The 72,089-nt window shown below is 35.8% G+C and overlaps 1 protein-coding gene across 7 annotated transcripts; it reads left to right on the forward strand.

The window, feature by feature from the left end:
• The first annotated feature begins 1,999 nt into the window (after nucleotides 1-1,999).
• LOC123527789 (transcription initiation factor TFIID subunit 10-like) lies at nucleotides 2,000-56,784 on the forward strand. 7 transcript variants are annotated; one of them, XM_045307461.2, is made up of 5 exons: nucleotides 2,000-2,087; nucleotides 46,373-46,512; nucleotides 51,867-51,931; nucleotides 55,815-55,920; nucleotides 56,673-56,784. In XM_045307461.2, the coding sequence occupies exons 1-5, from the start codon at nucleotides 2,075-2,077 to the stop codon at nucleotides 56,760-56,762; spliced, it is 414 nt and encodes a 137-aa protein (XP_045163396.1). In that variant the 5' UTR covers nucleotides 2,000-2,074; the 3' UTR covers nucleotides 56,763-56,784. The 7 variants fall into 7 exon arrangements, with proteins under 7 accessions (XP_045163396.1, XP_045163395.2, XP_045163394.2 ...); XM_045307462.2 differs by lacking the exon at nucleotides 2,000-2,087 and adding an exon at nucleotides 32,436-32,564; XM_045307460.2 differs by lacking the exons at nucleotides 46,373-46,512; nucleotides 51,867-51,931; nucleotides 55,815-55,920; nucleotides 56,673-56,784 and adding an exon at nucleotides 34,156-39,188 and having other exon boundaries at nucleotides 2,038-2,087.
• Nucleotides 56,785-72,089: the final 15,305 nt, after the last annotated feature.

The following is a 72,089-nucleotide window of genomic DNA, read 5'->3' on the forward strand; positions in this document are numbered from 1 at the left end:
AATAACATATACATTTTATGACCAACGAAACCAGTACAATTTCCGATTTCTTTTGACAACTGTTACTGATGCTCATGTCAGATGCGCAAATGTATTTCATTCAGCCGAAAAAAAGAATTCAAAGTTAACGCGACTGAAATAGAATTAAATATAAACTGTTGATTTTTCAAAAGCTTAACAGTATTTGTTACAAAGGTTACACATGCCATTTTAGTCGACCTAGAAATGTAATACATAAATGGAAAGTTGGTGCATTTTCAATAAAATCAGTCAAATTAAGTACTAAGTAGTTCACCTTAGGTAAAATTTCACATTTTACACTCGGCGAAAAGCTTTCATATGTCATAACCATTTGAATTTTACTACACATATAACGAAATTTTTCTTACAGTAAGCAGTATAAACATCGGGAAAACTTAAATGAAGTAGATAGACTTTTGATAACAAATCTTTAAATCAAGCCCCCGTCTTAGCATTAAGAAAAACGGACCCCCGCTTAGCAATTTGATAAATCAGGTCTCGGAAGCTATTGAAGGCTCTTAATTTGTAATTTCTCAAAGTCTATATGTCAAGACAATACTCGTACAAATATCCGTGTCGCAAAATAGTCTTTTACGGTCTCTTAAAGGGTTTATTTATTGAATTTGCGAAAATGTCTCCCGTCTTAACATCATCAAATTTGTTCACTTCGGTTGCACGGTTGCACTTTTAGAGAAAACGAACGGACTTTGAGACAGAAAACTTGTAGCCGAGTGTCGGATTTTCATATAAGACGGCACTCATCTATGTTTCCTTTTATTTGAACAGGTTGCTGAAAAGATATTTAAGAAAATGTTACCTTTATCGAGCAGTCCGCCATGTTTTTTGCACCCCAGATTAGCGAAAAAGTCACGTGGTACATGCACCCTGATACATGTACGTATATATGCAAACAATAAGCATTTGTTGATATCAATTAAAATAAAACTTTAGGCAGCGGAAGTGCGTCATAAACAAAAGTATAATATATTGATTTAATGAAATACGAATGCAATCAATGCTTTAATTTACCTCAAATACTTACACGAAGTGATTTGACAGCTCGTTTGCAGAACACTTGTTTTGTTTGCAAATGACGTTGCATAATAAAGGGGAAAGCACTACGTAGAAGTTATCAAAAGCTGTTGCGTTAAAGGTCAACAGTTTTAAGGAATGATCTTATTAGGGTATCAGGGACATTTTGTCGCACTCCTCTAGAGGACGTTAAGGCTGTTCTAGGAAATATCAATATGAAATATTCAAAATGCCAGTCTTCGTTTTATAAGTTTTTCTTTTAAACTGTGTGTAGAGAGACTTTCAGTCTTTTATATGTAAATAGTTGTCCCTTGTGACTGTACATGTACAGTATTTAACCAAATCGTGAGTATGCTCTTCTAGAGTGAGGCAATTAATGAAGATGATGACGATGATGATGATGAAAAGTAATGAATTTAAAAGCAATTTAAATGAGATATGGCTATCAGAGTAATGAAATATTTCTAAATTTAATTAGGAGCCAGATGTTTTTGAAATTTAAGAGCAATCAATTTATTTAATAACGTTGATTGACAGTGGTCGAGAGGGCTAAGACGCTTTCCTATGGAGGTGAAGGCCCCTGGTTCGAATCCTGGCTACTCCCATTGCGGTGTGTCCTTGGGCAAGGCACGTTATCACGATTGCCTCAGTCGACCCAGCTGTAAATGGGTACCAACAAATTGGTTTTGATTATTCTTAAAATTGGGTTGCTCAAAAGCTCTACAGAGCTTGTGTTAATTGTCTCACAAAGCCACGGTAAATAAAATTTACCTTTACAGTATTTCTTTTCCGAGCAAATCATGTGCCACCCTACCAGTAAACGGTCCCTTTATAGCCACAGAGACATACATTTAATGATTTTATAGTTACTGAATGTTGTCCAATTTGTCTTCTTATTAAGTTAAAGGAATTATTGCGTACCATACGTTCCATACTGTAGATGCCCGTTTTATTCGATTAATGTTTTCAATCAGAAATAGTTACAGAAAAATCAAGCGTGCAGGAATGAAGTTTTGAAAACATGATCAATTCTGGTAAGTTTTGTAAAATAACCGAGTTAAACAACTAGTTAGAAGTTTGAAAAATGTTAAGGAATATTTGGGCTTTCCTACGAAAGTAGTTACATCACTTTTCGTCGAACCATCTTTAAACAGCATCGTGTGAATCATCGGAAATTTATGCAGTGTCATATGATTTCGCGACACAAATGTGGAATTAATGCAGTGTATAACACAGCCCTTTTTTTTTTTGTAAATTTGGGGAAGGGTACCAGGTCCCTTTTGGAGGGGAAATTTACGTCGCGAAATCATTGTTTGGAGGAATATATTTGCTGAAAAGTTGTTAAAATCAGGACTGAAAATCAAAACTAATTTCATTTTTTTTTTTGCATGGGGAATTTTTGGCCAAGGTGGGGAAAAAAGTATACTTTTTAGATTGGGGAATGGGGCCGAATTTCGGCCCTAAAATCAGCATAAAAAAGGCATGTAACAGATATACACCCCTTGATGTGCTCAGACAATCAGTTTGATATGAAACTTTTAACACTTTTTCAAAAATTAAGTGTAAACTTGTAAAAGCATATTGTTGTTTCTAAAGAGAATCGTTGAATCATGAGCCCTGATTGGCTCGAATGTCTCTCTGGTAGTCGGTCACATCGGTATTTCTTCACAGTATAATTTTCATTCAGGAAGTATTTCACAAAATTTTTCGGAGAAGAGAAAATACCAAACAAGACCAATACAAGGTCCCAACTGCCGAACTGGGGCTCGATCCGCGGACCTTGAGATCTGAAGGCGGACACTCGACCACGTCGCTAAAGGGTTAACCCAACAGCAAGGCTGTTGGAAGTGGCCTATAAACCTACTATCACTACACTTCTCCCCCTTAACTTTTCAGAGCTTACCAGCTCTCCAGAATGACACTCGATGCTCACCGCAGGTTTCCGTCAAACACTTCTAACACCAAAAGTAAACCCTGGGAGAGAAAATACCAAGGTCCCAACTGGGGCTCGAACCCCAGACCTCGAGATCTGTAGGCGGACACTCAACCACATCGCTAAAGGGTTAACCCAACAGCAAGGCTGTTGGAAGTGGCCTATAAACCTACTATCACTACATTTCTATCATCTGTGGCATTTTACTGCTGCCTATGGACTTCCTGTGCTGTCTGGCATAAAGCAGGTCATAATTTGTGTGGTACACTTAGAGTGCTCAGTTCTTAAACACCTTATTCAATTTATTGTAATAAGGAACGGAAAAATGTGCAGCCCGATACATGACTCGACCCTGCAACCTTCTGCTTGCAAGCCAGATGCTCTACCAACTGAGCTTATCGGACAATCAATATCATAGACCAACTACATACATTATATACACACTGCTACATTCCTCTCTCCTTTCTTTTCAAAGACAAACTCGGATTCTTTTGACTAACCCAGCCATTGCTTCACCCTAGCTCTAGGATTCCAAGACTGATTCCAAGGCTAGTCACCACACTCACAGCACCAGTGTTATAGGAGTGGAAAAATGTGCAACCCGATATATGACTGGAACCTACAACCTTCTGCTTGCAAGTCAGATGCTCTACCAACTGAGCTAATTGGACAATCGATATATACTAACTATATACATTATATACACACTGCTACATTATAAAGCAATTGTATGATGTGAATCAAACATCAGTAACATAAAGGAATATTCCACTGTCTCTTATGTAACAGTGTCAGGAAAAATGTGCAGCCACGACCGGGACTTGAACCTCCGACTTTCAGTTTACTGTGCTTACCGTGCCAATGCTCTACCAGTTGAGCTACGGAGGTCACCCGATACACCTCTTATTACGAGACATTGGCAATCCTTACTAGTGTCTGCCGCAGACTGTTAACCGAATTCTAATGCAAACCCCAGCCAAACTGCTTCGCCCCGCATGGTCTCCAAGGGTGAACATCTCAGTAATACCTCCAAATGTGCAGCCTTGACCGGGACTCGAACCTCATACCTTCGGCTTACCATGCCAGCGCTCTACCAATTGAGCTACCAAGGCCACCCGATACAAGAACCTATACTTATATAGTCTAAGAGTGCTGCTGTTATCATCGATCTAGCACTTTTGTTAACTTCTTTGTCCTCCAGCAATAAACTTTGATCAGTATTAAGCCAATGTTTTCATCAGATCCAAGTTTTTAAATTTCCCATTCGAGATGCTCTCTTTGTCCTCATAAACAAATAGTGTTCAGTATTTTCTTTATGAACAAGTGTCACATTTTTCAGATAACTTTTTATCAGTTTTGGACATACATCATAAATCTATCTTGTGATAATGCCAAACTCCTCACAGGGACGTAGACATTTGGTGCTTCAGACCACAAAGAATAATTGAATGACTTGAAGTGTAAAAAGATAGTTAAAAATATGGAAAAATAGCTTGGTTGAAAGTAAAAATAAAATCAGTTTTGGACATATATGCATTAAGCTTGCAGTGACCATTAATCAAGCTATTTAATACAGTGAAAGTCTGTGTCCAAAGAGCAATGTTTTGTTCCTACATTTTCAAGAACTTCACTCCTTCCTGTTGTGTGTCTTCATTCTGACAGTGTTTTTTCCACTGATTTTGGAACGGGGCAGAGCCTTTACAATTGGGAAGAATGCATCATAAAACGCCTAAATTGGGAATTGTTAGAAGTCATACTGTAGGGATTACGCATGTTTTTTCGTGTTATAACATCTGAAGAATCCTGAGGGATTGATTGGTGCCCAAGCCTGAGGGATCATTCTTCAAAATGTAAAGTTTTATACCCCTCACCCAGTTGTTCCAGCCCCCCCCCCCCCCCCCCCCCCCCTAAAAATATTTTTTATGCCCCTGGCATCTACTGATGCGGGAGGCATATAGTGATTGTCCGTTCCTCCGTCTGTACGAGGTTAACCAAATGGGACCGTTTCGTCTAGCATCAATACCCCTAACTAGAATGACTTGATACTAATGCAGATGTAACCTGTGACCATTCCTCATAGATCTTCAGGCATCACCTGACCTCAGTTTGACCTTGAACTTGACCTCGATTTGGACTTAGGTTGCTTTGTTTCGACAACGATGCCACCGGGGGCATCAAGCGTTTATTGAACGTGGCTACTTGTTTATTCCTTTTTAGCTCACATGTCACAAAGTGACAATGTGAGCTTTTGTGATCGCGCAGCGTCCGTCGTGCGTCCGTGCGTGCGTAAACTTTTGCTTGTGACCAATCTAGAGGTCACATTCTTCATGGGATCTTTATGAAAGTTGGTCAGAATGTTTATCTTGGTGATATCTAGGTCAAGTTCGAAACTGGGTCAACTGCGATCAAAAACTAGGTCAGTAGGTCTAAAAATAGAAAAACCTTGTGACCTCTCTAGAGGCCATACTTTTCATGGATCTTCATGAAAGTTATTCAGAATGTTCACCTTGATGATATCTAGATCAAGTTTGAAACTGGGTCACGTGCCATCAAAAACTAGGTCAGTAGGTCAAATAATAAAAAAACCTTGTGACCTCTCTAGAGGCCATATTTTTCATGGGATTTGTATGAAAGTTGGTCAGAATGTTCATCTTGATGATATCTAGGCCAAGTTCGAAACTGGGTCACGTGCGGTCAAAAACTAGGTCAGTAGGTCTAAAAATAGAAAAACCTTGTGACCTCTCTAGAGGCCATACTTGTGAATGGATCTTCCTGAAAATTGGTCAGAATGTTCACCTTGATGATATCTAGGTCAAGTTTGAAACTGGGTCACATGCCATCAATAACTAGATCAGTAGGTCAAATAACAAAGAAACCTTGTGACCTCTCTAGAGGCCATATTTTTCATGGGATCTGTATGAAAATTGGTTAGAATTTTTATCTTGATGATATCTAAGTCAAGTTCGAAACTGGATCAACTGTGGTCAAAAACTAGGTCAGTAGGTCTAAAAATAGAAAAACCTTGTGACCTCTCTAGAGGCCATACTTTTCAATGGATCTCCATGAAAGTAAGTCAGAATGTTCACCTTGATGATATCTAGGTTAAGTTCGAAACTTGGTCACGTGTTTTTAGTAACTAGGTCAGTAGGTCAAATAATAACAAAAACCTTTTGACTTCTCGAGGCCATATTTTTCATGGGATCTGTATGAAAGTTGGTCTGAATGTTCATCTTGATGATATCTAGGTCAAATTCGAAACTGGGTCAACTGCAGTCAAAAACTAGGTCAGTAGTTCTAAAAATAGAAAAACCTTGTGACCTCTCTAGAGGCCATACTTGTGAATGGATCTTCCTGAAAATTGGTCAGAATGTTCACCTTGATGATATCTAGGTCAAGTTTGAAACCCGGTCACATACCATCAATAACTAGGTCAGTAGGTCAAATAACAAAAAAACCTTGTGACCTCTTTAGAGGCCATATTTTTCATGGGATCTGTATGAAAATTGGTTAGAATTTTTATCTTGATGATATCTAGGTCAAGTTCGAAACTTGGTCACATACCGTCAATAACTAGGTCAGTAGGTCAAATAACAAAAAAACCTTGTGACCTCTTTAGAGGCCATATTTTTCATGGGATCTGTATGAAAATTGGTCAGAATGTTCACCTTGATGATATCTAGGTCAAGTTTGAAACTGGGTCACATACCATCAAAAACTAGGTCAGTAGGTCAAATAATAAAAAAACCTTGTGACCTCTTTAGAGGCCATATTTTTCATGGGATCTGTATGAAAATTGGTCAGAATGTTCACCTTGATGATATCTAGGTCAAGTTCGAAACTGGGTATTGCGGTCAAAAACTAGGTCAGTAGGTCCAAAAATAGAAAAACCTTGTGACCTCTCTAGAGGCCATACTTTTCAATGGATCTCCATGAAAGTAAGTCAGAATGTTCACCTTGATGGTATCTAGGTCAAGTTCGAAACTTGGTCACGTGTTTTCAATAACTAGGTCAGTAGGTCAAATAATAAAAAAAACCTTCTGACTTCTCTAGAGGCCATATTTTTCATGGGATCTGTATGAAAGTTGGTCTGAATGTTCATCTTGATGATATCTAGGTCAAGTTAGAAACTGGGTCGACTGCAGTCAAAAACTAGGTCAGTAGGTCTAAAAATAGAAAAACCTTGTGACCTCTCTAGAGGCCATACTTTTGAATGGATCTTCATGAAAATTGGTCAGAATGTTCACCTTGATGATATCTAGGTCAGATTCGAAACTGAGTCACATGCCATCAATAACTAGGTCAGTAAGTCAAATAATAAAAAACCTTGTGACCTCTCTAGAGGCCATAATTTTCAATGGATCTTCATGAAAATTGGTTAGAATTTTTATCTTGATGATATCTAGGTCAGATTCAACACTGGGTCACATGAGTACAAAAACTAGGTCACAATGTCAAATAATAGAAAAAAACAATGTCATACTCGGTTTAAAACTAGGTCATGTGGGGACAGGTGAGCGATTCAGGACCATCATGGTGCTCTTGTTTTTTAAAATTCAAACATACCATAAATATTTATCAGCTTGTGAAGTTGTCAACCCACCAACCCCCTAAAAGCTAAGCCTATTACAGTATATTTCATTCAATTATATGCTTCTTAGTAACATCCATAACTTTTTGCCGGATATATTTCTTTGCCATTCCTCACCACAAACCCATTCAGCACGGGATACCAATTCATCGCATTTTTTGCCCTTCAGTATCCTGTCTCTACCACTGCACACACACACACCCACCCTACTTTCCCCTACCCACTATCTCACACACACACCCATACCTTCCACAAAAAAATCTAAAAAATTTGCTTTTTCTTTAAATTTTACTTCCATGAATCTTCCTCTGATATAACCCTTTAGGCTTAACCCACTTGGCTGAGCTGTTGTTCTTTTATGCTGTTGATTGCCTCTTTCTTGTCCATCTTACCATTCTTCCTCCAATCCCTGTCTCTCTACAGCTGCTTCTTTTGCCAGTTTGTCTGCTGATTCATTTCCATTTATACCCATATGTCCAGGAGTCCAGTGTGCAACTAAATGATATCCTTAATTTTTGATGCTAAGTATTTCCCTTACTTGAATGAAGTGTGACAGCGAATTTGCATGATGGAGTATCTTACCCAAAAACTGATGTTGATGCTGCTTGTCAATCTGTGAAAATATGGATAGGATTTCTTTCCAATGTACTTGCATTCTGGATGAAATCAAGTGCTAAATGCAAGCCCATCATTTGAGGACCTCCATCATTTTGCCATGGAAGTTGTTACTGGCTTAACTTACAGATTTTTAGCTCGACTATTCGAAGAATAGTCTAGCTATTCTACTCACCCTGGCGTCGGCGTCACACCTTGGTTAAGTTTTTGCATGCAAGTACATACAGCTATCATTTAAAGGCATATAGCTTTGAAACTTATTTATTCTTTTTCTAGGTCAATTACCAACCTCACTGGGTCAAGTTCCATAACTCTAACATGTATTTTGAGCAAATTATGCCCCCTTTTGGACTTAGAAAATTCTGGTTAAAGTTTTACATGCAAGTTACTATCTCAAAACTAATGCAGATATTGAATTGAAACTTCACATGTGTCTTTGGGGTTATTAAAACTAGTTGATAGCACCAAGTCCCATAACTCTGACCTTCATTTTGGCCAATTATGCCCCTTTTGTACTTAGAAAATTTGGTTAAAGTTTTGCGTGCAAGTACATACAGCTATTACTAAAAGGCATATAGATTTGAAACTTATTTTTTCTTTTTCTAGATCAATTACCTACCTCACTGGGTCAAGTCCCATAACTCTGACATGATTTGGCCAAATTATGCCCCCTTTTGGACTTAGAAATTCTGGTTAAAGTTTTGCGTGCAATGTACATACAGCTATTACTAAAAGGCATATTGATTTGAAACTTATTTTTTCTTTTTCTAGATCAATTACCTACCTCACTGGGCCAAGTCCATAACTCTGACATGTATTTTGAGCAAATTATGCCCCTTTTGGACTTAGAAAATCCTGGTTAAAGTTTTACATGCAAGTTACTATCTCCAAAACTAATGCAGATATTAAATTGAAACTTCACATGTGTCTTCGGGGTTATAAAACTAGTTGATAGAATCAAGTCCCATAACTCTGACATGTATTTTGGGCAAATTATGCCCCTTTTGGACTTAGAAAATCTGGTTAAAGTTTTGCGTACAAGTACATACAGCTATTACCAAAAGGCATATAGCTTTGAAACTTATTTATTCTTTTTCTAGGTCAGTTACCAACCTCACTGGGTCAAGTTCCATAACTCTTAACATGTATTTTGAGCAAATTATGCCCCCTTTTGGACTTAGAAAATTCTGGTTAAAGTTTTACATGCAAGTTACTATCTCCAAAACTAATGCAGATATGGAATTGAAACTTCACATGTTTCTTCGGGGTTATTAAACTAGTTGATAGCATCAAGTCCCATAACTGATATGCATTTTGGTCAAATTATGTCCCGTTTCGAACTTAAAACTCTTTTGATATTTAACATTTTGGGTAATAATTTCCTGCTTCTGTGACAATATTTCGAATAGTCGAGCTTGGCTGTCTTACGGACAGCTCTTGTTTTCAGCATAATAGGTTTACAGTTCAGGCAGTCTAGGAAAATGACCCCCTCCCCTGAGCCGGTTGGTCCTGGATTTCAAAGTGCTGATCCATCCTTACCCTTAAGCCTGCTGGCGGTAATTGGTTTTGCCTTTGTGACCAGTGCAGACTGATCATGGTCTGCACTGTTTGCTATTCTGTCAGTAAATTTTCCATTAACACCCCTTTAAATAATAAATGGTATTGCCCAAATTGAATGATGGACCAGTCCATTGTAGAAATTTAGCAGGATAAAGGTTAAAGACAAAGTATGTCTTCTTGATAGATATTTAGCCGCTCCTTACTGTTCTTCTGTTCAGTTTTTCCTATTTGAGTAGACCTACCAAATATTCTACATAAACCGATAATTTTAGTCTAACTTCCTTTTCAATATTTTCTTGTCAAAAGAGCTTAGATGTTTTTGTATGTACATGTACATGTAAGATTGTCTAGTGGTCCTGTAACAAGATTTTTCAAATCATGCCCCTGGGGTCAAAATTTTCCATGCCCTGGAGTTGACTTGTTTTTAAAACACAGACTTGTGTAAGAAAAACATAAAAAATCTCATGCCAATTTAGTTCAAATTATGCCTCTGAGGTTAAAGTTGGTTAAACTGATTTTGGTCGAGCAGTGGATTGGTTCGAAACTGATCTTTGAGACCTATATGTATATATGTATATAAAATAAACTTAATTTTCATTGGAGCTAATTTTGGAATTTGATTTTGCTATCCTGGTTGCTCAGGAGCAAGTAATTTTAGCTTAAAATACAGATTTAAGAAATAAACTTAGCCTAAGGAATGATATGACTATAGAAACTGTTGTTCCCCTTTGCCATCTTGCAACTTAACAGCGTATTCTATTAAGTACACAGTCTTTACATTGTATATTTAATATGCTCCGTGTAATATTTGATATGAGACGGCATGGATTAAAATGAATTAATCAAAAGGTTATACAAATTGACATGTTGACAGGTATATCTGTTGACAAATTACTATCCAATTTCAGCAACAGAAGTATGTCCATTGACCTAAACGCCTCAGTGACAGGAATGTAATGCGATTGACCGCTATTAGTATATATAAGATTTGTACTTGTTGACTGTGTGACTTTTTGTGCTATCGGCCCGAAAAAATCTGATCATGGGGATTGTAATGATGAAAAACCTGATCATCATCAGGGACTTAAGTAATGAGAAAAAACTGGAGTGTGGAGGTAAATAATGAAAAAAAAAATAACAGATTGGGGAGGTAAATAATGATAAAAAACCCGATTGGGGAGGTGAATAATGATAAAAACCTGATTGGGGAGGTAAAGAATGATAAAAAACCTGATTGGGAAGGTGAATAGTGATAAAAAACCTGTTTAGGGAGCTGAATAATGATAAAAAACTTGATTGGGGAGGTAAATAATGTAAAAAAAAATCCTGATTGGGGAGGTAAATAATGATAAAAAACCTGATTGGGGAGGTGAATAATGATAAAAAAAAAACCTGATTGGGGAGGTGAATAATGATAAAAAACTTGATTGGGGAGGTGAATAATGTTAAAAAACCTGATTGGGGAGGTAAATAATGATAAAAAACCTGATTTGGGAGGTACTGGTAAATAATGATAAAAAAAACCTGTTACAGGAGTTAAATAACAAAAATCCTGATTGGGGAGAAAATAGATTATATATAGCACAAGAGGGAGCAGTAGCTTCTTTCCAGTTTATTATACATGGTCTGCACTGTTCTCTATTCAGTCAGTAAATTTTCAATGAACACCCCTTTAGATAATAAGTGATGCTGCCCAAATTGAATGGTGGATCAGTCCATTTTTAGCTCGACTATATGAAGTATAAGGAGAGCTATCTTACTTGACCCGGCATCGGGCCCGCCCGCTTAGCTCAGTAGGTAGAGCGTCGGTCTACGGATCGCGGGGTCGTGAGTTCGATCCTCGGGCGGGGCGTATGTTCTCCGTGACTATTTGATAAACGACATTGTGTCTGAAATCATTAGTCCTCCACCTCTGATTCATGTGGGGAAGTTGGCAGTTACTTGCGGAGAACAGGTTTGTACTGGTACAGAATCCAGGAACACTGGTTAGGTTAACTGCCCGCCGTTACATGACTGAAATACTGTTGAAAAACGGCGTTAAACCCAAAACAAACAAAAAAATGACCCGGCATCGGCGTCTTTCCGCGTCCCCACCTTGGTTCAAGTTTTTTTTACATTTTGTCTTTTTTCTACTTATCTCTGAAATTTCTTGATGGATTTGATTTGAACTTAAAATAGTTATTCCTCATCATCACCCACATCATCTGGCATAAGGGTCATAACTCTGGTACCAATATTTCATGATTTATCCCCCTTTTCACTTAGATTTTCAGGTTTTGATGCACTTTCACTCTATCTCTGTTATTACTGAATGGATTTGATTCAAACTTAAAATTGTTGTTCAAAATCATCACCTTCATCATATGAAGCAAAGTGCATAACTCTTGCGCAATGTTTTCATGAATTATTCCCCCTTTTTACTTAGAATTTCAGGTTAACTTTTGATGCACTTTCACACTAACTCTGTTATTACTGAATTGATTTGATTCAAACTTAAAATAGTTGTTCAACATCATCACCCACATCATAATTTTATGACATAAGGTGCATAACTCTGGCAGAAATTTTTCATGAATTGTTCCCCCTTTTTACTTAGACTTTCAGGTTAAAGTTTTGATGCACTTTCACTCTATCTCTGTTATTACTGAATGGATCTGATTCAGACTTAAAATAATTGTTCAACATCATCATCCACATCATATGACACAAGGTGCATAACTCTGGCACAATTTTTTCATGAATTAAGCCCCCTTTTACTTAGAGTTTAAGGTTAATATGATGCATTTTCACTATATCTTAGTTATTATAAAATGCATATTTAATTCAAATTTGAAGTAGTTGTTCCACATTGTCACCCACATCATATGACACAAGGTGCATAACGTTTGCACCAATATTTAATGACTTATGCCCACTTTTTGCTTAGAATATACTTATATAGTGTTTTGATACACTTTATCTTTACCTCTCTTATTACTTAATATTTTTGACACAGGCTATTGTGCAATATCTTCATTCACCGTTAGAGTCATTCCAGTGACAGCTCCAGTTTCCACAGATGTGCCCAGTGTCACTACCCAGCATTGAAATTGTTGATGGCGCTGTCTCCTGTGACAGCTCTTGTAGAAATTTAGCAGGGTAAAGGTTAACTGGAGAAGAATAATACCTGAGAAAATGATTTCAATAGATGGAGAAAAAAATACTGTAAAATCATTTAATTTCGTGGGCATGAAATTTTGTGGATTTGGTCAAAATGGCAATTTTGTGGGGATATGAATTCGTGGATTTCAACTTTTGTACATAAAATGAATGTGAATTTTACTTGCTTGTTGGGATTATATATCATAGATTGACCCGACCACTAAATCCATGAAAATTAGTCCCACATGAATATTAATGATTCCACAGTAGTTGAAATCAAATTGTTCTTTAAGAACAGCTTTTAGAAGTGACATTAAGTGCAATTTTCTTTCAATTATTTATTTCATTTTGACAATAGTTTTATTGATATCAGTTAACCCTTTACTCCATAGATACGCATTTTAACGCATCTATGCATTACTCCATAGATACTCCTTTTAACGCATCTATGCATTACTCCATAGATACGCATTTTATCGCATTCTACTACACTGATAGTTTAAATGCAAAATACCAATAAAATATATTGGCAATGAAGCCCACAAAAGCATATTTGTGAAGTTTAAACTGTTAATAAAAGATCAGTTTCAGAAAATCTTGTGGTTATAATTGTAATTTATTGATAATTATCACTTTTAATTCAGGTGGCATTTTCTGAAAATCACACTGACTTTATATATATTAGGACAGCTATTGATGGATGGAAAAGTACATAGGTGACCCAAAAACAAGTTATTATTTGCATTCTATCATTCAACTATGGCAAATTATGTAAAAATGAGACATAAGATTGGTGTAATAAAAGGTGTGGTTACCATAACAACCATTAAAATCCATAGATCACTTGTCAACATATGGAATTTATGCTAATTGACCTGGACCCCTTGGAAGTGTGTTTATTGTGCACAGCTGTCAAAACAAAGCAATTAGGTGTTGTTTGCATCATTATTTATGATGTGGATCAACAAATTTTATAGAAAGTGTCTTTGATCAGTGCTTCTTATCAAAACATTATGTAATTAATTAATTTTATGATCTATGAAGTTCTGTAAGTTTGGTAGGGGTGTAGATTTTAATGATTATAATTAAATGGGTTTGCTTATTTTGAAAATCACTTAATACAGACCTTTCTAGTCTTTCATTTACCTTCAATTAATAAAATTGTGCATTTGTAACAGTAAAAATATTTCTTTTCTGTTGTATCACATGCATAAAACAGCTAAATTATGATAATATTCTAAAGTCTTAGGTTTGTAGCTTTCTATTGTGAAAAATATTTATCACAAAATTATGAAAATTATACCATCAGAAAGGAAATTTAATTCTAAAAATAAATTTTGTTGGATGCTAAATGGTTAAAACAAGTATTCATAAACTAATTTTGATCTGAGTAACACAGGTATAAATTTTGCATTTTTCTCCAATAACCTGTATGGAGATAGTGTACAGATAATGCTACTGAGTGTATTGGGTATCAATAATCAATACTATTGTATCTGTATGGAGTAAAGGGTTAAGTTAAAGGAAGTTTCAGTATATATTAGACCAATTAACCACAAAAATAGGTGTAGTTTTGTAAAACTTGGATTAGATTTGAATTTAATGAGTCATAGAAGATTCATTTTCTGAGGTAAAAACTTTCTCAAGAGGTGGTAGGTATTTCATGTAATAAGTGCACCTACTGGTTGAATTTGAAATCCACTGAGCAAAATTTGTTATTTTAAAATCAATAAAATTTTAAGCTATGTAATTGTTCAAATTTTGAATATAAGTAGTATCATTGGACAGTTAATTATCAGACACTGTAATAGACTAGTGAATACAGATTTACAGACCTGTAAGGTTCACTTAAAGATTAGCTTGAAGTAATTTACATCCATTTTATAGTGGCCGAAAAAGTATGCAACAATTGTATTTCGCTGTGAGTCTAACCGTACAGCTACATTTGTATTTATAACTTTTAAATAACAGAGGATTCAGGTCTAAACTATAAGATATAACCACATGACAGGGTTTTTTTTATTCTATAGCAGAGGCCGAATATCGGCCTCGTCCCCCAGCCGAGGATTTCCCCCACAGCCAAGGATTTCCCCTACCGCAGTCGAAATTCCCCTACGTCCGAAATTCCCCCCTCCAAAATCGTAAACAAAGCAATGGAGATTACTCCCAGCGATTTTCCCGACCGAATATCGGACCCGTTCACAATTGCAGACGGTCTTTCACAATTTTCAATGGGTGTGAAAACCTTTAGAAATAGTAGAAAAATTTTAGAAGAGCGTTCAGTGGACCCGAGGTTCCGGTTTTGACCAGCGAAAATCGATAAAAACTCGTATCTGACCCGCACATAATATGCCGTGGGCGTCTGCTTGTCTCGCGGTAATACTCTTTGATGCGTAACGAGTTCGAAAGCTCTGCCCCTTGTCAATCAAAATCCCAGTGAACTTCATACTGTTTGTCGACACCAGCGTAAGTATGACAGTAGGCGGAGCGTCGTATGTTAATTAGCTACTGACAGATGTCAATCACGCCACGCGCCGAGTGACACGTGGTTATCATCAGTATGTAATATAGATGATTGATAAACAATGCAGCGTCAGATTATCGTGTTTGTACCTCTTGTTAATTAGCGGTAACAGCTTATGCTGTATTATGTAATATGTGTTGTTAATTTAGTAATTATTTTATGTGCTTGATTCGATTAAATAAGCCGGTCGGCCGTTACGCAAATTTATCATCTTTGCCGAGGTATTTTGCTAGAGCAAAATAAAATATAAATGTTTTAAGTAATCAGATATTATAAGTATGGAATAGTTCTGGTGAAAAGATGAAATTTTATCAAGAATTTTTAATGTTTGCTTTCGTTTTTTCATATTTGTCACACGTTTTCGCGATCGTGATTTTCGGACTTTCTTATCCTTTCTTACAAGATTTTCTAGTACAGTTGAAATAAAAAGCCAACAAAAGTATGCATTTAATAATAATATGATGACTCTTGCAAAAGCAACTCTTATTTTAAAGCATTTTTTGTGAATAAAAGCATGTGACCTTTAAATATTCAGTGATTTGAGCATTTCAACTCTCCCCACCCACCTTGTTACAATGATAAGTGAACATTAGTGCAAGTCCATCCATTGCTAAGTGACAGTGTGTATAGTTGCTAAAAGTTGCAAGAATATGTAATAAAAACATAGTTTAAAGTGTTTATTATGCATAATTGTAAATTCCCCCCGAGTGAAAAAATCCCCCAAAACTGCTTGTCGCGGGCTATTTTCTTCCCCCAATGACAGGCTGGGGCCTCTTCCCCCAGTCGTAAAAAAAACCCCTGAGTCATGCCTTGCAGCATGGGGATAGCTGGGGTGGATCCATGATGTAAGGTTAGAAAGGGCAGTTTGTAAAACAGATCTGTATAGGGCAGATTGAATGTTATAATGTTCTGGAGGGATATTTTCTTGATAATATTCTTATATCTGTACAATTATCATTAACTCAAAACAGTTTTTGTATAGCTCGCTTGGGGAAGCGAAGACATAGTTGTCCAAATGGCTGTTTGGTGTATGTGTGTGCGTCCGGATTTGTTTGCCCAGACCATAATTTTGACATGCATGGAACAATCTTGTTTATATTTACTATGAATGGTAACCTCAGTGAGACAGAGTGTCATATGCAAACCCAGGTTCCTATCTCAAAGGCCAAGGTCACAGTTGGAGGTCAAAGGTATAGTCAGGTCTTGTCCGGCCCATAACAAAATATTATTGAGGAATCTTAATATGTCTCCCACCACACAGTGGTGTGGGAGACATATTTATTTACTCCAGTGTGTGTGTGTGTGTGTGTCTGTCTGTCACAAAGCTTGTCCGCACTCTAAGTCGAACATTTCTCATCCGATTTTCACCAAACTTGAACAAAATGTGTTTGACCATAAGACCTCGGCCAAGTTCGATAACTAGCCAAATCGGTCCAGGCGTCTTGGAGTTATGGCCCTTGAATTACTAAAAATCAGTCTTTTTACTCTTGTCTGCACTCTAATTCGAATATTTCTCATCCAATCTTCACCAAACTTAAACAAAATGTGTTTGACCATGAGACCTCGGCCAAGTTCGATAACTAGCCAAATTGGACCAGACATTTGAGTTACGGCCCTTGAATTATTGAAAAATTGGCCTTTTTACTCATGTCCGCACTCTTAATCAAACATTTCTCATCCGATCTTCACCAAACTTGAACAAAATGTGTTTGACCATGAGACCTCGGCCAAGTTCGATAACTAGCCAAATCGGTCCAGGCATTTTGGAGTTACGGCCCTTGAATTATCGAAAATCGGCCTTTTTACTCTTGTCCGCACTCTAAGTCAAACATTTCTCATCCGATCTTCACCAAACTTGAACAAAATGTGTTTGACCATGAGACCTCGGCCAATTTCGATAACTACCCAAATCGGTATAGGCATTTTAGAGTTACGGCCCTTGAATTACCGAAAAAATCTGTCTGTTTACTCTTGTCCTCTCTCTAAGTCGAACATTTCTCATCCGATCTTCACCAAACTTGAACAAAATGTGTTTGGCCATAAGACCTTACCCAAGTTCGATAACTAGCCAAATCCGCCCAGGCACTTTTGATTTATGGCCCTAGCTTGAATTACTGATTAAATCCACTCATCCAGACCATCTAATTGGATCCACTCGTCTAAAACATCTAGAGAAACTAACATATTTTATAGGGGCAGTTCTGGGAGACATGCGCTTTTCTCAAAAGCATCTCTAGTTTATATTTGGCATGTAAAGCGGCGTAAATTAATTGTTTACAAAGCGTCCAAATAACACCGATCAGACTATGATTTTTCTGATAAATAGCAACCTGTCCAGCCGTAACATATAACCAGTCTGTTGTCTAGCGTTAAAGTCTCGTACCCATTCCATAATACAGAAAATGTGATACATAAGTGATTTTTAATAAATTTGGTATTAGAAATTTCAATTGCATTTCAGTACACACACTATTAATTCATTTGGGTTTTCTGCAACTTTAATTGCGTAAATACGCAGCTTATCTGGAGCTCTGCACCCCCTTGTGATCTCCAGTGGTTTGTATTTTTCTGTAGTTATTCATTGTTATTTACTTGACTTTCTAAAAACTACCTTCAGACAGTGGGACATTTCAGACTTCCATGTTTTCAAAATTAATGATGCTTTTGAGTTAGTTGCATTTATAACAGAATTGAAGTGAAAATATCCTACTTTAGTAAATTTTATCAATTTTATTCGATTTTAACTTAGAAAAGTTTATTTTCTGTGTATATTATTTTTCACTTTTAATTGGACTCTGTTTCTTCGGGTTAAATTAGTCCTTGCAGTATTTAAATGGTGCATTGATTAGATAAACTATGGTAGGAGATATTTGGTTTTTAGCTATTTGCTAGGTATGTCGAAGTTTTAAATGCTGTTTGACCTTATAAGGGAAATGTTTATCTTGATTCAAGTTTAGAAATGACTTTGCAACCCAGTGAACTGGGCATGTTCCTAGTATGAATAAAGTGAGTAAAATTCATTCATCTTTGGTGGTTAAATTGGGCTGTAACGGCTTTAGATGCAACACAAAAATAATTTATTGATATTTGACTCGGAATGTTTAAGCGCTGCATGCACATGAGGTAAATGAATATGCATTTGATATAGATATATTCTGTATATTATTTTAATTATTATTAGTATATAGTTTGAATATATATAATGTTTAGTTGTAATGTGAATACATGTAGTAACATTTTTAGTGTTAATTATTGTTGTTTAATATAAATGTTAAAGAAACGGTTTACCAGAAATATTAGGGATATGTGGTATTCTGATATTGAATTCACAGACACTTGGTGTTCGGACCTCCACACACCCCATTCTCCTACGCCCCTGGTTAAGTTTAGCCAATATATTTTAGCATTTTACCATGTATTGAGCATAGGTGACGATCATAAAACGCATTTTGTAACATTTCAGCGTGTTTTTAAAAAATGCATTTTTACCATCAATGCTCTCAATACTAGAAGATATGCAACTTCTCACGAACACTAGGGAAACAATAGCCAGTTAAACGTTTAAATGAACCCCTAGCAATGAATCACTGGTATCAATCGTCAGATCTGTTACCATTCTGTTAAATGACACCGGTCCCGACAACTGTCTTTTGTATTCCGACGAGAAATCAATAAATAATATAAATCAATCTATCTAAATTCTATGGAACACTTCCTTGCGAATAGATCCCTGCTTTGAACTGCGCATATCATGGCCGGGTACCAAAATCACACCCTGGTACCGGCGCTCCCAAGTACAGGTGGCACTCACACATACAGCGCTCGATAAGTGATTTTAGAGGAGCGGTGATGTAAGTATTTCTTATTGTATCTCCGGTAATTCAAAACTTCTTAAAATGAAAGATATCTGCGCCCTGATGAATAATTGGTGACTATGTTATGTGAGTGTCACAACATTTCATCTTGAAATAAACACAATACGGCGAGTTAAACGTGAACGTTTGACTCAAAAATGTCAAATGTCAAAACAACACGTAAAATACTCAATAAATACTCCAAATGTATTCATTTTTGATACAGTATCGTATAGCCATGTCTTCCTTCAATAACCAGTTCAAATTCCAAGACTTAATTTGTTATATTTAAAGAATGACTGGTGTTTAAAGATGGTATGGGATTTCAAAACGGCACTCACATGGCACAGGTGTTAATTTTTTTGGCTCTCAACAAGTACAGCTAGAGAAAAGTCTTCAGAAACGTAGACCTTGTTGTTGTTTACTCTCAGTGTGGTGCCTGTATGATCATAAATCTTTATACCGTTAAAAAACTGACTGTAGAAGTCGACCTTTCTATGTTAAAACTTACGGCGACAATATTTTAACATTATTTTTTTTTATTAAAAAGCTTCTTGAAAACTGATTAATGCTAAAATTTGATATGTCCTAGGATTTCGTTGAAAAATGAAAAACGTGCTTCAAAACATTCATATGACTCAGTGGGATCAGTGGACGGTGAGGTTTGCAAGAAGATATGTGTGTGCTTGCGTGCGTTTGTGCGTGCGTATGCGTTTGGTTAAACGCCGTTACTAAACAATATTTCAGGTCAATCTCAATGTTTTTGAGTACCAGTATAATGCCATGAGCATCCGTATGATATATATAGAGCCAGGTCGATACTTTTTTTGTTGGGGTGTGGAATAAATGTTTAATCATAGAGTTAGTAAAACTCATTTATAACGGACTGACAAGTTTTCTATTCTTTTCTTTAATTTTAACAACTTACCATACGCCTACATTGAATGTATAATAAATGTTGAACTTTTTACGAAACATATTTTACTTGTTTCATTAGATTTAAGATTCAGTAAACACTCATAACAGAAAAATAGAAGGTTTTTACAGTGGATGTTTTAAACCATTTCATCAATTTGTCACGCGACCCCGTCGAGCGAAAACACGAGAATTAAAAAAAGTTAAACGCGGAGTGGTTAGCGAGCAAAAATTCGATAACATGTGGCGACGCGGAGCGAAAACACGATTATGGGGATGGGGGAGGGAGGGGGGAGTGGGTGCTGGCGTTGAGTGAGATTCAAGATGTAAAGCGGCTGGGTGCCCTGGTGCCCACCAATGTTATGCCTTTCAAACCTCAACTTCATGCTCGGAGCCCGCTGATCAGCCAGTTTTCGCTCGACTCCCCCCCGACGATTTACTTATTAAATCTAAACTTTTTGTCTGCGATTCTCCATACAGAAAATACTAGGAATAAGAAAGGGCGGGAGCGTAGATTGAAAACATGATAATTAGTGGGGGGCGCTGAGCGAAAAGTCGATATTTACGTTATAAATCGGCGCCTAAAATTAGCGGAATGGCATAAATCAGCCACCAAAGAATTTTGTTAAAATGTCTGTTCGGTACAAAAGACGCTCATATTTTAATATCTTATTAATTCAATGAATTTATCAATTAATGAGTTCTTGTTTGGCTCTTTCAGGAATCGATGTGAGTCATTCCGATTTAATAGCAGACATGAGACGTAATGACTAGTTCCATTAACTACTGTTTAATCCAACATGAAACTGTTCTTGGTGGTGTAATCTCTACCACACATAACTAACCAGTCCGATTCATCTCTTTTCCGTTGTAGTTGCCTTAGAGCTGACGATTTCTCCACATTTCTGAAGAACTTTCTCTAGCTGTACTTGGTGAGCGTCAAAAAAAATACACACCAGTGCGATGTGAGTGCCGTTTTGAAACCACTTATCTTCTTTAAATACGAGTCATTCTTTAAATATAACAAATTAAGTCTTGGAATTTGAACTGGTTATTGTAGGAAGATATGACTATATGAAGATGTATCAAAATGAATACATCTGGAGTATTTACTGAGCATTTTACGTGCTTTTTTTTTACATTTGACATTTTTGAGTCATACGTCAAACGTTCACGTTTAACTCGCCGTATTTTGTTTACTTTAAGATGAAATGTTGTGACACTCACGGAACATAGTCATCAATTATTCGCCAGGGCTCAGATATCTTTCATTTTACAAAAAGTTTTGAATTACCGGAGATACAATAAGAAATACTTACACCGCCGCTCCTCCAAAATTGCTTATCGAGCGCTGTATGTGTGCCACCTGTACTTGGGAGCGCCGGTACCAGGGTGTGAAAATTGATACCGTTTCGACGCATTATACCGGGTTATCGCTTCACCACGTGTTACACGAGGTTTGTTTACATAAAAAAGTGATGATCTGGTTTAACATAGCCGTTAGAGTAACAATTTTGGTTCCCGGTTTATGACATGCACTACACAAAGCGAGGGTCCAGCGCAAGCAAGTGTTCCCATTGTTCGTGAGAAGTTGCATATCTTCTAGTATTGAGAGCATTGATGGTAAAAATGCATTTTTAGCTCATCTGATTTTTTGAAAAAAGATGATGAGTTATTGTCATCACTTGAGCGGTTGTCGGCGTCGGCGTCGGCGTCTGCGTCGGCGTTGCCTGGTTAAGTTTTATGTTTAGGTCAGCTTTTCTCCTAAACTATCAAAGCTATTGCTTTGAAACTTGAAATACTTGTTCACCATCATAAGCTGACCCTGTATAGCAAGAAACATAACTCCATCTTGCTTTTTGCAAGATTTATGGCCCCTTTTGTACTTAGAAAATATCAGATTTCTTGGTTAAGTTTTATGTTTAGGTCAACTTTTCTCCTAAACTATCAAAGCTATTGCTTTGAAACTTGGAATACTTGTTCACCATCATAAGCAGACCCCGTACATCAAGAAACATAACTCCATCTTGCTTTTTGCAAGATTTATTGCCCCTTTTGGACTTAGAAAATCAGTTTTCTTGGTTAAGTTTTATGTTTAGGTCAGCTTTTATCCTAAACTATCAAAGCTATTGCTTTAAAACTTGCAACACTTGTTCACCATCATAAGTTGACCCTGTACAGCAAGAAACATAACTCCGTCCTGCTTTTTGCAAGATTTATGGCCCCTTTTGGACTTAGAAAATATCAGATTTCTTGGTTAAGTTTTATGTTTAGGTCAACTTTTTCTCTTAAACTATCAAAGCTATTGCTTTGAAACTTGCAACACTTGTTCACCATCATAAGCTGACCCTGTACAGCAAGCAACATAACTCCATCCTGCTTTTTGCAATAATTATTGCCCCTTTTGGACTTAGAAAATCATTTTCTTGGTTGAGTATTATGTTTAAGTCAACTTTTCTCATAAACTATCAAAGCTATCGCTTTAAAACTTGCAACAGTTTTTCACCATCATAAGTGGACTCTGTACATCAAGAAACATAACTCTATCCTGCTTTTTGCGAGAATGATGGCCCTTTTTAGACTTAGAAAATCATGGGTAGGACAATATTTCTATTACACAAAAAAAATCAGATGAGCGTCAGCACCCGCAAGGCGGTGCTCTTGTTTAAAAACACGCTGAAATGTTACAAAATGCGTTTTATGATCGTCACCTATGCTCAATACATGGTAAAATGCTAAAATATATTGGCTAAACTTAACCAGGGGCGTAGGAGAATGGGGTGTGTGGAGGTCCGAACCCCAAGTGTCTGTGATTGAATTCACTATGTACAGGTTTTATCACTGTTTGCTGCCAGCATTTAATTTACATATATTTCTGGATATATTGCTGCGAGTATCATGTAAAGTTAGGAAATAATTAAATTCTAGCGCTATTTTAAGAAAATTTGAATAAACAATGTAAAGTTGTTGAGAAATAAAAATAAACCGTTTTACTGGTATGTCATTTCTATCAATGGAGTGAGATTTATTGTTTTGCTACAAAAATTTTACTGTCTAATTGCGAAGCAAGACTTATCCGCAAACTTAATTTCTATCGCAAGCTTAGACGCAATCTTAAATAGTATTTAGATCGCAGGATGCCCGCTGCAAGCTTGCAAAGAAAGGCTTCTCCGCAAACTTGATTTCTATGCGAGCATCCGCAAGCATTTATTACATAGCTGCAATCTTTTTAAGATTGCAGTAAGCTTGCGCAACCTTATGACAAACTTCTCACAAGCTTGCCGCATGCTTGTATTTTGGTTTGGGATGTCTTCCATAAAAATTGATATATGTTACATACCAGTATGGCTAGAATTTGTTTCAGTCTTGTATACTGTATATAATAAAACATTTTACATATAAATGAAGCTTCACTAGGTTATAGTTTTAAAGTAGTGTTGGAAATGAACTTTAGTAAAATCGTGCGCAGTGCATATTTCCAAAATATACATTTTGTGATCCACTTTGTCTTACAGTGGTTATTTCCTGTGGTCAGTAGGTGACACCCTTTTGTTTTGGATGTCAGTAGGTCAAAGGTCAAGGTGATACTGAAAACTGTTCCAGAACAATAACTAGAGAAAGCTTGTACCTACTGTTGGCAAACTATGTAGGTTGATTGCCAGTCGTCACTAGAAACCGTATGTTGTAGTGTCAGTAGGTCGAAAGTGGCCATGGTGTCTTAAGACTGAAAATGGTTTACAGTCAAGTCCTTCAGAATGTTTTGGCCTACAGCCATCAAACTTCGTAACATTATTGTCTAGCATGGTCAGTTAAATGAGCTCTCATATTTTGGGGGTCAAAGTCATGGTGATCTCTAGATTAAAAAGAGTTTCTATTTGTAGTTAGAGAATGCTTTGGTCTAAGACTGCAGCGATTTTTTTTCCTTCTTTTTAAAGTACCCCTAAAAGGACCTTTTCCAAATTGAAAAATGCAACCTTTTTTCCCAGTTATCATCCAAAAATTCCCCAAATGACCAAATTAAGTTTGCATTTTGATGATTGCAGAAGGAAAACTTAGTTAACATTGACATTCACCATAATTTAACCATTTAAACAGTTTGTTTGATGCTATTTACATGGAATTAAAGGAAGAAGCATTCTAAATGATATTATTAATTAACTATAAAAATTCCCAATCTGAGTAAAAACCCCGCTATTTTTCCCAATTTATCCGGTACTGGATCTTTTCCCAAAAGGGCAAAAAAAGTCACTGGACTGTGAAATGTTATAGGATGATTGCTTGTGGTTGGTAGATGATCCTGATAGTGTTGAGGGTCAGCACATCACAGGTCAAAATCAAAGTCTGTGATCTTGAGACTAAAATCTGGTTTTTTAATCCCCTGTCATGAGTAGATAATCTGAGAGCCAAGACAGATAAAGTCAGAATATATAACAGAAAAAAAAAGATTATCTAGTCGGTAGCCAGACTATATGGTATGACTTCTGCAGCATTTTTGCAACAGGCTATAATGGGGACATAGTGATTTATATCCATAATTTATGATAATGGCTGATAATGAAAGTTCAATAACAAAATGAAATGCTGGTAGATATGTCTTTGATTGATTTCTCTTGCTTAAAATTATGGGACTGAGTTAAGACGAAATTGGTGAACTTGAGTGCTTGTAAACACACTTGAGTGATAGCACTTTCCTATTTTTGAAGTGCAAATAGATTGTTCCCTGTATTTTGAGTATATAATACACTAACTGTGTTTGCAAAGCCATATTTCTTATCACTCGCTCACAAATTTTGTTTTATTGATGAGTACAAATAAAAGTATCCTAAAGCTCTTACTGTAGAGTTAGAAAAAATACTGAAGTACTTGAAACATTCAATATTTTGCTTGACAAATTTTTCTTCCAAGGTTTACAATCTGGATTACTAAGAATTTTACTGCCTATTGATAAGTACCTTTTTCATACTAAAAAGCTTTTTTAGTCAAAACATTGTTTGAGCCCATGGGTGGAGCTCTGAAAAAAAAAGTTGAGGAAGTTGACAACCAAGTTATTTGCTGCCACAAGTGTTTTCTTATGGTAGCATAGGGATTACAGCCGTAGGAGTAAAGGAGGTTTAAAATCTAGGTAGGATTTATGTTTAATGCTCAAAGTGAAGTTTGAAAAATACATCAAATTGATTAATTGATATTTTTAGTCTACCAATATGAAATATGAATTTATTGCACTGAATTGGTTGTCATGATAAAATTGGTGTACTAAGATGAAGAAGTTTTTAGCTCACCTGAGCAATGCTCAGGTGAGTTTTTCTGATCGCTCAATGTCCGGCGTCCGTCGTCCGTCGTCTGTCGTCTGTCGTCCGTCGTCTGTCAACATTTAGCTTGTGTATGCGATAGAGGCTGTATTTTTCAATTAATCTTCATGAATATTGGTCAGAATGATAACCTTGCTGAAATCTAGGCCGAGTTCGAAAATGGGTCATCTCGGGTCAAAAACTAGGTCACTAGGTCAAATCAAAGAAAAACCTTGTGTATGCGATAGAGGCTGTATTTTTCATTTAATCTTCATGAATATTGGTCAGAATGATAACCTTGATGAAATCTAAGCTGAGTTCGAAAATGGGTCATCTCGGGTCAAAAACTAGGTCACTAGGTCAAATCACAGAAAAACCTTGTGTATGCGATAGAGGTGGTATTTTTCAATTAATCTTCATGAATATTGGTCAGAATGATAACCTTGATAAAATCTAGGCCGAGTTCGAAAATGGGTCATCTCGGGTCAAAAACTAGGTCACTAGGTCAAATCAAAGAAAAACCTTGTGTATGCGATAGAGGCTGTATTTTTCAATTTTTCTTCATGAATATTAGTCAGAATGATAACCTTGATGAAATCTAGGCCGAGTTCGAAAATGGGTCATCTTGGATCAAAAACTAGGTCACTAGGTCAAATCAAAGAAAAACCTTGTGTATGCGATAGAGGCTGTATTTTTCAATTGATCTTCATGAATTTTGGTCAGAATGATTGCCTTGATGAAATCTAGGCCGAGTTCGAAAATGGGTCATCTCGGGTCAAAAACTAGGTCACTAGGTCAAATCAAAGAAAAACCTTGTGTATGCGATAGAGGTGGTATTTTTCAATCGATCTTCATGAATTTTGGTCAGAATGATTATTTTGATGAAATCTAGGCCGAGTTCGAAAATGGGTCATCTGGGTTCAAAAACTAGGTCACTAGGTCATATCACGTAAAAACCTTGTATATGCGATAGAGGCTGTATTTTTCAATTGATCTTCATGAATTTTGGTCAGAATGATTGCCTTGATGAAATTAACCCCAAGTTCGAAAATGGGTCATCTGGGGTCAAAAACTAGGTCACTAGGTCAAATCAAAGAAAAACCTTGTGTATGCAATAGAGGCTGTATTTTTCAACTGATCTTCATGAAATTTAGCCAGAATGATTACCTTGATAAAATCTAGGCTGATTTCGAAAATGGGTCATCTGGGATCAAAAACTAGGTCACTAGGTCAAATCGAAGAAAAACATTGTGTATGCAATAGAGGATGTATTTTTCAATTGATCTTCATGAAATTTGGTCAGAGTGATTGCCTTGATGAAAACTAGGTCGGTTTTGAATATGGGTTATCTGAGGTCAAAAACTAGGTCACTAGGTCAAATTAAAAAAAAATCTTGTGTATGCGATAGAGACTGTTTTTTTCAGTTGATATTTATGAAATTTGGTCAGGTTGATTGCCTAAATGAAATCTAGGTCGAATTTGAATATGGGTCATCTGAGGTCAAAAACTAGGTCACTTGGTCAAATCAAAGAAAAAACTTCTGTATGTGATAGAGGCTGTATTTTTCAGTTGATCTTCATGAATTTTGGTCAGAATGATTGCCTTGATAAAATCTAGGTCGAGTTTGAACATGGGTCATCTAGGGTCAAAAACTAGGTCATATATAAGAAAATGCTTGTTTTATCGCAAGAGACCAATTTTTTGGTCCAATCTTAATGAAAATTGGTCAGAATATTTGTTTCCATGAAATCACTAGGTCAAACATGTTTTACACTGTTATGGAGTGTTTCTTAGGTGAGCGACCTAGGGCCATCTTGGCCCTCTTGTTTAAATGTTATTGTGTGGTACAGTCCAACTTGCTCGAGAAATGCTGACATTTACTCAGAGACCACTTGCATCAAGAGACCACTTTTTTTCGGTTCCTTTTTAGTTTGTTAAAGAACAAATTATTAAGTATTAAGAAACTATATTTTGTTGAAGAGACCATGCACATTTTGCCCTTCCAATAGGTGGTCTCTTAATGTAAGTTGTACTGTACTTTATTATATCGTCATTGTTCAGGTCCTTCGCCTTAAACAGATTTTACACACAAAAAAACACCCACTAATTTTGACAAATTGAAACATTTTTTTTTGTATGACTGCATGACATTGCAGTATAATTATGGAGTACTTACTAAAATGTTCATTTTTCATTTTATTAAATGTTATAACATTTATTTTATTGTAGTAAACACCTACATCATACCATACACCTTATCATCTTGGTGTAACCATTTTGACTAATTAATAACATGAGTGGTTGATTTATTGACAGATGACATATATAGGTAAATGCTTGACATTTCTTTATACTGCTACTTATTAGAGTATCTGTCAAGATTTTCAATGTTTACAAGCCTAAATATACACTTACATGGGTTATTTGAAGTCCACCTGGCTGATAAGGAATGATACAGTCATTCAGTGGACTTGTAACATGGCCAAAGTCTGACCAATGGAAGTTGATACCATTTAAGGCAATAAAGAGGGTGTTAGTTTTTAAGTAAATCACATATTTGTATGGTTAGAGTTTTCAAAGATCTAAAATGGGTCTTTAACTTATAGATACAACTGCATAATATTTTCATGGTCACAGTTAAGGTATACATCAAACTTTGAACCTAGTATGGATCCTTCCTGTTATTTAAAGCGATGCCAATGCCAAAATTTTGTGTTTAGCTCTAGTTGTACCCCCCGACAACAAAGTTGTAAGGGGGGTATACTGGTTTCAGGTTGTCTGTCTGTCCGTCTGTCTGTCTGTCTGTCCGTAGACGCAATCTTGTGCGCACCATCTCTCCTTATCCCCTTGACAGAATTTAATGAAACTTCACACAAGTGATCAGTACCAACAGTAGTTGTGCATGGGGCATGTTAGGTTCTTTTAGAAAAAAAATTTGCAGAGTTATGGAACTTTGTTTTTTTGTTACTATACTATATACATAGACACAGTCTTGTGCGCACCATCTCTCCTCATCCCCTTGACACAATTTAATGAAACTTCACACAAGTGATCAGTACCAACAGTAGTTGTGCATGGGGCATGTTAGGTTCTTTTAGAAAAAAAATTTGCAGAGTTATGGGACTTTGTTTTTTTTGTTACTATACTATATACATAGACACAATCTTGTGCGCACTATCTCTCCTCATCCCCTTGACACAATTTAATGAAACTTCACACAAGTGATCAGTAACAACAGTAGTTGTGCATGGGGCATGTTAGGTTTTTTCAGTGACAAAAATTGCAGAGTTATGGGACTTTGTTTCTTGTTAACATACTATGTACATACAGTCTGCATATGCAATCTTGTGTGTGCCTAATCTACCAAACCCTTGCACACAATTTAATGAAACTTCACACAAGTGATCAGTACCAACCCTAGTTGTGCATGGTGCATGTTACATTCTTTTAGATAAATATTCTGCATAGTTATGGGACTTTGTTTTTTGTTACTATACTGTATACATACAGTCCACATAATTATGCAATCTTGTGTGCGTCAAATTGCAATGTACTTTGTCAGTGCATGCGGGGGGTACATTCATCACCTTTAGTGATAGCTCTAGTTTTGGCTTGGCTTATTTAGATATTCAGTACCATTGTCTGGCATTCTGAAAAAAAAAGTGTTCAATAATTGGAAAATTGATATGAAACTTTCATTACATGAGAAAGGATGTAAAAGAGCGTGGGCAGATTAGTGAGGACTAATCAGTTATTTTTTTCTGGAATGTTTTGGTTTTCAACAACTCATGCTGGGATTGTATTGTATCTGGTTTACTTCAGAAATGGAGAATACTGAATTCTGTGGTTGATTATTGCAGGGAATGATGATCAGCAAATTGTTTCATAACTCAGCTTTAAGCTACTCGAAGCTGATTGAAAGTTCTGGGAATAATACAAATTTATGGGGTTTTTTTGCTGAGGACTCGTGGAGCCAGGTTTTTTTATGGCATGGAAGTTCAGCCCTGTTCCCCTAGGATTTTGACCAAAAATCTCCCTTTTTTATATGCCCAAAGGGACGCATTGTGTTATGATGCCATGTTCGTCTGTCTAGCTGTCCGTCTGTCCATTAGCAATTTCGTGTCAGCTCTGTAACTCTTTAACCCTTTGAAGGATTTCAAAGAAACTTGACGCAAATGCTCACCACATCGAGGCAACATGCAGAGCACATGTCAGGGATTGCTCACTAGGGGTCACACTTCAAAGGTCATATGACTTTGTTTTGTGTCCGCTTTGTAACTTTTGAACTGCTTGAAGGATTTTAAAGAAACTTGGCACAATTGTTCACCACATTGAATCGACATGCAGAGCGCATGTTTCGGTTGGCTCGCTTCAAGGTCAAGGTCACACTTAGGGGTCAAAGGTCATACCTTCGGGCGTATATTGCTCTGCATTGCGGTGCTTTTGTTATGCCCCCGAAGGGAGGCATATTAGTTTTCAACTGTCCGTTCGTTCGTTAGTCACAACGTTAACTTTTTGCATGAAGGCACTTTACTCGCGAACCACTGCGACCAGGACCTTCAAACTTCACAATCATGCTGATAGTACTCATTGAGTACACGACCCCTACTGACTTTGGGGTCACCAGGTCAAAGGTCAAGTCACAGAGGCCAACATTAACTTTTTGCATGAAGGCACTTTACTCGCGAACCACTGCACCCAGGACCTTCAAACTTCACATGCTGATAGTACTCATTGAGTACAGGACCCCTTCTGACTTTGGGGTCACCAGGTCAAAGATCAAGGTCACAGGGGCCAATGTTAACTTTTTGCATGAAGGCACTTTACTCGCGAACCACTGCACCCAGGACCTTCAAACTTCACATGCTAATAGTACTTTATGAGTACACGACCCCTATTGACTTTGGGGTCACCACGTCAAAGGTCAAGGTCACCAGGTCAAAGGTCAAAGCGCTGTGGGGGCATTTGTCACCATTAGTGACAGCTCTTGTTTCATATTAACAAGCCAAAACTATTAGTGAAATATATGTACAGTTGATCCTGCAATAGCAGCCACTTGCTTTAAAGTGTAACTGGGATCCAGACTGTTGAATATATCTCGTCAAAATGCTCAAGGCATAACTGGGGTCAAAAGTGTTCAATGTGTAATTGGAATCTAAAGTGTTCAAAGTATAACTGGGGTCTTAAATGGGTCAAAGTGTAACATAGAATGAAATGCGCAAAGTGTAACAGGGATCTTAAATTCAAAGTACCGGTATTACAGGGATATGAAAAGTGTACTTGTACTTCAATTTGTCAAAAGTGTAACTGGAATCTTAATGTCCATTTGTAACAGTTACTGTTGTCTGAAATATTCATAGTGTAACTGGGATCCAAAATACGATGTTGTGTAAACCAGGTCTCTTAACATATTGGATATTTCAAACAAAAGACAGGAAATAACAGCTAGCTAAGCACCAGCATTGTGAGACAAGAAATTTTGTATATAATATAGGATATAATACACATGGGGATGATATAATAATAGGTTCAGATAGAGGAAGGTGCTTGCAACTGCAGTAGAATATCTTGTGTAGTTTATCGCATTCTGGCTGTAATCTTCTATGTTTCAGTGAAGCTAAAGAAAGTTTTTACTTGGTTAATGTGCATAATATTCCACATCTTATTGGCAGACTGGAAATGATAATTGTGGTTTACTGTAAAAGATACATTTATATGTTGGATACATTCATTCAAATTTACAAATGTAACAATTTCATTAAATAGGTGACATTACTTGAATCACAAATAAAAGGGAGACATGTAAAATTGAAGTGTCAGAAAAAGATATTAGAAAGCTTTAGGTGTACAAAAATGTAGCATTGTTGTGGCAGGGGTTGATGATTGTATCCAGGTTCCTGACTGCCTTATAAAGTAATGTATGAAGGACAACTGAGACTCTCATCATCAGCCTATGTTAATAAAAGTGTAATTTTCATGAGACTTAAATAGTAACAAAATTAAAGAAAGAAAGGAAGACAGGAAACTCTCAGTTTACTTTTACAGCCTTAGATTAACTACGTAGGTAAGGTTTATACCTTAACTGATTATAGTGTAGAAAGTTTGAAATACATGGTATGTGATTAGCCAGGGGGTTCCAGCCTTGTTTATTAGGGTGAACTTGTAAGTTTAGGCTAGTGTAATGTTTACTAAACTGTTATTACTTTGAGAAACCTATACTTGACAAGTATTAAACAGCATGTGGTAGAACCGCTTTGAAAAGATGAAACATTCTGAATTATGATATTTTAGGTGAAAATGTCATGTTTCTTTATAATATCTTTGAGTTTTAAGAGTATGGAATACAGCATTAGTTATTACAGAAAAGAAAAAAAAAGCTTAAAAACAGACCAGACATGGTAGATAGGAATGATAAGTGGTGAGGTAAAATAATGGGGAATAGGTTAAAGGAAAAATGATTGAAAAGGGGTATATCAAAGTAACTGTTGTGATTGAGAGGTTTTAAATTAATAGAAAAGGGATAATGATTGGGAAAGGGGAAGTCTATAGTAACTGTTGAAGGAATTGAGGAAGGTACCAAATAATAGGTAAAGGGATGAAAAGATGGAAACTTTGATTAATCAATAGAAAAAGGATTGAAAGCACAGAGTTCTAAAGGAGTGAAAGGACTGAGATAGTTTCGGAGGGTGGAAAAAGGGATACAAGATTCTGAGAAAAAGTAAGATTGTTATGTAGAAAGTGTTAAAAGATTGGAAAAGGGGTGAAAGGAGAGAAGATTTATAGAGCAGTGAAAGGATAGGCAATATTGCTAAAAGGAAATATTGCTTGAGGAGAAATGAGGAGAAGTGGTGTTGGAGGCAGTCTCAGGATTGAGATTGAACTAGTTTTGAGACAAAACTCAGACAGCACATTGCTACTGTCTTACAGTTTCTCTGTAGTAAAGGTGTAGTTAAGTTAAGCTTTCAGTAGTGGTTGTGAATTTGTGATATAGACAGTGCATGGGGAGAAAAATTAACATCTGGTATCAGTTTTTGAATTTAAATGGAATTTAGTTGCTGAAAATGAGTGAGGTTTATATCCAATAGATTGAAAAGTAAGATCAGCTTTTATAACCAGTGAAGTTCATTGATTTTTCTTCATGTTTATATATATATATTGAAAAGTTATGGTGGTTACAATGTATTGTTTCAGAATCTTCAGTTAAATTATAGGTATTAACTTACTGTGCCAATGCTATTTATTACCTGTGACTGTTTGTATTGTCAGAGGGACAGCCAGACTGATGTATTTTGGGAGCTTCCGCTTAACTCAGTAGGTAGAGCGTCGGTCTATGGATCGCGGGGTCGTGAGTTTGATCCTCGGGCTGGGTGTATGTTCTCCGTGACTATTTGATAAACGACATTGTGTCTGAAATCATTAGTCCTCCACCTCTGATCCATGTGGGGAAGTTGGCAGTTACTTGCGGAGAACAGGTACAGAATCCAGGAACTCTGGTTAGGTTAACTGCCCGCCGTTACATGACTGAAATACTGTTAAAAAACTGCGTTAAACCCAAAACAAACAAATTTTGGGGGCTTCTGTAATTGAAACTTTGTTTGGTAGTGCAAGTTGAAACCATTCCTGACTGTTTTATGAAAGGTTTTCTTCTTCTACCCATATGCCCATCTTAGACTGAGATTATTCCAGAAGGGGCACCAGGGGTCTTCCTCTACCACCTAAAACGAGGAAAGCTGACATTTGACTGTGATTTTGTCACTGAGACTTTAAATTCAACAAAAATAAAATATTTCTGATGTTATTTTGGCATGTGTTATAGTAAATTTACAACAACAACAAAAAACACTTTTGTATACTGTCAAAAGGGCTTTTTCTAAAACCTGTAGCAGGAGTGACTGAACTTCTGTTTATTGTCAGTAAACAGTAATGAAATTGTAAGCTCTGAAAGATCTTTCAAAAGATTTTTACTCAATAACCAGGCCGATATTGATATCTCCATTCTTAATCAAAATATCTTGCTGATCAGAGCTTGTTAGAAAATAATATTCTGCAAGCACCAAAGTAGTGAATGCTTTTTGAGTTAATTATCTGTGGAAATCTGGTGATATTATTGTTACTTAGAGATCTAGATTGCAGTGATTCTGTGAATACTGATATTGTTAATACTGACACTGTTTCTCAGCTCAAAATATCTTGGCAGTGGCTTGTTCAGATCTTGTATGAAAAATCACGGAATTCTTTTTTTGCTGTTTCATGATAGCCTTCATATTTGTTAATTAGTGAAGTAAATGTATTATTTTCTGAGTTTACAATTATTTCAGTTATAGTTCTCTAGATTTTGGATATATAAGAAAATGATGTCTGGAATTTTTAACATTAAAAAATAATTATATAAAAAGGTTGTTTTTTTAAAAGACAGCTTGAAGTTCAATAGTTGTTATCATTCAGTTGAAAATACCTCAGTTTGAGGCACAAAGAGGCTAAACTGCAATCTATCTGGAATTGAGGGGGTCTTTGTAAAGAATCAAATTTGTTAACCTAGCTAGAATATAAAAAAAAAAAATTTTTACCATTAAATAATTCTTTTACAAAAAAAAAGAAAAATGGATATAATAAGCTATTTACTGCATTACAAGTTATCTTTTAGACATTGCTTTACTAACCAATGTTCTTTCCTGTCTCTTCAGGTACTGTCTTTTGGCTGACTGAAGTTGTCTCCCTTTCTACCACTTGCAGAGTTAACTCTCTTCTGTGACCTACAGAGTTGTCTTTCTTTGGGAACTACTTTGAATTGTCTCCCTTTGGTAACCAGGCAGTGGATTAGTTTCCTCTTAAAATCTGAAGGGACAGGAAAGATCAGTTACTAAACAAATTTAACCTTAGAACTTTCATGCACGTTTACCTATCTTACATATTCTCAAAAGTTGTGGATTGATTTTACCAGAAAAATATAAACAGTTATTAGAAAAAAGAAAGCTCTTCAGATCTTCACAATGGAAACAAACGGCGGAAATGAAAACGGAGCTCCCTCTAATTACTTACAACTTTATGTAAAAGCAGGCGAGAATATGCGTAATTATGGGGCATGCCCATTTTGTCAGATGGTGTACATGATAATGGATTTAAAGGCACGGGAAGGGGAATTAACTTACGATGTTGTTACAATTAGTATGTCCAGACCACCATTGGATTTCAAAAAGCTTGCAAACAGATTACCAGTGTTGAAACATGGTGACGAAATCCTTTCTGACAATGATGAAATTGTTCAGTACTTGGACAAGAATTTCCCACACCCTGATTTGAGGTATGATAACGAGGAAGCCAATGCCGTTTGCCTGAACTTTTTTTCCAAGTTTTCGTTCTATATCAAGCAAGTAAAAAATAGTCCAGAGAATCTTCTGAAAGAGCTTGCTGCTATTAATGCATTTCTGGAAAGATCGGGAACTCGGTACTTGTGCGGTGATACAATTTCAAACCTGGATTGCCTAGTATTGCCAAAGTTGCAGCATATTCGTGTAGCTTGTAAAGCACTGAAGGATTTTGACATTCCTGCAAGCATGAAAGCCCTGTGGAAATACATTGGCCAGGCTTACGAAAGTACCACCTTCAGGAAAACATGCCCATCTGATCAAGAAATTGTATACCACTGGAGTCAGAAGGCGGAAACGCCGCACCTCAGTGATGAGAAGATGAAAGAATATTCGACTGACAAGGAACCCAAGTTTTCTGTGACAATACCCGATCTGGAGTAGATACAGTGTCAATGGTTTTTGCTTCATGTAAACATTTTGACCATTTTTGATACGCAAAATATGTATGTGTGATATCGTATGTGCCGAAAATGTAGTCATTTGCACAGATGTAGTTACTGTTTTATATCCAACTAAAGAGTTTACCAGTTAACCAGTTAATCAGTTAATCATTCTGATGGAAATCATCTTGTGTACTTTGTCAGATTGCCAGGTAATTTGAATTTCTGAGGAGTTGATTATCTGGGTGAAATATGACAGACAGATATAGCAAAAAAACAAACAAACACAATTTGTGACTTCTCTAGTCCAAAAGGAAGCAGTTTTCATCAAGTTTCAGACCTTCTGGCACGCGGAAGATAATGAGTTTCAAGTGTTGCAAAGTTTCATTTGTTAAATTTTCTTTTGGATCCTGCGAAAGTGGGTTGTCTTGAGAAGTTCTTCAACGAAGATTTGACTGTAAAAAAATCAATTCTGTTTCATCTCCTAAGTTACCTCACCAGCAGACTAAGAACATGAAGGAAAACATTTTTGTTCAGGAAGTTTGTACATGTTTACGCTTTTGAATTTTTCAAGAGCTTGTTTTTAGATTACAAAGTTTGTTTATGATAATTGAAATTAAAAGATGGATTGGATAGCTTTGAGACATAGATAAGGCACTTGTTTTTAACACAGATGTATATATTTATGAACAAACATTTGTATCTATTCTTAGAGGCTTAAATATTTTGTGTATATGTTTGTAGGCCTTGTATAGGGTGTGTTAGCCTGTGTTTTTGAACAAATTGCCTTCTAGTTTAGTCCTGGAATGTAGACAAGAAACTGGTGCACTAAATTTTTTCCTCATCAGCACTGTAAAAGTTTTTTTTTTTTAAAGAAAAAGTTGTTCTCAATAAAATTACAAACTTTAACAGTGGATGTAATTAAAGATTTTATAGCGGTAATCCTCCATATGCATATCTCAGTTACCAAAATTTGGTACAGTAACTGTTTATGCTGAGTTCCATTCAGATTTATTTGTAGACCTGCAACATAATGTATTTCCACTACAATGTAGGGATTTAAAAGAGGAACTTAAAAGTATTTTTAAACAACTTTTGATAAATTCATATTTCCATTGGTACCGATAGCAGGAAAGTTTTGTATACATTTCTAGGTCACAAAGTCCTAAATTTTGAAATATGGACCTGTGAAAGCCTTTCTTCATCAGGGTTAGGTGATCAGAGACAAGTTATAAGTTTTGTGGAACACATCCTGTTAGCAATTATGTTCATTTCTGTCCTTTACATCATATAGGTCATGCACATACATGATGAAGTGATGTTTTACATGTATTTTATATACTTCAAATGTGAAAAACATGTTATTTTATGTTGTTGAAGAAGCCTGTGTCTTAGTCATGATATACATTCATCACAATGAAATGCTCTATTAAACTGAACAAAAAAATCTAAAATAACAGATTAAGTTATTCAGTTTTGCGTATTATAATTTAATTTTATTTAGACATCATTAATGTAATATGTCAGTCAGTTCACTAAATTTGGTAGAGATTTTGAAGGTTTAAGTAAATTTCTTACCATTCACTTCTGTTTGTGAAGTCCATTCAAAGGAGAACATTTTGCTGATAAAATATTAACAAACTATGAAAACGGGTATATTTTAAGACCTTGGTGGATATTAACATTTAAAAATTTGATATTAGAAATGTGATATTTGTACTTCTTTTGCAAAAATGCCTGTTTTTCCATCCATTATAAAAAACAATTTCTGTTCCATCTTCTGGGGCATTGTATTTTATTGTGTGTCTGTTGATTGTTATTTTAAGGAATATTCATCTTTTTCCTAGCATTTCAGTATAATGCATTTGAGATCTGTTGAAGCAATCTGTGAATTGTTCCATTAAAAAAAGAACTCGGGCCTGGTAAGCTCAGCTAGTAGAGTACAAGATGTATGAATAGAATAGAATGGTGGGGAGTTCACTCTATTCTCCGTAACAGTTTGACATAAGGGATCGTGTCTGAAGTAATTTATCTTTCACCTCTGATTCATGTGAGGAAGTTGACAGCAACTTGTGGAGAACAAGTTGGTTCCCCAAATTCTGGTTAGATTAATTGACCACCAATTTATAAGGAAAATATCGTTGGAAGAACAGGCATAAACCGTTAGACCAGTAAAATAACAAACAAACTACAAAGTGTTGATAGTTTACAGGATATGTTAAGTGCTCTTTGTGATAGTGATTGCTTATATACATACTATGGCAACATGTTGTACCAAATGTTTGTTGTTTTGCCAGGAATTTTGCTATTTTCTCTGTGTATTCTAATTGCATATGACAGATGAATATTAATTTGGATAAATAACTGTTGTTAGTGTATTAGTGTCAACAAAATGTATTGTTAATGTGTGAATTTATACAGTCTAACATGCCTGTATGTTGATAAATACCTGAAGTTGAGGTGAAAGTCCCTTTAATATTATGTATATCCATTGTTTTTGCTTTCTTTTGCACGTGAAAAAGTCTTGCTTTCTTTTTCCACTGCAATTATTTGTAGTCTTGAAGTACATTTTCAGTATATATATGAGCAGTGATGTGAAATAAGTTACAAATGTTGTTGTTTATCACTGAACCATTACATGTGATATTGTATTTACACAAAGTAACATTAGATATAACTGCATTGCATGTAGATTTAACTTGTAACTTCATGATACCATTCATAGCTTTATGAAACACATGTTACACTGTCAGTGCTTGTAACTGTAACTTGTAACTTCATATACCATTTATAGCAGAATGAAACACATGTTACACTATCAGTGCTTGTAACTGTAACTTGTAACTTCATGGTACCATTCATAGCTGTATGAAACACATGTTACACTATCATTACTTATAACTGTAACTTGTAACTTCATGATACCATTCATGGCAGTATGAAACACATGTTAACACTAAAGCTTTATTGATTAATTGCAGTATCTGTGTATGTAACTGTAACGTGTTACATAATAACATTTATGCTATATAATACCAGGTGTTCATATTCCATATTAAAGGTAATGTATCATACACCTACTGTTTGATTCATATCTATTCCGTAACAGCTGTTTTCAGCTGTTTCTTTTAATATTGGGCTTCCGAAATTCAAAAGGTGGAAGTAGGAATATTTTAGTTTTTCAAAATACATTGATTGATTTGAGATTTTCACCCCAAATCCATTTTGATAGAGCTGCTACCCATTGCAAATTTCAGAATGAAAATTAAAAAAAACAATAGTTTTGATTGCATTTGTCAACTGATTCTTATGAAACTTTCTGGATAATTTAGTTTATGTTTTTTAATAGATTTTGAAAACAAAATCAGCTTTTTAAAATATGTTGAGTAGCTAAAAGTTGTTTTCCAGACATAGAATCGAGATAATGACAAAGATCTCTTAAATATTTTTCTACCATTTCCAGGAAACCTTTGATGTATATTTGTTATGTTCTTGGTATATTAAGAGAAAATTTCCTGAAGAAAATATTCTGTTAGTGAATTAAACAGAAGAAATTAACACAGTAGGATTATGGACAGCATTTGAACATGTCTTTTGCTAGAACAGTAAATTGTCGTTTTTAATTCTAACCTAAAATTGTCACAAAAATACTATACAGCAATCTCTTGTTCTGAATTTTTAGTGATGGAAGCCTAGAATTGTTCAGTATCCAACTTTTGTATGCAGACAAACCTGTTTTAAGCAGTCAGTAAGGGGAATGGCCATGATAGAAAGGTTGTTACCTCTATACAGGTGAATTTGCTTGGAAAGTATAGAAATGTGAAATAGCAAATATGACTGCTTAAGACAAGTGGCTGCTTAGAAGAGGTGACTGCTTACACAGGTTGGACTGTAGTCTTGTTCCACTTTACATGTCTGTACTTGGCCAAGATGGAAAGTAGTGCTTGTATTAAAGTGAAATATTATTTACTTCTACTGTGTTCTTGGTTTGTACATATATTTTTAAGTTACCTACGGCAACTTACAGCTTGTTTATTTTGTTGGTGCTAGTCATTAGTCTTGTGTTTTTGTTAACCATGTTGTGTCAAACGCTACTTTATGGGTTTTGTTTCAGATCTGCAGATTTTAATCAAATTTGAGTCTTACACTTAATCCACTTAATCTACACTTAATCCACTTAATTATGTTTTGTATTAAGTTTCCATTTAGAGTAATAAGACATTACCTTTAAAAATATGTATGTCTTGAATTTTAGCAAAGGTCATGTTATACTGATGTTAATGACTTTTCGACAAGGTACTTCTATCATAGTCTGGTACATTGTTATTTTGTTTCTTAACTTTGGCTCCTTTCTGTCTCATGTTGAGTTTTTTTACTCCGAGGTTTTCTTTTCTTTCTTTTTTTTTTAGACTTCCATGTTGTATTTACCTTGTAAAGTTGGTGATAGAAGATCATAATATTTTGGAACCTTTTATTTGGGTGTTATTTTGTTTAAGTGTATAGATATTGGCTTATCATAATACAGTGGTTTTAATTTGGTAATGTTTATTCTAAATTGTTGACATGTTGAAAGTTTAATAAGAAATTTAGTAATTGATACTTCTTGTCAACTCTTAGGCATTCTCATTCATTGGAGGACCATGATAACTGTCAGAGATAGGACATTTGCATATCCACATACAAATTATCTGACTACCATCCTACACTTGTAGTGTGCCATATGGCGACTGTAATTTATGTGCAAGTAACTATTATACTTATTCTGATATTTTATGTTATTATATTAGTCATATATATTATCTTGTCAAATGATTCGAAGAACTTTAACATTTTATATCTGACCTTGTCATTAAAAGAGGTGGTGATTTAAAAAAAATTTTTTAAATTTTTTTCATGATATCCAGCATTAATTATGTCCCTGTTTGACACAACAATTTATACAAATATATACATTTTAACAGATATTTTATCATTATATAATGGTTTTTGTTTTTATTATGCCCCTGAAGGGAGGCATATTAGTTTTCAACTGTCCGTCGTTCGTTCGTTCGTTCGTCACAACGTTAACTTTTTGCATGAAGGCACTTTACTTGCAAACCACTGCACCCAGGACCTTCAAACTTCACATGCTGATAGTACTTATTGAGAACAGGACCCCTACTGACTTTGGGATCAAAGGTCAAGGTCACAGGGGCCAATGTCAACTTTTTGCATAAAGGCACTTTATTCGCGAACCACTGCACCCAGGACCTTCAAACTTCACATGCTGATAGTCACCAGGTCAAAGGTCAAGGCGCTGCGGGGGCATTTGTCACCATTAGTGACAGCTCTTATATATAATTTTATTTTACATGCTTAGGTATTTTATGCTAGATCTGAAAAAAAAAAAGAGACATTTATTTTTATTAGCTCATCTGATTTTTTGAAAAAAAATGATGAGTTATTGTCATCACTTGAGCGGTTGTCGGCGTCGGTGTCGGCGTCGGCGTGCTTGGTTATGTTTTGTTTTAGGTCGCTTTAATCTGAGAAACTATCAACAGCTATGCTTTGAAACTTGGAATACTTGTTCACCATCAGCTGTGACCCTGTATAGGCAGAAATTTTAATCATCTTGCATTTCGGGAAGTATTTGCCTTTTGTATTAGAAATATAGATTTTTTGGTTACAGTTTATATGTTTTAGGTAACTTTTATCTAAAACTATTCAATGCTATGCTTTGAAACTTGAATACTGTTCACGCATCATAAGCAGACCTTCGTACATCATATAAACATAATCTGCATCTTGCTTTTTGCAAGAATTTTGCCCTTTTGGACTAAGAAATCAGTTCTTTTGTTAATTTGTTTAGGTCAACTGTTTTCTAAATATCAAAGCTATTGCTTTAAACTTGCAACGTTTTTTCACATCATAAGTGAACTGTACAGCAAGAAAATATCTCTCTGCTTTTTGCAAGAAGTGGCCTTTTGCTTCAAATCATATCAGGATTCTTGGTAAGTTTTATGTTTAGGGTAACTTTATGTATTAAACATCAAAGCATTGCTTTAAACTTGCCAATGTTGTCCCATCTAAAAGCAGACGTAAAGAAGCAACATAACTCTTTCTGTTTGCAATAATAATGACCCTTTTGGACTTAGAAAAATCATTTTCTTGGTTGAATATTATGTTTAAGTCAACTTTTCTCATAAACTATCAAAGCTATTGCTTTAAAACTTGCAACAGTTTTTCACCATCATAAGTGGACACTGTACATCAAGAAACATAACTCTATCCTGCTTTTTGCAAGAATGATGGCCCTTTTTAGACTTAGAAAATCATGGGTAGGACAATATTTCTATTATACAAAAAAAATCAGATGAGCGTCAGCACCCGCAAGGCGGTGCTCTTGTTTATAGATGTGATGAATTTAAACTCCAAGTCTACATTTGATAAATTTTAGTTGGAAGTTCACATTATGACGAAGCTGTTTTGTTTGCATGAAATAAATGAGCCGTGCCATGGGAAAACCAACATAGAGGGTGTGCGACCAGCATGGATCCAGACCAGCCTGCGCATCCGCGCAGTCTGGTCAGGCTCCATGCTGTTCGCTTTTAAAGCCTATTGGAATTGGAGAAACTGTTAGCGAACAGCATGGATCCTGACCAGACTGCGCGGATGCGCAGGCTGGTCTGGATCCATGCTGGTCGCACACCCACTATGTTGGTTTTCCCATGGCATGGCTCAAATGGTTTTAAGCTCTGTGTCCATTTTGATGAAGTTATTTGATTTATGCAAAGAAATATAGATTTAGGCTCTCTAAGTCCACATATGAAAGTATATATCATATAAACTTTATATATATAAACTATTCTTGCCATACTTTAAACTAGTTTTATTTCTGTTACTAAGCTGCCAAAAACCAGGACTTTTTCTTCGTCTAGTCATTGATAAAACTAATAATTTCTGCAGTTTGTTCAGAAACTGCGTGTGTTAATGTGAAAGGTATTTCACCAGTGGTGGTACAAGAGTTTTCCAGAGTTGCCTTTTTTATTCTGTTTGTTTAATTGCAGATTGGGTAATATTGACAGTGGTTTTATTTTCACTAATATTTAAGAAATAATGTATAGAAAAATCACGTTTTAATTTTACTAATACATGAAAAAGTGGTTATATGTCTGCGGAATCATTTCACAAGGGCTTAGCTTGAGTGGATTATTTTGGGGGACATATAACCGATTTGAGTGTATTAATTTATCTAAAGCATTTCACTGTACATTATTTCGCTTCAAATATGCCCTTAATCTAAAACAGAAGATAAAATATCGCAGTGCTCTTTCTTGGTTGACGTCATCACCCTTTAACATGACATCATTTTAGCAGAAACAAGCATATTAGAATTTTGAATAATGCCACTCACAAAGTTACAATATTTGTGATTGTTAATCTGCATTGTGTTGCAAAAGAAAAACTCGCGTTTCACATATTCAGCTGTGAACAAATTGACACCATTAATAAGTATGTGATAATTATCCAATCTGGAGTAACTGCTTTTTAACATTTTAGGCAATACTTTTGTGTAATTTAGACATTAAAGCATGTATTTGTCCACTATTTTACATATAGGAATATAATACTTACAGGAGCATTCCTCCAGATTTAAGTCACAGTTTTCAAAATTTAAGAAAAGTACTAATAAAAATTTTGAAAGTTATTATTAAGAAATAAAATCAGGATTTAGTAGTTTTTGTGTAAAATACATGATTGTGTTTAAAGTATGTGCAGGCTGGAGATAATTAATAAAATGAGCCGCGCCATGAGAAACCCAACATAGTGGGTTTGCGACCAGCATGGATTCAGACCAGCCTGCGCATCCGCGCAGTCTGGTCAGGATCCATGCTGTTCGCTAAAGGTTTCTTTAATTGCAATAGGCTTTGAAATAGAACAGCATGGATCCTGACCAGACTGTGCGGATGCGCAGGCTGGTCTGGATCCATGCTGGTCGCAAACCCACTATGTTGGTTTTCTCATGGCGTGGCTCAAATTATATTATTTAGTAAGTTCTAGACAGTACCCGTCCATGAAAAATCATAACATCTGCGTACGGGGTAGAAGTATTAGTCCACGCAAAAAAGATCTTAATGTATAATGAACGTAATTAAGCTGTACCATAAATCATTCTCGCAAAAATTGGTGATATTTCGTATCTAATACATGTACATGTTTAAATTTGTTTTGAAATAAAATAACGTTGTGATGTATATCTTGGAGCATGCCTCTTTAACACAGATTTTTTATTTGCATTATATTAATATGTTGTGCTATTAATTTGTGTTGTATTCTTTAGTCAGAACTGTTGTGTGTCAAGTTTTTATAGGGGCTTGAAATGTATAATTTTTATTTTAGCTGTATCCAGTGTATTTTATATTTTTTTGCTTTTACAACCTTTACCTGTACCGTACTAATAAACTCTCAGCCAGACATGTGTTTGATTATTTTTTCTTACATTCAGGTATATATACACTTTAAGTCCCCTACCAGATTTTCACCGGAGGGGACTTACGGTTTGTCCACTTAGCCCACTGACTGTCTTGTCAGTCACACAAAGTGCGATCCTGTGATATTTTTTCCAACCGAAACCTAAATATCTCAAAATTTTGACTTGTGTCAAGAATTTGCCTTTCTTATTACTATGCTTTATGCTTACAGAAAAGCAAATGACTGCTGAAAACAAAGATGCATTCATAGCCTCAATTATGCAGACAAGTCAAATATTGATATATCAATGAATTATTGCGGTTGACTGCTCAAAGGCTGCCATGCTGTTTAGTGGTACGGAATTTAAAATGTCTCCAGGGAAATACGTAGGAAGATTGCTGTTACCAAATTATGTGTTTCATGTTGAGCTGAGTGTAGCATGTAACCAAAATATATGATGTGTAATATATGTAAAGTTACATTTATTTTGCAAAGTGATAAAACCTGTTTACAAACAATTAAATATTTAAACCCAACTGTATCAAGTTGTGAAAACAAATGTATCTAACAACATTTAAGCAGGACCATACAAAATTAGTCCAGAGCTTTATATAATTATACCCCTCATTGGAGTTGTGAGTGTGTGTTGGTTGGTCTGTTTGCCAGTATTTACTATCCAGAGGTAGATCTCCAACACAGATTTATTTTCAAATCACTACATGTATGTTCACTTCGAAAATACAACAAAAATTAGGTATGACCCAGGTCAGTACATTCCAGGTCAAGGTCACACAAAGAGGCCAAAGGTCAAATAACTTTGTGTCGACCCCATCTCTTGAAGACTGCTAGAAGTATTTTCATAAATAGCATCAATTGTTCACCCCAAACCAAAATTGGCGGCTTGCCATAAGCACAAACTGCTGGAATATTGCAGCAAGCTCATTTACAAGGTCACCACGTGCAAGCTTAATGAGAGCTTGTGCACTTTATGCTGAAAGATTGTACAAGCTTAATAAATGAATGCTTGTGCTAAAAGATAGTACAAGCTTAAGTGCAAGCTTAAATGCAAGCTTGTTCTGAAAGTTCGTGCTGGCTTAAATGGAAACTTATTTAGAAAAATTGTTCAAGCTTTGATGCAAACTTTATGCTAAAAGATTGTGCAGGCTCAATTGCAAGCTTGTGTTGACAATTGGTACATGTTTAAATGCAAACTTTATATTGAAAGATTGTTCAAACTTAAATAATCTTGTGCTTAAAGATTGAACAAGCTTAAATGAATGCTTGTGTTGAACTTTAATGCAAACTGGTGCTGAAAGCTTTTATTATGACAAAGTATTGCTGCCTGTTGTTTACAGTTTAATTTGCATGCCACATTCAGCTCATTCAAGGCTTTGATTGAACATTTTGAGTTATTTCTTCATGAATGGTGACAACCTGTCTTTGACCTAGGAGTGAGAGATGGAAAGGTCACTGTTTCAAGTCCAGAAAACATCATCCTTAGCCACTGTCTTGGATTGTACTTCAGATTGTTGTCTTTTGTATGAACCTAGCATATGCAAACAGCCATGTACACAACCAGGGAAAACCTTTTGCATTGGAGCATCTTCTATAAATCCTCCCAAAACCTAAAGTGATTACTTTTCTTCCAGAGGAATTGCCTGGGAAGTTGTCAGAAGGGAAGAATTGGTCAGTAATTCAGGAACTCTGGTTATGTTCACCAATCATGGTTAGGTTATCTGTTCGCAATTATTTTAAGTACATTTTTGTAAAAAAAAGTTTATAAATACTGTGGAAAAATAGTATAAAATCAAGATATCAATAAATTAATTGACTCTTTTGATGACAATAATATTTTGTAATATAGGGGAGCTAATGCAGGAAGAAATGAACTGTGAATTAATCAAAGTTGTTGCTCCTGAATTAAAATACTGCTGAAAATACTACCTGAGGGAGTAAGTCAAAAGAAGACTTGTACAGTTCCATCTGGTCCTGTTTTCTGTAGTTATTCTCAGCGTTCAATGTAAAATCTTACATTGACTGCAAACTTTTTCCAAATGAGCTGAATCAGTTTAAAGTATAGACCTGCAGCTTTTAGTCAAATTATTTAAATCATAAGGCAGTACTTTCAAGTGTTAATTATAAAATTAAAAAAAAGTGATTTTTAGTGGCTTGAAAGTTGTAGGCAGTATTTACAACAGCATTATTGTGCAAAATACATGTACAATTGCATTAGACATACAGTGAAAATTTAATGTACATTCTAGTAGCTTTGATTTCTCACCTGCAAACTTTGTGCAGGCACTGGTACCAATGATATTCATTTTTGGAGGTCAAAGTCACAGCGGCACTTGTTCAGTTAATATCTTGAGAAATTGTCTGCATTAGCTACTCTATTTGTATACTTGACACACACAGGTGTCACCTGACACACACATAGGTGTCACCTGAGACAAAATCAAGGTTACAGTGACCTTTGAATAGAAGTTCGTCCACTTTTATCTTAAGAAGGCACCACTTGAGACTGACAGTAGATAAACTGTACTCTTTTTATGTCATGCTTGATATCTCAAGGATACACTTGCTACATGGAAAGACCAACTTTCTTTCTATTATACGACAGCAAAGAAGTCTGGGCACAAGGGTTCCATGAAAACACCCCTGTAGTTTGTATATTGCTGAAATGTAATTTTTGTCTCTTTCAGAGGACAGTGGAGGCTCTTCCATGTTGAGCCCGACCAATCCAGGGCCACAACAGGGGGCACAGCTTCAGCGACAAGATAGCAGGCAACCCAGCATGCCATTGGTTGATTTTGTACAGCAACTGGAAGATTACACACCAACTGTAAGATAAATTTTATTACATGACTGCTTGTATAATCTGCTAGTCTGTAGTTTTTGCTGTATGAATGGTCTTTATTCAACACAATCCATGTTTACTGAGCTAATAAGCAAATGATGTAGAAATAAAAGTGTGGAATTTGATATATTTTGTCATATAATAAAACAATTATTGAATGGCTTATCAGTCAACTGTGTAAATGTTCAATAGCTCTCGGTCTTTTGAATCTGGAAAATAGTTTTGACTCTTGACTGGCAAGCCATTTTAATATACCTGAAATATTTTTAAAAGACAAAGTGCTCTTTATTCTTACTTTTGAGTCTTCATACTATTTGTGCAAGAAACTTGGATTTTTTTAAAATATCAATACGCTTGTGACTGAAAAAGGAAAGGGATATTGGTGTGACTGTTTATTCGAGCATGACATTATGGACATCCTTTACCATTTAAAATGGTACGTTTCATTCAGTGACAACAGTTTTAATAACTTAATATGATGAATAAAGAGGTCAGAGATGGGGACAGGTGTTGGTTCTTCCTGTACAGCAATTAAGAAAACTTACATTTCAACTGAATACTCATGTGATCTATCAGTTAAGAGGCAACATGACTCGTGTTATAAATGTTCTAATTGTTTGATTCACCATTATGACTTTTGTCATGTATTGCAACACACCAACCTTAACAGCTTTGATATATTGTATTCAAATTATAACAGATGCAGTGATAAGAATTAATTAGGAAAAAAACCTTTGAGCTTTGTTGCCTGGCTACTCCATGTTATAAGTGTACAATTTGATTATTTTGGTCCTCTTGGGAGAACAGAGGTTCATTCATTTGCAGTATAATGTCTATAAAAACAGCAGTCAGCAGGTAACAGAAAACTAATTTTATTTCTCATTAAATTTATCTTAGGGTTGTTACCTTTGATGTTTGTGCTGTATAGAGTGATGCAATTTCTGCCATACTTCAGATATTTGTTGTATGTATAGAGGTATACAATGTCGGTCTTTCCTCTAAAAATTGGTCTATTTACAAAAGTAAAATTTATGTATTTCCTCTGAAAATTGCTCTATATACAAAAGTACAGTTTATGTATTTCCTCTGAAAATTGTTCTGTATACAAAGGTACAATTTATGTCTTCCTTCTGAAAATTGTTCTATATACAAAGGTACAATTTTCTATACACAAAGGTACAATTTATGTCTTCCTTCTGAAAATTGTTCTATATACAAAGGTACAATTTTCTATACACAAAGGTACAATTTATGTCTTTCTTCCGAAAATTGTTCTATATAAAAAGGTACAATTTTTGGTTGCGGGTTTATCCCGCTACCAAAGTTAAGTGTATAATTTCTGACAATCATGTAGCATCTTTATTTGATTCCAAATCACATCCAAAGGAATTTGTTCATGTGCTACACAAAGTAGTCCAATTCATGAACAATGCGGATGAATTATCAATGATCAAGCAGGTCGTATTCATCCTCTATCCATTCACACTGGCCATTTAGATTATATAAGATCTGTCAATGATTAGGTATTCCAGCCCATGGTTACATCACTGACTTCCAACTGTTCATGTAAGGTCAGGCAGAGTTTATCTTAGATATGAGGCTCATTAGTATTTGTTTCTTATACATGTATGTAGTTATAGATTGGCATTTAAAATGAAAATAACTCTAGCAAAACCCGCAACCACCAGACATCTCAAGGCTTTGATCTATATACAGAGGTACAATTTATGTCTTTCTTCTGAAAATTGTTCTATATACAAAGGTACAATTTATGCCTTTCCTCTGAAAATTGTTCTATATAAAAAGGTACAATTTTCTATATACAGTGGTACAATTTATGTCTTTCCTCTGAAAATTGTTCTGTATACAAAGGTACATACACTTTTCTATATACAAAAGTACAATTTATGTCTTTCTTCTGAAAATTGTTCTATATACAAAGGTACAATTTTCTATATACAAAGGTACAATTTATGTCTTTCTTCTGAAAATTATTCTATATAGAAAGGTATAATTTATGTCTTTCCTCTGTGAAAATTGTTCTATAAATTACAGCGGTAAAATTTATGTCTTTCCTCTGAAAATTGTTCTATAATTACAAAGGTACAATTTATGTCTTTCCTCTGATCAATGTTTGCTCTATGTACATAGGTACAATTTATGTCTTTGTTCTGATGTTTGTTCTATATACAGAGGTACAATTTATTTTCAGGAGTGTACAAATCTGCCTTTGTTCCGATGTTTATTCTATGTACAGAGGTTTACAACTTCTGTCTTTCCTCGGACATTTGTTCTGTGTACAGTAGTGTACAGACGTTTCACAGCATAACATTAGATATAACAAGAAATCAAGATCATCGTAATTCTGAAATAGGTCTTGCAGGTGTCTTGTTGAGACATTTACCTGTTCTAGTTTTCTATACTTCTTCTAGTCTTCTAGACTTGTTCTAGTCCTTTAGACCCATTTTAGTCTTCTAGACTTGTTTTAATCTTTAATACTTGTTCTAGTCTTCTAGACCTGTTTTTAGCTGGACTTTTCGAAGAAAATGTAGAGCTATTGCACTCGCCCCGGCGTCGGCGTCTGCGTTGGTTAAAGTTTTTGATAAAGTCAAATATCTCTGTTACTATCAAAGCTATCGACTTGAAACTTATAATAGTTATTTACTATCAAAGTCTACACCAGGAGAAACAATCCCCATAACTCTGTTTGAATTTTGACAGAATTATGCCCCTTTTTAACTTAGAATATTTGGTTAAAGTTTTTGATAAAGTCAAATATCTCTGTTACTATCAAAGCTTTTGACTGGAAACTTAAAATAGTTATTTACTATCAAAGTCTACACCAGGAGAAACAATCCCAATAACTCTGATTTGAATTTTGACAGAATTATGCCCCTTTTAACTTAGAATTTTTGGTTAAAGGTTTTGATAAAGTCAAATATCTCTGTTACTGTCAAAGCTTTTGACTGGAAACTTAAAATAGTTATTTACTATCAAAGTCTACACTAGGAGAAACAATCCCCATAACTCTGATTTGAATTTTGACAGAATTATGCCCCTTTTTAACTTAGAATTTTTGGTTAAAGTTTTTGATAAAGTCAAATATCTCTGTTACTGTCAAAGCTATTGACTTGAAACTTAAAATACTTATTAACTATCAAAGTCTACACCAGGAGAAACAATCCCCATAATACTGAATTGAATTTTGACAGAATTATGCCCCTTTTTAACTTAGAATTTTTGGTTAAAGTTTTTGATAAAGTCAAATATCTCTGTTACTATCAAAGCTTTTGACTTGAAACTTAAAATAGTTATTTACTATCAAAGTCTACACCAGGAGAAACAATCCCCATAACACTGATTTGAATTTTGACAGAATTATGCCCATTTTAAACTTAGAATTTTTGGTTAAAGTTTTTGATAAAGTCAAATATCTCTGTTACTATCAAAGCTTTTGACTTGAAACTTAAAATAGTTATTTACTATCAAAGTCTACACCAGGAGAAACAATCCCCATAACTCTGTTTGAATTTTGACAGAATTATGCCCCTTTTTAACCTAGAATTTTTGTTAAATGTTTTTGATAAGTCAATATCTCTGTTACTATAAAGCTTTTGACTTGAAACTCAAATAGTTATTTACTATCAAAGTCTACACCAGGAGACACAATTCCAAACTCTGATTTGAATTTTGACAGAATTATGCCCTTTTATAACTCAGAAAATTTAGGGTTTAAGTTTTGTGATGTCAGATATCTCGTGTTACTATCAAAGCTTTTACTTAAACTCTAAAGGTACATTTTATCCAAATCTAACCAAGAAACTTGCTCAGAACTGTTATCTGAAATTTTGACGATTGCTTTTAATTGATTTTTAGCTGATGGTCAAAACTAGGTCACAGGTCAAATATAGGAAAAGCTTGTTTACACTCTGAGTCACAATTTATTGGCCCAAGTCTTAATGAAAATCTTAATGAAACTTGGTCAGAATGTTAGCCCTCAATAAAATCTTGGACGAGTTTGATATTGAGGTTGATCTAGGGCTCAAAACTAGGTCCCGAGGTCAAATCAAAGGAAAAGCTTGTTAACACCCTAGAGGTCACATTTTTGGCCCAATCTTAATGAAACTTGGTCAGAATGTTACCCTCAATAAAATCTTGGACGAGTTTGATATCGGGTCATCTGGGGTCAGAAACTAGGTCACCAGGTCAAATCAAAGGAAAAGCTTGTGAACACTCTAGAGGTCACAATTTTGGCCCAATCTTAATGAAACTTGGTCAGAATGTTACCCTTAATAAAATCTTGGACAAGTTTGATATTAGGTCATCTGAGGTCAAAAACTAGATCACAAGGTCAAATCAAAGGAAAAGCTTGTTAACACTCTAGAGGCCGCATTTATGACTTTATCTTCATGAAACTTGGTCAGAATGTTAATATTGATGATCTTAAGGTCCAGTTTGAATCTAGGTTATGTAGGATCAAAAACTAGGTCACCCAGTCAAATCAAAGGAAAAGCTAGTTTACACTGTAGAGGCCACATTTATGACCATATCTTAATGAGACTTGGTCGAAATGTTAATCTTGATGATCTTTAGGTCAAGTTCAAATCTGGGTTAGGTTGGGTCAAAAACTAGGTCACCAGGTCAAATCAAAGGAAAAGCTTGTTAACACTCTAGAGGCCATATTTATGATGTATCTTCATGAAACTTAGTCAAAGTGTTAAACTTTATGATCTTTAGGACAAGTTTGAATCTGGGTCATGTCGGGTAAAAAACTAGGTCACCAGGTCAAATCAAAGGAAAAGCTAGTAAACACTTTAGAGGCCACATTTATGGCCGTATCTTAATGAAACTTGGTCAGAATGTTAATCTTGATGATCTTTAGGTCAAGTTTAAATCTGGGCCATGTGGGTTCAGAAACTAGGTTACTAGGTCATATCAAAGGAAAAGCTTGTTAACACTCTAGAGGCCACATTTTTGACCGTGTCTTCATGAAACTTAGTCAGGATATTAAACGTGATGATCTTTAGGTCAAGTTCGAATCTGGGTCATGTGGGGTCAAAAACTAGGTCACAGGGTCAAATCAAAGGAATGGCTAGTTAACACTTTAGAAGCCGCATTTATGACCATATCTTAATGAAACTTGGTCAGAATATTAATCTTGATGATCTTTAGGTCAATAGGTCAGGTGAGCGATACAGGGCCTTCATGGCTCTCTTGTTTTTTTACTGGCAAAGCTCATATTCAGAGTCAAGCACTGAGAAAAGTCGAGCGCGCTGTCTTACGGACAGCTCTTGTTGTCTTCTATACTATATATATTATATATATACTTGTATTTCCAGATTCCTGATTCAGTGTGCGGTCACTATTTAGCCAGAGCAGGGTTTGAGGCCACAGATCCACGCATGTATGTTTATTTTAAAGATGTACTATGCTTCTGTTTATTTAATATATTTTATCATTAGATATTGATTTAATTCTTAAAAATCCTTGTCAGAATATATTCAATGTGGCTGAATATAGAAGTAAATATGTATGTAGATATCAAATCACATTCCAGTGTCATATCTAGTATCCATTTGTTAGAAAGACTTCCAGTACCATTCATAAACACAATCTATTTTATGTTTATGTAAATACTATGAAATAGTAACTGTTGCATAATTTTCAGGTACGAAATTAGGCGTATTATATCTTTAAGGAAACAGATTTAGAAAAAAGTAGTTGTAGTTTGAAAATTTCTCTGGTGAAGAAAGATAATTGTAGTTAATTTTGGTTTCCTGAATTAACATTGTATCAGGAGTACTTCCATAAGCTTCTTTTCTCGTGCAGAGTCTTTGCTTGCAAGGTGAGCTTTTGTGACCGCTTGATGTCCGACATCTGAGTGATACGGTCTCCGTCTGTCAACAATTTCTAAAAAGATATTCTTATCCAAAACCGCTGGGCAGATTTACACCACAACAATGATCCTTGGGTGCCCCCCTTTCAAAATTGTCCAAAGAATTAAAATACAGTCAGAACTCTGGTTGCCATGGCAACTGAAAGGAAAAACTTTGAAGATCTTCTCAGAAACTGTTAGCCGCGGATTTCAAAAATATTTTGTAGAAATAATCTCTAGGTGACCCTCTACCAAAACTGCTTAAGCTGTTCTGTTTCGGTAACAAACATGGCCACCAGGGGGTGGGGCATATTTTCCCTCAATGGCTATATTGTAAATTTCAAAATCATCTTCAAAACCACAGGGCAGATTTACACAAAACTTCACAGGAATGATCCTTGGGTGGTTCCCTTTCGAAATTGTTCAAAGAATTAAAATCAATGCAGAACTGTGGTTGCCTTGGCAACTGAATGAAAAATCTTGAAAAATCTCAGAAACTCTTCACCGGATTTCAAAAATATTTTGTAGAATGATCTCCAGGTGAATTTCTACCAAACTTGCATTAGTCATTCTATTTTGTTAAAAAACTTGGCTGACAGGGGATGAGGCTTATTTTCCCTATATGACTATATTGTAAAAGTCAAAAGTCTTCTTCTCTGAAACCTGAAGACCTGGCGCTTAGATATTAGGTACATGGTATTGTCTAATGGACTTTTACCTATGATCCGATGGTTAATATTGGTCCCACCCCATTGTCCCTTGAATTTACATCGAGTTCTACAGGAAAGAAAAAATTCTTCTCTGAAACCACGAGACACAGAGCTTAGAAATTTACATGTAGCATTGACTAGAGGTCCTTTACTAAGATTGTTCAAATCATGACCCAGGGTACCATTTAAAGCCCTGCCCTGGGGTCACTTACGTTTTTATATGAGTTTTAATACTTGAAAATTATCTGATCATATTTTCTAGACTATTTGATTATAATTACATGATGACCCCAAGTAGTTAGTACTGACCTACATGTACTTTCTTGTTTTTAAGACTTGGATGTCATAATATACAGTTTTGCAAACTGACCTTATAAGACTTAAGTACAACTGACTTTCAGTTTCCATGGATGTGACCTACTTTCTTAATATTTAAACATCAGTTTAACATTTGAAACTTATAGCTCATATTACTCAGGTGAGCGATCCAGGGTTATCATGACCCTCTTTTTCATTATTCTCAAGATTTGATAACACATGTAGAAGTTGCCATTGAGAAAGACTGCGGTAGGTAAGAATGATTGACAAACAGTATTGAAATTCTTTGGGAGAGATGGAAAAATGTGTTGAGGCTAATACGTACAAACAAACAGATGTTTATAACCTGCAAGGCAGTAGAAAACAAACAGATGTTGACAGTATTAAAGTAGTTATCTTGTGACAGAAACTGATGTTTTACAGAGAAATACCCGCTGCAGGGAAATAAACACTTATAATGATAGAGATTTTAATTGATATTCTGTTCTTTCCTTTGATCGTTTACCTGCTATATCTGTGACAATTTGTTTGTACACTAATTGGAATTTATTCCCTGAGGTCTTGGAAAGAATTAATGAGAATATTAGAAGAAAGCGAGCTTTTGTTTTTGAAAACTTCTGCTTCAATGATATTTTGAATTTGATATCTAAACCTGAAAGTACAATATTTGCTGTAGGCTTGTTTTGAACTCATCTAGATTTTTAGATTCACGTTTATCATGTAAATTTTAAGAGAGATTTTCAGTAAAATAGGTAGAAATAAAGTAAGTTCTGTGCAGCTACATTTAAGGGAACACCACTAATGGAAGACTAAAATGTGTTATTGTCCAGAGTTGTTGCTCGGCAGTGGTCAATTATGTTTCACACTTGTAGTGGGGGAGACATTGATTTAGTGATGTCTTTTAGTCTGTTAGTCTGTCTGTCTGTCACAAAGTTTGTCCACACACTCCTCTGACACATACAGGTGGATTTACACCAAACCTCACAAAAGTAATCATTGCCAAGCCTGTCTTTGCATATCACCAGCAGGTTGGATTTCATTAATTTTTGGTGGACATACAGCCCTGACATTGTTAAATTTTATGTTTTGGATGCTTCTCTTACATGATTGTGGGTGGATTTACAGCAGTGATCTGAGTTCTAAGCCTAATTGTGCATATAGTAGGCATGTTCCTATTCAGTGGAGTTACAGCCCGTGATTTGTTGCAGTTTACCTCTCCTGCCCAGGTGCTCTGATGCAACCAGGAGGAATTACATCAAACTTCATAGAAGTGACGATTTTCAAGCTTGTAATGTATATCATTGGCATGTTCCGCTTTGGTGATTTTCTGTGCTGCTATGGCCCTTGATTTGGCATTTCATGTGGTTTTGGCAGTTTCTGTCATGTTATTGGGTTAATTTCCACCAACCCTTACAGGGTGATTGGTACCAAGTCTAATTGTGCATATTATTAGCATTTTCGGGTTGATTGATTTTTAGCAGAGTTATATTTGGCCCTTTATTTGTCAAATTTGATGATAATTTGGCAACTTCTCTTGCTGTATACCATTGGGCTGAATTTCACAAAATCTCACAAGTGATTAGGGTGAATGTGGTTGTCTACATCATTGGCATGTTATAAATGTTTTACATATTTTCAGGGGAGTCATGACCCTTGATTTGTCAAATTCTTCAATATCTGTGCTACTTCTAAACAACTGATTGGCATGCCACTAAACTTCACAGGAGTGATCATTTCTAAGCCTAGTTGTGTATGTCGTTGAAATGTTATAGTTAAGAGATTTTTCCTTCAGTTATGGCCCTTAATTTGGAGCTTTTCACAATTTCTGCGTGTTAAGCGGTGGGAGACATAGGTTTTCATAACTACAATCTCTAGATTATTCCAATCTGACTAAAGTACATCTCCTATTACACTATGCATAGGATCTGAGAACGACCTATTCATTGCCTCGATCTGACGACCCTTTCGCTCGCCAATCAGAGCCTAACTTACAACATCTTGCAAATCTACCTGTATGGCCTTGTCAAATTTTGATATTTGGCAATTTCTTGTGTATAATGGTATTCCAATTACCGGTTAGCTGAGTCGGTGTCCACTTGCTGTTTAAGCGAAGGGCGGTATCGACCCTGATATTGTCACATTTCTTCATTATCTGTGCAACTCTAACAACTGATTGGATAAAATTAAATATATGCAATACTGGTATGCTTAAATTATGTAGAGATCTCATATGGATAATTTGGGTCTTTCTCAATTCTACGTTTAGAGACAATACTTTATCAGATTCTAGATTATTCATAATTTCATCCAATGGCAAAAAAAAATATTTTGTTGTCATTACACTTTGCAGCTAGTGATGTGTGTCTTGTTGTCTTTCCTTACAGTGTGAGGTTAGTGTCACTGGCTGCCCAGAAGTTTATCTCAGATATTGCCAATGATGCCCTACAGCACTGCAAAATGAAGGGTGGGGCTAACAAAAACAAGGGAAAGGTAGGGAGTATTACATCTCTAATTTGTTTTTGTTGGATTTATAGTCAGACCTACACAGTTAAGGGCATATGGCTACTTCTCCAGCTTAAGATGGTGGAGGAAGACTAGATGACCCCCAGTGCTCTGAGCATGGATTTGGTGTGGGCACACAGGTTGTAAGCGAGGTCTCCTACCCAGAAATGATTTGAAGCAAGCAACTTGAACACAGAGGTCCAATACTCATTTTAGAGACAAGTTAATGTTGTCTAGCAATAATATGAATAATCTAGGATTACTTATCCTTTAGTTTAGCCTGTCATGTGCCTTAATTTTTTCGACCAAAATTGTGATACAGTTGTGCCACTTGTCCAGTACTGATTAAGTACACTCCATTGGCTGGCTGCCAAAGACAGGACTTGTTTTACTGTATTGAACAAACTTGCTTTTAAAAACATTATAGTTTTCCCAACTCATTTTAGAAAAAAAGACACAGAATGCAATCAGTTCATTATCTTTTTGTCCTTTGATGGTCTTGTTCTCATATCTGAGTGCTCAAGTAGCATATTAAACAGGTATAGTGGTAATGACCACATAAAGGCTTCTACAATAAAAGCTTCATATAAAGACCACTTCTTTCTCTTCCATTTTAAGCATAGTGTAAAGAGAGATCAACTCGGTATACATCTTATTTCCCAAAGGGGGTCGTTACAGACAGGTTTGACTGTAGTTGTAATTTTGTCGTTCATTTCCTGGTTTGTTTGGTTTGATTTCAGGACAAGAAACTTGTATTGACAATGGACGATCTCACTCCAGCACTGGCAGAATATGGTGTCAATGTCAAAAAACCTGTATACTATTCTTGAAATAAAACAGAATTTAGAAATACTTATGTCTGTTTAAATTTCCATTTCATCTTCCTTTGCTTTTATTATTATCATACCAGCTTTATATAGTGCCTTTTTAGCTCACCTGAGCCAAAGGCTCATGGTGAGCTTTTGTGACCGCTCAATGTCCGTCGTGCATCGTGTGTCCGTCAACATTTTCTAAAAAAATCTTCTTGAGAACCACTGGATAGAATTACACCAACCTTCACAGGAATGATCCTTGGGTGGTCCCCTTTCAAAAGTATTCAAAGAATTTCTTTCCATGCAGAACTGTGGTTGCCATGGCAATCGAAAGGAAAAACTTTAAAAATCTTCTTGTCCAAAACTGCAAGGCGTAGAGCCTTGATATTTAGCATGTGACATCATCTAATGGTCCTCTTGATGATTTTCAAAATTGTGCCCCTGGGATGAAAAGAGACCCCGCCCCGGGGGTCCAAAGTTTTACATAGACTTATACAGGAAAAAACTTCAAAATATGATATGTGGTATGTAGCATTGCCTTGTGGTCCTCTACCAAAATTGTTCAAATTATTACCCTGGGGTGAAAAGAGGCCCTGCCCGGGGGGAGGGGGCAGGGGGGCTTCAAGTTTGCTTTGATATTTTGTATGTAGCATTGCCTTGTGGTCCTCTATGAAGATTGTTCAAATTGTGCCCTGGGGGTGAAAAGAGGCCCCGCCCCGGCGTTCCCAAGTTTTACATAGACTTATATGTAGGAAAACTTTAAAAATCTTCTTGGCTGAAACTGCTAGGCCTAGGCTTTTGATATTTGGTGTGTTGCATTGCCTTGTGGTCCTCTACCAAAATTGTTCAAATTATTACCCTGGGGTAAAAAGAGGCCCTGCCCCAGGGGTCCCAAGTTTAACATAGACTTATAGAGGAAAAAAAAAGCTTCTTGTCTAAAAGTTCAAGGCCTAGGCCTTTGATAATAGGTATGTAGCATTGCCTAGTGGACCTCTAACATGATTGTTCAATTATGCCCCTGGGGTGAAAAGAGGCCCCGCCCTGGGGGTTACTTGTTATATGAGTTATATAAAAATTATCAGATCATATTTCCTAGACTGTTTAATTATATTTACCTGATGTACCCAAGTGATTACGGGTCACCGTACTGTAACCTTGACCTACTGACCTTTCTTTTTTTTTCAAGATACAGCCTTGAAATTTGGATGACATGTACAGTTTTGCATACCGATCTTAAAACTGAGTTTCAGTGACCATGAATATGACCTACTTTCTAATATTTTAGCATCAGTTTGTCATTTGAAACATGTGGCACATATTACTCAGGTGAGCGATTCAGGGTCATCATGACCCTCTTGTTAATGATAACAGGTTTAAACGTGCTTTACATATAGCAAACACAGCCACACAGGGTGTGAAATTCATCGTCTACTAGTAAAGACACAGAGCAATCTGACCAAAGGGACAGAGTGAGATAAAGCCCCAAGAACAGATAGAGAGAAATCCTTTTTAGATACAGACTTGTCCAGCTAACTTAGCCTAGCTCTTTGCAAATAGACAGTCTAGTTCTTTAACGTGCCCGATGTATAGCACCAATACACCCGAAGCCGTCTTTACTGGGAAGAACCAGCACAGGCCTCTAAGTTAGTTGGGAGACACTAGAGCATCGCGGAAATTTCCAATGCCTGGACCGGGATTCGCACCCGCTACCTCTGGATCAAGCAGGTTACTAGTACCACTAGACCACTTGCCCACTTTTGACGCGGAAACACTTGCAGGGACATAGACAGATTGATATGATGTTTGTATTATAAAAAAAAATGACTAGGTGTCACCATTTAGCACCTTTTAAAATTCATTAATAGAAATACCATGAAACAAATTCTGCTCATGAACAGTTGGGAGATCTTCACCAAACTTGCCTCTTAGCTTCTGCCATATTTATTCAAATTGGGGTGCTTGACCCCTTTAAGGGACAACTAAAGCTAATAATTGAAATACCTTACTATGACTTCATTTCATGAACTGCTTGGTGGATGTTTATCAAACTTGGTCTGTAGCATCTCTATGGTCTTCTCCCATTTTTCTTCAAAAGGGGGTGCTTGTCTACTAGAACTAGAAACACTTTTAAATGACTTATTTTCACGAGCCCACTTGCTCAGCTCAATAGGGAGAGTGCATATCTACGGATCGTGGGAGTTTGAGTTCAGTCCCCAGGTGAGGTGCATGTTCCCCATTACGATTTGATAAAAGACATTGTGTCTGAAATCAATCGTCCTCCAACTCTGATTCATGTGGAGAAGTTGGCAGTTACTTTCGGAGAACAGGTTTGTACTGGTATAGAATCCAGGAACACCGTTCTGCCTTTGCGCCCAGTGTAGATTATGATCAGCCTGCACATCCATTCAGTCTGATCATGCATGCAGTCTGATCATGATCTGCACTGTTTGCCATTCAGAAAGTACCTCTTTGGTCAGCACCCCTTTTAACAATTAATGGTACTGTCCAAATTTGAAGGGTTTATCCCAACACAAACTTCTTTTCATGAATCTTCATCAAGCTGGGTCTGTAGCATCATTGTAAGATCCTTTCCTAGTTTTGTTCACATGGGGGCACTTTGCCCCTTTTAGGTGCCTCTATATAGTTAATATAAAAAAAGAACAATTATTTAAATGACTTCTTCTCATGAACGACTTCGTTAGAGTTGGTCTGTAGCATCATCATAAGGTTTTCTTCCAATTTTGTTCAGAGTAGGGCTATTGGCCCTTTGCAGAGACTACTAGAGCTAAAACAAGAGGGCCAAGATGGCCCTAGGTCGCTCACCTGAGAAAGACACCATAACAGTGTAAACATGTTTGACATAGTGATTTCATGGAAACAAATATTCTGACCAGTTTTCATAAAGATTGGACCAAAAATGTGGTCTCTTTAAGTGTAAACAAGTATTTTCTTCAATTTGACATAGTGACCTAGTTTTTAAGCCAAGGTAACCTACATTCAAACTTGACCTAGATTTGACCAAGGCAATCATTCTGATTAAATTTCATGAACCTCAATTGAAAAATACAGCCTCTATTGCATACAATACCTTTTTCTTTGATTTGTCCTAGCGACCTAGTTTTTTATCCCAGATGACCCGTATTCAAAATTGACCTTGATTTCATCAAGGCTATCATTCTGACCAAATTTCATGAAGATCAATTGACATACACAAGGTTTTTCTTTGGTTTGACCTAGTGACCTAGTTTTTAACCACAGATGACCCATATTCTAACTTGACCTAGATTTCATTAAGGCAATCATTCTGACTAAATTTTATGTATATCCAATGTAAAAAGCAGCCCCTATTGCGTACACAAGGTTTTTCTTTAATTTGATCGGGTGACCTAGTTTTTGACCCTGGATGACCCATATTCTAATTCGAACTAGATTTCATCCAGACAAACATTCTGATCAAATTTCATGAAGATCCGGTGTAAAATGCAGCCCCTATTGCATACATAAAGTTTTTTGTTGATTTGACCTAGAGTCCTGGTTTTTGACCCCAGATGACCCATATTCGTAACTTGCCTAGATTTCATCAAGGCAATCATTCTGACCAAATTTCATGAAGATCAATTGAAAAATACAGCCTCTATTGCATACACAAGGTTTTTTCTTTGATTTGACCTAATGACCTAGTTTTTTACCCCAGATGACCCAGTTTCGAACTCGGCTTAGATTTTATCAAGATAATCATTCTGACCAAATTTCATGAAGATCAGTAGAAAAATACAGCCTCTATCTCATACACAAGTTGTTTTTTTATTTGGCCTAGTGACCTAGATTTTGACCCCAGATGACCCATTTTCGAATTCGGCCTAGATTTCATCAAGATAATCATTCTGACCAAATTTCATGAAGATAGTTGAAAAACACCGCCTCGATCGCATACACAAGCTAAATGTTGACGGACGACAGACAGACGACAGAATCCGGACATCGGGCGATCAGAAAAACTCACCTGAGCATTGCTCAGGTGAGCTAACTAGAAAAGAAAACTTTAAATGACTTCTCACGAACCACTAAATGAATCTTCTTCAAACTTTGTCAGTAACAGCATTGTAAGCATTCCATATTCATTCATAGTGTGTGTGAGGGTGGGGGGGGGGGGCGGTATTTGGCCACTTTTAGGGGTCTCTTAAAGTAGAAATAGAAGAAAAAAATCTTGAAGTCACCTGGCTTCTTCTCATGAACTCTTTGATAAATCTTCATCATACATGGGTTGTAGCACTATATTGTAAGATCCACTCCCAATTTATTTAAGTGAGGGTGCTTGACTCTTAGTAGGGGACCGTAAAACTAAAAATAGAGAACCTTTAAATGACTTCTTCTCGTGAACCACTTGGTGGATTGTTCACTATTGGGGCGCCTAATCCCTTTTAGGGGTCTATTGAGCTAAAACAACAAAACAACCCTTTAAACATCATTTTCGGATGACCTGCTGGATGGATCTTCATAAAAACTGGTCTGTAGCATCATTTTAAGGTCCTCTCTCAATTTGTTCTAATGTCAGCGCTATGACCCTTGCAGGGGCCTCCAGTGCTAAAAACAGAAGAAAAAAACTAAATGACATATGTGAACAAACTTGGCCTGTTGCATCATTATGAGGCCTTCAAATTTTGTCCAAGGAGTGGGCTTTTCTCCCAGTGTAGGAGCCACTAGAGGTAAAAATAGGGAAAGAAGAACGTTTAAATGACTGTATCAGAAATGGTTGTAACGTCCTGTCAAATATTTGAAAGGGTGCACTTTTCCCCTTGAAGGGGCCACTAGAAGTAACAAGAGCGGGTGCCATTGCTGGACAATATGTAAGACAAAGAGTTATACGTATTCACAATATGTCTGTAAATCTTCCGAAGGGAAGTATAGTACAAATCTGTGTTGAAATTTTACTCTTTATTTCGAATTTTCGGACACTTGTCCTTTTTCAAGAATATGGAAATATTTTTCTGACTAAGTAATATCCATGTAACATTTATATCACAGGAAATGAATAATGTTGACGTCCTGTCACTAAGACAACGTCACGTCATATCCTGTGTAAGACGTGACGTCGTTTCCCGCAAAAAGGGCAAGGTGTCAACATCATACATAACCAGAGAGCAAAACACAATACTATATGCAGCAAGATATACAAAATAATAATTGTATTTAACGAACTGTAGTTTTCTTATATAAAAGTTAACACCCCTTTTTCTTTTTGTTTTTCTAAAGTAGCGATCTAGTTCTTTATGGGAATATAAGTGTCTGAAAATCTGATATGCTAGAAAATGTCGAAACACCGTTATGAAGTGAGTGGATTTTATATGAAATAAAGAACAGCTGGATTTAGTGGTGTTCAGCCTATAAGGGGCAATACATGTTATTTTCTGAAACCCCTCGAAAATGAATGGAAATGCCATTAATCTATTCTTTATGATGTAAAACGGTAACAAATGGCTGAAAACGCTTAAATTTCTTGTGTTTTTGGAATTTAGATCGAATTTTCGACCAGGTGGCACTATTTTGGTTCGTTTTAGGACCTAATAAATGTCTTTTCTCGCATTTTAGCACTTCAGTTGTCTAAATAATATTGAAATTAGCATGTTTCTGAATGAAAATGACAAACATCATAACGATTAAATGGATGTTAAATGTAAATTCCACGAATAAGGTAAAATTAATTGAAATATTGCTTGCACAGGGCTAAATTTTGCATATTTTTGGGATGGGGGTGACCTGTAATGAATTGTCATTTCTCTATATTTCTCAATATTTGGCACCAAAACAAAGCAGAATCATTGTGAAATAGGTGTACCTTGAGAATGAATGCAAATTCATGGAAAAATCAAACAAAAATTTTCTCTTATAGGCTGATCACTACCAAATAGAATGTAAGCCTCCGCTGGTCTAGTCACAAGTAGTCCAAATATAAATAGTACTAATCTTTTTTCCTTTCCTAGTGCATTTTCTCGGCAGCAACGTGCTTACTTTTACCCTACCGCGTTTCAGTATGTATCACTTTGCATTCTAATGAAATCGGCATGTTCCTATCGCATGCTAGATAAAAATGGCGGCGTAAGAATTTAATGTCACGAAAAGAGAAATTGAAAGAAGCGAAAAGTAGTAAATTCAGCGGGTTGTATTTAACGCACTGTAGTTTTCTTATATAAAAGTTAACACCCCTTTTTCTTTTTGTTTTTCTAAAGTAGCGGTCTAGTTCTTTATGGGAATATAAGTGTCTGAAAATCTGATATGCTAGAAAATGTCGAAACACCGTTATGAAGTGAGTGGATTTTATATGAAATAAAGAACAGCTGGATTTAGTGGTGTTCAGCCTATAAGGGGCAATACATGTTATTTTCTGAAACCCCTCGAAAATGAATGGAAATGCCATTAATCTATTCTTTATGATGTAAAACGGTAACAAATGGCTGAAAACGCTTAAATTTCTTGTGTTTTTGGAATTTAGATCGAATTTTCGACCAGGTGGCACTATTTTGGTTCGTTTTAGGACCTAGTAAATGTCTTTTCTCGCATTTTTAGCACTTCAGTTGTCTAAATAATATTGAAATTAGCATGTTTCTGAATGAAAATGACAAACATCATAACGATTAAATGGATGTTAAATGTAAATTCCACGAATAAGGTAAAATTAATTGAAATATTGCTTGCACAGGGCTAAATTTTGCATATTTTTGGGGATGGGGGTGACCTGTAATGAATTGTCATTTCTCTATATTTTCTCAATATTTGGCACCAAAACAAAGCAGAATCATTGTGAAATAGGTGTACCTTGAGAATGAATACAAATTCATGGAAAAATTAAACAAAAATTTTTTCTTATAGGCTGATCACTACCAAATAGAATGTAAGCCTCCGCTGGTCTAGTCACAAGTAGTCCAAATATAAATAGTACTAATCTTTTTTCCTTTCCTAGTGCATTTTCTCGGCAGCAACGTGCTTACTTTTACCCTAACCGCGTTTCAGTATGTATCACTTTGCATTCTAATGAAATCGGCATGTTCCTATCGCATGCTAGATAAAAATGGCGGCGTAAGAATTTAATGTCACGAAAAGAGAAATTGAAAGAAGCGAAAAGTAGTAAATTCAGCGGGTTGTATTTAACGAACTGTAGTTTTCTTATATAAAAGTTAACACCCCTTTTTCTTTTTGTTTTTCTAAAGTAGCGATCTAGTTCTTTATGGGAATATAAGTGTCTGAAAATCTGATATGCTAGAAAATGTCGAAACACCGTTATGAAGTGAGTGGATTTTATATGAAATAAAGAACAGCTGGATTTAGTGGTGTTCAGCCTTTCAATGGTATTTTGAAACATCGCGAAAACAGATTATTTTTGTCTGGTAGTCATAATCATCGGACGCTCTATGGAGATAAAAGCGAAATTCAAGCGCCTAAATGAACGTCGCACGAAAATTAAGTAACGGCAAGACCACATTTCAGCGAAAAATTGCAATTTCGGCAAAAGATCTACGGCCACGCGGATGCGATTTTTAAGCGCATTTGAGCAAAATTTATGCGATTCTCGCCAAAATAATGCGAGAATATCGCGGAATCGCGGCCAAAAGTGATCCCTGCATTGTACAACCTATTTAACATACTTCCATTACAAAATTGTCTATAATTTGGTCAATATTTGTGCAATTTTGATGAAAATTTTTTTAGAATGTATATTGGGAATTTTTGCACTCATTTTGGGAAAAATACATACTTTTGGCATTGGGAATATAATAGGGTTATTATAACAGTAGCTTGATCTGGAATGCAGTATTCGGCTCGAGTGGATTTTGCTACATCGGATCTCACGAGGCACGCAAGCGCCGAGTGTGATCCAACCGTGCAAAATCCACGAGAGCCGAATACAAAGTCCCAGATCTAGCTATGTTATAATGACCCATTTATTATATACTTTTACCATTTTGACTCTTGTTTTGTTCTTGATCAAAATCTTCAATGTTTATCGATATTAATTGGAACTTAGTGAAGTTTTTATGTGCGCTATTTATAGAAATGTGTCGGGTCATGCATATTAATGAAAATAGTCCGGCAGCATACAATACGGAAGGTACAATATGGCATTTTTGTCTGTCTGTTCATATCTGATTGTGAAATACAAGCCAATTATTTACAGAATTTATATAGGTATATAATAAAGCCGAATACTGCGGCTATAAAAACTGCCAAAAAAACCCCCCTGAATATAAATACTTGTAAGATACATCTATAGTTGTTACACAAAATACTGTACAGTTCACATTAAGCATATAATAACATTTCAGGCTCAAACATACACATGTGTGTGTAGTGGGCCTAGTGGCATATTACAGCATACTTGAGGTAGTGTGTAAACTTACATGTACATAGATAGTTATGCACAATTAATTACACTGCCAGGTTAAAAATGTAAATTATGCTTACCAGTTTGCATTACTTCATAACAATATCTTAGAGCACAGCACAGCACAGCACAGCACAGCACAGCACACATACTCATTGATCTAGTTTAGGAGGTCTGTAAAAGATTAATTGGTTTATAGTGCAAATAGAAAATGAGACAGTGATATATATAGAAAGACTACCATTAAAATTTTATGACACAAGTATTTTACTCAAACTATTAACAAAGTGTCATACATGTCTAAACTGAATGAGCCGAAAGCTTTACTACCTTTGAATTGATAACATAAGGCCAGAGTTTTTCAATTTTTTGTTACTCGGATTCTGGGCAGAAAAATGTTGACAGCTCAGGAGGGGAAAAAATGCAGTAAAACAACAGACGATAAGTGAGCAAAAGCTTTATTGGATTCATGACTCCTTTCTTCGGCAGCTTTTTGTTGCTCCTAGAGTCACCTCAATATCCTCTTCCCATGTTATTTTTTTTTTTCCAAATGCATGTCAGTTAATACATTCAGTTTTGCCATTGTTATTTACATTTACATTCGGTTACATCTAGCATATATAAACCGTAAAGTTTTATGCTTTCATCTTCTTGGCCTTTACAGAACTTTTGTTTCATTGTTTAATTGTTAATATACAGGATTTCGCTTTTTCATTGCATATTGTAAATGGTTCATAGGTAAACTTAAATTTCACACAATTGTTTTACATGTGGAAGACGCTTTCATTTGAGAGGAAATCGATCGCACCTATACGCAGGGTTGTTAATAATTACTTGCAAATGTAATGCATTACTTAGAAAAAATCGGCATTAAATTAGCGTTAGCATTACTCATTTTTGTCAAAATAATGCATTAAATTAGCCCCTGACACTGTAGACTAGCCCCTAGACTATATATTTTTTTTACATTTTTATGACTGAATATAGTGATCTGAGTCAGTCTATATCATTATGTCCAATATCTTAACATCATTCCCCTGTGAAAATCTCTAAAATAGACTGGCTTTTGTCTCTATGAAATTGAATTCGACAAAAAGGGGAATAATGTAGAAATATATTTATTATCAGTCTAGAGGCTAGTCTATATACATTGTTAATCCCATAAAATGCTTATGCTGTTTCCGACTCAGCACTGGTCCAATGGAACATCCTCACACTCGCTGGCAGCGTCGGTTTCCTCCGAATCAGTGTCGATAGCTTGTTGAATGACCAAATTGTCAAGAGCTAAGTCAACCATGTTAAATACTGCCAATTTCAGAAAAGCTCGCCGAATAGGCGTTTACATCAAACGCAGGTAGTAAATGACGTAACTGTCACTGTAGTGATCGGTAAGAGAGTAATTTGATGACGCTTGTAGTTTGCTCCGCCCAAACGAATATTTCTATCTGTAGCAGTGGAAAGCAACCTCGTAAAGTGTTAGTTAATACAAAAGTGAAATATTACGGGAGTTTATTTCAGGATAATCCTGCATAATCATACATGTGCATGTACACATACGCAGCATATACACTTAAAACTATTTACATTATAGATCTGAACTGTCTGAAGATCGACATTGATGTGTATAATTTGTATTTATAAGCAACTCTCGACGAAATACAACACAGCTGGTTTCATGTATTTATTTTGAATTGATGTATCTACAGTTCGATTACCAAGTCATACGTGTTTACACGCTTTCAAACCAAAATTTCTCTACTTACATTTAATGAACTTTCTAATTTTTTATTATGTTTTGTTTTAGCTTGTGCTCAAGTTTTTCTTAAACTAGAAACGCTAAACTAAGGAAGCCGGAGTTAAGGTTACAAAACGCAATCTTTAATGTTTACAAACATGATGTTTACAAAAACGAATTGTATATAGTCTTCGTATTACATCCACGGATGTCAGTTGTCAGTCATGAATTTTTTTTCAAACGCGGAAAATACCGCTTATTATCAATGTTGTCTTCCACACTATAAGGTTCGTTTACCCATTTTGCTTTCAATTGTGAAAAAACAAACTCGGCAATATTTATTTAAAACTACATGCAGTATCTTGTCAAAATACAACTGAAAGTTTTGTCACTAGAAACGTGAACGTCTGGTAATACCTAGTACATGTTTGTATAGTGCATGTCTTCTGTTTCAGCCTTTAGCAAGTACTTCTATCTTTGCGACCACTGCAGACCAATATCAGCATGCACGTCCGTGCAGTCTGATCATGGTCTGTACGGTTCGCCATTCAATCAGTATCTTTTTTGTAAGTACCACTTTCAACAGTTAATGTTACTGTCCAAATTGAAAGATGGGATGGACAAATTCATTATAGAAATTTAGCAGGTTAAAGGTTAAGAGCGCAGCTTGTTGCATTTCGTTTTTGTTACACAGAGAATAGAAACCTAAGATCATGCACTAGATTTTGTAATAAAAACTTTATTGTCCAGTTTACATGTCATGTTGATTGCTATTTTAGCGCGCCAATTCTGACTGATGTCACTCTGTTGAACATGCTTTCAGGTCACTGTTATATTATAGCACTAAGTTTTGTTCAGTAATTCCTTTCTTCTACACATGTGTATCGGACAATTCTGTAAAGAGCGCAACGTGTGCTGAGTGCGACCGATTTAATCTTGGCATTTTTATTTTGTTTTCATTTTTGCTTCAAAAATTACTACAGCTCGTTTAAATGGGTCAACTGTGTTGTTGTACTTATATAATAGACTGGCCCGGTTTATAGGTTGGTCAGGACTACGATATGTATTGTATTTTGCCATCGACTTATTTCTATAAAATGCTCCTTCCCCTTCTGTTTGGATCCGTTCATGTTTACAAACACGTTTGTTTATTTTATGGACTGTAAATGGTGCAGATAAACACGCAGCTATTTTCTAATAAAAACTAATAAGCATTTCCTTTCCTACGATGCGATGTAATCCGATTGTCGGTAAAAAATACAAAGTGATGTGGTCACTATAATTATACCTTCGAGTCTGATTACCACATCCAGTCTTCCAGGTTTCAAGTGGGTTAATTGCTGTCTGTTTCGATCTTTCCAAGTTTGACGCCGAGAATTGTCGAAGTCAGACAAGCTTACGATAGGAAAGTTATAGTTATGATTTTAAACAAACAAAAGCACATGTGATTCTGATTAAATGCATATCATGATCAGATGGTACGATCGTTAAAAACTAGTATTAGTGACAGGCGAAGTATAAGCAAGATCGCCTTTTACAAACGCTGTGAACATAGAGGTGCAATTTTACTATCACAGTCTTCAATAAAAAATCTTTTGAGACACGTAAGTTCTATAGAATCTACTTCGTATTTACGACATAATCTGTAAAATACCAAAGCAAAGGATCAACATCGACTAGAATTTCATTGGAAAAGTTTTCGATATGAAAAAATATACATTATTTCATAGAATTCCGTCAAATTATTACTGAATGCAGAAGACATGCGATGTCATGAATACTTAAGTCAAACGGAAAAAAGTAGAGATAAAACTAAGCTGTCAGTCGATTCCATCGCCCTTAATCAACTTCAGAGTTCTATGTAGACTTCTGTCGTGTGATTTCTAGAATCCGAATTGTAGTACCCATCCATCGGTTGACTGCTCCCATAGTCGAGTGGTTAGTCGTTGTCTTGAAATCACTGTAACCTCTCACTGACTGGGGTGGGGGCACGGGTTCGAGCCTTCCTACCGACCATATTTCGTTATGTGAGAAAGTTTGCAGTTTCTTACGGAGACGAGAGTCTGGTACTGGTTCTTCCCAGGAGCGATGCTTAATTAAGTAAACTAACCACCCGACATCAAAGAAGAACTGTTGAAATCTGGCGTTAAACCCAAGAAAATAAATTTCCGTCGTGAGCAAGTTTCTTGGCAAGGAGACTTACTTAGTCATGAATCCCGAATCAAGTTTCAATTTGCTATTAAAGCGAAATGAAGAAGCCCAGCACTTAAGGTTTTTAACTTCATGCACAAGGGCTACATGACTGGAAGTTTAATCGTTGATAAGTAGGACCTAAATACATGTTCAATGTACGAAAAAAAAAAAAGATTCCAGTTAATTCAAGCATGTCAGAATCGCATGTTGCTGGATTTTCAGGCTATGATTGACTAATGTAAACTTAGATCCCTGACCAAGCGATAAAAATACACATTATTTTTTATCGACTTGTCACAAGGAAATCGATGTACATCGGTGACAGGAAAAAAATACTTATAACGTATACGTGAAATGGTCGGGAGAATGCGACGTTAATTAAGTTCAGTTTTACAGACATAATGTAATCCGTTTGAGAGCACGTACAAAAATGTTTGTTTTGAAACTGAGTCTGAGATACGACTAAAAACTGTAATATCATCCATTTTAAAAACCATAAATACATTTATCACTGACTTTTCAGTTTAACTTGGCTCGCGTCTTGGGCGGAGTTTATGTAAATGACGGTTACAAAATTAGCCACTCACGATAAGAAAATCGATATCAGTCAGTGACTAAATGTGTATGATGCAAACACTGAAACGGCGCGCTATTCTGAAATTGGCAGTAATTCACAATCAAGAAGATTTTTGAAAAAAAATATGTTACTGATTATGCAAAAATAGCAAAATGATACAAGTAATGCAATTCAAATAGAATCTACATGTTAACATTATCATCATTTTAAAATGTATGTTAGCAAAATATAAAATGGAAAAAATAATAAAATGAAGAAGTATTGATCTCCGTTGGAATTCGAACTCACAAGTTAGATTCTACAGCCGTCACGCTTACCACTTCACCATGGCGTCTAATGTCGAAGAGGCAGTCATTTAAATATTTATTATAAAAATAAGCTATAAAAAGGTAGGGTACTGGTACTGATGATAAACCCGAACAGAAAATGAGGTTTTTTACCTGTAACATTTTTATTTCTGCAAATTGAAATCAATGGTCGGTATCAAAAAAAGCTTAACCTTTGCTGAAAACTTTACATAATTCAAATTTATATTTAGTAAGCAAACTCACACGAAGTGAGGGCCTGAAAGGGGTATGTAAAAAGGGGACTTTATGAACGTTGACTGATGATAAATTCGAACCCTTTGTCATTTACAAAATTTTCTTGGTAGTATTATATTGAAACTTTCCCCAAAAAGCTGCAACAGTCATTCCTGATCAAGTAATGAAAAGTTAACAAATGTCAGGCCTTCATGTTTCGACAGTGAGCATGCGCAGAAAAACACCCTCTTCCCCAGTAATTTTGGATAAATATTTTTTATACAAATTTATGTAAGTCATTTATCTATACAGAATATTTACCAATTTTGTTTTTGTTTACACCAGTTGGTGTTGTAAGTGGAAACTATTAGATGGTGTGTTCAATTTAATAAATAACCGATTGCAATCGAATATTTCCAAGGTGTTCGACTTTATCATCTGTCCGGGTTTATCATCAGTACCAGTACCGTTTTACTGAAGTGGTTTATTCCAGTAACCTTTCAAATCTATTAATAAAAGCGATAGGTCACTACTAAATGCTAGTAAGTCGAGAAACGAGAATATGAGAAACCCTGAGAATACGAGAAACAGGGATATATTGTAACTTATTTAGATTTATTAAATCTACCACTACCCTAAGATATTCGTAACAGCATATCTAAACATCTCTGAGCTGAAATTTTTTTAGCAACTTCTTTCACCAGTCACCACTGCACTACAGGGGTTCGGCTCATGCCTAAGGCCCAGGCCCTACCCGTGTTTTTCTTATAGGGTAGGCAAGGCCTGAACCTAGGCATGAGCCGAACCCCTGTGCACTGCATCAGTGATTTTTAAGTCAAAATGATAGGCCTAAAACTAGAACAGAAAGATCAACTCAAAGATGCTCGGCATCGATTCAAATAATTTCTTAGGCCTAAACAACAGTGTACATACGCAAAACATTTAGATTTTACATAAATATAAAGGTGAATTTACCTTAGGCTTAGCTGTATTATATCACAAATGGCGGCGGTGAAGTTCTGCAGTCGAAAGCGCTGAGCTGGATGACGTCATTTTTATCTACGTCATCGCACGTGTTATGACGACAGAGCAGAAACATCTTTCCGAGGCGCATTATAGACTCTACATAAGTTGTAAGTATCTAGATTCTAAGTTTCTAACTGATTATTATTATTAAATTTGTTAATATTATATACACTCGTAACAATAGTAGATTTATAGATCTAAATGTCCTCCACAAATATTTTCGTGATTTTCATGAAAAAAAAAATAGAATCTAAATTTTAGATCACAAGAGCCTAAATTTTGTTCCATCTAGAATCCGTAGCAGTGCTTTTTTTGCATTACACACATCTAATCCCGCTTTTTGTAAAGCTCACCGAATGGGCGTTTACATCTGAAACGCAGGTAGAGCCGCTAGCTATCGGTGAGAGGCTAGATCTAGTTTGCTCCAAAACGTATATTTCTATCGGTCTTGGGAAAGCAACCTCGTAAAGTGTTAGTTACAAAAGTGAAATATTGCGGGAGTTTATTTCAGGGTAAGTAATAGTTATTGTTCGAGGAATCGGTCTGCATTGTGTTTATAGCACGTCCGGTTCCAGGGCCCGGCCGAGGGGGCCGGTGCACCCCCAGTTGCCCGACTTGTACTCATCAAAGATGCCCCTCAAAATTTAGACCCAGAAATGTACCAGAGGCCACCTTTTCATACCCCCCTGGTCCCCCAATCAAGATGGGACCTTAAGATTTAATGGCGGGAGCTCACGGAAATACTGCGCATGCGCATCGCGCCACTTCCGACTTCCCCCGACATGTTAACAGGTATGACGGTATTAAAAACATTTCTTCTTTGAGTCATATTAAATTGTCAAAGTCTACAGTGTTTTATTTTACTTTTCCATTCTTTCACTTCTTGCCAGACCATGTTCCTTTTACAAAATAATCC

This window comes from Mercenaria mercenaria, chromosome 14, assembly GCF_021730395.1.
Source record: "Mercenaria mercenaria strain notata chromosome 14, MADL_Memer_1, whole genome shotgun sequence".
NCBI lineage: Eukaryota > Metazoa > Mollusca > Bivalvia > Venerida > Veneridae > Mercenaria > Mercenaria mercenaria.

Bases quoted from the DNA above. Each gene is read 5' to 3' on its own strand.
- LOC123527789 (XM_045307460.2), top strand. From the start codon at position 34,462: ATGGAAACAAACGGCGGAAATGAAAACGGAGCTCCCTCTAATTACTTA.